We start from the raw sequence: 70,785 nt of genomic DNA on the forward strand, positions 1-70,785 counted from the left end.
CATCCCGCTCACATCTGGTAGAGCCCTCCCCCTTGCCACGGTGACTACCTCAGGCCATCCAAGCCTTAGCCGCGGAGCACATAACACTCCTGTGGCCTTCGGGATTGGTTCACACCATGTGTCTTAGCCTGGGTTCCCCAGAAAACAGAACATGAGGCAAAGGCTTATGTTCAAGGACTTTATTGAGCATTGTACACCCAGAGAGCAGAAGTGAGGAGGCAGGAAAGGGAGGGGTGACAGTCGATATGAAGGTTCATTTCACGAGGTACCTGCAAAAACTTAAGTTTATTTGGCGGGTGCATTGGACTGCTTGATCTCCATCTTCCAAGAGGCTGTATAAACAGCTGCTACTCGGGAACATCTGCTACAGGAAGGAAGGGGGAAGAATGGATCTGTGGCCCTGTCTCCCTTTGGTGAAAGTCTGGCCCCATTGGGTGTTAACTCCCCTACACATCTATGCTGTGGGTATGCCCATGGCATCCCACAGCATCTTATGCCTCAACAGCAACAGGGGGAAAGGCAAGGGCAACAGAAGGCCAAAGGCACTGTTGGTCGTGCCCCCCATGAAGATGGCAAGCCCACACGGAGCCTGCTGCCCCTGCTGAGCCTGGGCCGGCACAAGCAGGCAGAGGTCCTGAGACAGGCGAGGCTGTGTGGACCTAAAGTGGCTCCTGAGACGTGTCTGATAGGCTGTCCAATCAGCAGAGCGTCCAGGACTTGGGCTTGGTTGTCACGAGCCAGAGCCAGACGGTGGAGAGTCTTGGTCCTTGATTTGGATGCTTCTGCCAACACTGCCCCACGTTTCTTCGGCTTTTTTTTTTTTTTTTTAAGTCTTGACTCATAGAGAGATTGTGATCAGTGAAAAACCCTACATTTTGTTTCACGTTAATGGCTATCATGTTCAGTGTGTGGGGTAATTGATTTTCTTTTTGAACTTAAAGATAGCACTGACTTATCTCTTCCATTTCCTCCTGTTGATGGTGGCCCCGTTGCTTCAGCCGGTCAAGATCCTTTGGTACCTTGGTTCTGTCATCCAGAATATGAGGTAATTCTTCCTAGCTCTGAGTCATTTCCAGTGCCCTCCAGGGCCGCGGATGTGAAATGGCATTGAAATTGCACAGATGACAAATTCAGACGGAGGAGAAAGCTCCCTACCCTTTGCTCTGTCACTGTCACTTTGCTTAGACTGGAGCTGTTCCTCCCATGCTGAAGGTGTGTGTCTACCTTAGTTTATGTTCTCCCAAAAGCAGAGCTTGAGGTGAGGATTTGGATGCACATAGTTTATTTGGGGAGTGCTTCCACAAGGCAGGAGTGAGGGTTTGAGTGAGCCAGTAAAGTCGAATGTATTATTCTGAGCTAATTACCACAGTGGGCGGCCTCTAACAACACATAACATAACCTAACATGCCACTACCCCTACCTAGAGCTGAGATACAGAGCCCCCACCTCTCCCCACCCCAGGGCTGAGATCCAAACCTTGTTGGAGAGAGTATGTCTGTGGCTCACTAGATGGCAGAGAAGTCACTGTGGTGCCATGCTGGTGGAACTTGCTAGAAATCTGTCCTCTAGAACTTTCTGGAAGTCTACCCTCTGGGTGCTAGAGAGAGCTGTTCATAGGAGTATCTCAGTGGAAGAATTCTGCTATAAAACCATCTGAAGGAGTGCCAGTGTTGCTGGGTTTTGCTGGTTACCGTGCACAGCAGTAGCTGGACACTGGAGAAGCCTCTCTAAGAGCCTGATTCTCCAGGAAAGGACAGGAAGGAAAATTCCTTTTTTTTTTTTAAGGCAACCTGATCCTGGTTCTGCCACTAGCAAGTTGTGATATGGGCCACTTCTTTGAGCCTCAGATTCTTTATCTATAAAATGAGCAGAGGGATTAGCTGTTAAGGCCCCTTCCAAAATCTAACATTGTGTTTCACTGTATTTCACGAGTAACCTGCAAAAACTTAAATTTATAAATCAGTAACTAATTTTCTTTACTGATAGGGAGTTTTCATTTCTTAAATGATTCACAATGGAATTCCTTTAAAAAGCAAATTATCTTAGCGTCTACTGGACTTAGTTAGCACCGACATTTCAGAAACACGAATGCTAGATAAAGAGTAACGCAGCCTGTCTTAGCCTGTGTGGGCTGCTCTAACAAAATACTAGGGACCATGTAGCTTATGAACACCAGGAACTTATTTCTCACCGTTCTGGAGGCTAAAGGTCCAAGATTAGGGTGCCAGCATAAGGAGATTCTGGTAAGAGTCCTTGGGGATGAAAACAGCAACTTCTGCCTATGTCCTCATAGCGTGGAAGGAACTAGAAAGCTCTGTCCAGACTTTTTTAAAAAATAAGGGCACTAATCCCACTCACCAGGGCCCCACCCTCATGATTTAAGCATTTCCTAAAAGCCTCAACTCCTAATGCCATCACATTGAGCATTAAGTTTCAACATATTAATGGGGGGGGGGGCAGTGGACACAAACTTTTAACCTATTGCATGGCCACATTGGAAATAGTGTAACTGTTTAAAATATTGAGGAATTCAAGATTTTTGCTGAAGTTAATAAATTATAATTATGCCCTGACCCTTACCTGGGGCCAGTCTTCCTTAAACCGAAAGTGTCCTTACCTGGCAAGATTCTAGAGACAATACGAAGTCTGAGGCCCAGGCTAAAGCAAGCAAACACAAAGACAAGCTGCGGTTCTTGCCTCACCTCACGCCATGAAGGTTTCCTTTCATTCAAGGTGTTGAAAGTTCTTTAAAAGCAATTATTTCTGGCATCGATAAAAGTGTAATTTCTTCTCAGATAGCCACACCGCTGCGAGACCGAGTTAATTAGTTGCTGTCCCGAGGAGCCTTGCAGAGAAAGGCCTTGGAGGCGCCGGCTGGAGGCCCAGGGGTGAAGAAAGGCGAAAGGGTGAGTGGTGCGCACGTGTGCGTGCGGGCGTGCGTGCACGTATGCGGGGGTGTAGGGGTAGGAGTGAGGTGGGCCGCGGGAAGTGCAGGGTCCCTCGCTCCTTAGACTAAGTCACGACCACATGCCCAGCGGCTGACACTTGGGGGCGCTCAAAAATATAGCGGGACCGATTCTGGCGCTTCCTCCAGACAACTTCGCCGACTTGCGAGGCGGGAACTCGCCTAAGAGAGAGAGGAGTTCGGGGTCCTACCGTCCACGCGCAAATCGAGGCGCCCCCAAGAGTGGACACCGGAAGCCCACCGGCGACCCCCCGGCTGGCCCCAGAAGCCCGGCCGCGGAGAAGGTAATTCCAGCTCCTGCGGGCGCCGAGCACCTCCCTCCCCAGGGTTGGGGCGCCAACAGCACAGATTGGGGTCTGGGGCCTGACTGGGGAAAAGCCCTCCGGCCGTGGGGCTGGGTCCCCGACACAGGTGCGGAAGCCCGAGTGGAGGTGCATACGGGGGCCAGCAGCGCCGGGAGAGAAGGAGGGGCGCCCCTGGCGAGCGCCGGGTCGTCGAGCGCCGAGAGGTCCGCGGAGCGCGCTCTTCCGCGTGCGCGGCTGGGGCTGTGCGCGCGGCCGGTTTGCAGAGCGCGCTCCCGGGTCACTTAGAGTGCTGCTGGGGATGCAGAAGGTGCTCTCCCGGGCACGGTGAGCGCGGCGTCGGGGTCGTAGAGCTGTCGGCAAACTTTACCCGGCGCGCTCTCCGGGTGCGCGGCCAACTTTGCCGGGGCGCCTTCCCCCGGGCGACGCTCGCGGACCACGGTGCAGACCCGGCGACCAGTTCTGCAGGGGGCGCCCTCCCGGGACGGTGCGCGCGTTGCAGCGGGTCGTTGGGCTCGCGAGCCACTCCGGGGAGCGCACCAGCGCGAGCGGGAGGCGGCGCCCGCAGCCCGGGCCGGCCCCGGGAGACTGCTCCGCGCGACTCCGCCTCCTGCCGCGCCGGGCCTTCTAGTTTCGCTTTCGTTGGGGCGGCCCCAGACCCTCGCCGCGGAGGGACCGAGACTGACGCCAGCTCTGGCCGCCTGGCCGCCCGGTCGCCGAGGACACGGTAACTTCGGCCCCTGCCTCCGCTAGCGCCCGTCCGGGCCCGGCCGCGCGCGCTCCTTCCCTCCCTCCGCCCGCGGCCTCCCGCCCACCCAGCCCGGCCCCCGTCTCGCGCAGCCCGGCGCCCCTCCCACCCCCCGGCCGGCTCTCCGCCTCTCTCCCTCTTCCCCGCCCGGGCTGGCCTGCTCTGAAACTTTGGGGAGAGGGCCCGGCACCGCTTGCTTGGCTCAGCTCATTCTCCTTCCCTGCTGGCCGCGGATTTGGAAGAGGGGGCGTGGATTGAGGCCGGAGGGAGGGGATCGTGATCTCGCCGGGCTGACAGCGAGCGCTCGGGTGTCAGACAGCCCTGGGCGCGGATGTCCGCGCCCGGCTGTCAGCTGTGGGCCTCGGTCCTCCCTGTGCCTGTCTGTTAAATGGGAACGGAGGCGACGGCGGGCCGAGGGTCGCTGCGAGAATGGAAGGAGGTGACTGGTGCATACAGCAGTGCCTCCGTTTGGGCTCAGTGTGCCGGAGCCAACTGTCATCCTGGCTGGGGCTCTTGAAGATTCCTGGAGGAAGTGAAAAAAGGCAGGACCACAGGCGACCTTGCAACCTTTCACCGTTGTATTCAAGTTTGTCATTTATGGGGCAGTAAAATTACTTGTGCGTTATTCTGTGTGGGTCACTCCCAGGCCTCTGCTCTGGTGGACTACGTGGCCCTGTACTTTGTTTACTTACAGGCTGTTTCCTCCTTCAGGGGCTCCTGACCTTCAGCCTCCATAGGCAGCCCTCACCTGGGTTCATAATTCACCTCTGCTTCCTGTTAGTTGTGTGGCCCTGGGCAGATTCCTTAAATTCTCTGAAGAAACCAAAGTTTCTTCTGCAATATGGGGTGAAGGCTCCAGCCTCCTAGCAGTGCTGTGAGCCCCTGGGGATGGGGGGGTGGGGGTGGGGGGCGGGGGGGAGACTCGAGTGCCAGGAGAGCCCTTTCTCCAAGTGCCAAAGGTGAAAGGTGGAGGTCCTCTATCCAGGGCTGCTGGAGGGCTGCTTCTCTTTGAGCCTTTAGGGAGATTGTCTTCACTGGGGCATGTTATGTTAGGTTGTGTTATGTCACTTTTCAGAGGAAGCAGCTACAATGAGTCCATCCTCTCACCCATGAGGGGAAAAAAAAAACAGTTCAGGATATAGCTGGGAAGTGATTTCCTACCAGAAGTGTGTACCAGTCGCCTATTAAAATGTGTTTAGAAATAATCACTAGAGGAATTTTTTTTCATTCTCCACAAAAGCTGCTTAAGATATGGATGTGATTTTAAAATATGGGTGAAGGTTGACAGCTGAGTGTTTTTTAGTCTTGACATCTGCCAACAGTGGTGATAATGAGGAATATTTATTGAACATCTAGAATGTGCTACACTGTGCTTAGCACTTTATGCACATTTTTCCATTCATCCTCAGCCAGCCTGTGACTGAGGCATCGTTCTCTTCCCATTTCACAGATGAGGAAGCTGAGGCTCAAAGAGATTGAGCACTTTGTTCAAGGCCCCATGGCTAATAGATGGAGGAGCCAGTTTAACCCCTGATCTGCTCTTCCCATGACTGGGCTCTCAACTTGGTTGTGTTGTCTCACCTTTATCAACAATTTATTCAGGGCACTGAATGATTTAAACATTTTAAGTACGTTTTAGTTAAAATGTTTATAAAGAAATATTTATTGGGGCACTTGAGTGGCTCAGTCTGTTAAGCATCCGACTCTTGATTTCGGCTCGGATCGTGATCTCAGGATGGAGCCCCTGCTTGAGCCTCAGTGCTGGGCGTGGAGTCTGCTTAAGACTCTCCTCCCTCTGCCAGTTCCCCCTTCCCTCTCTTAAAAAAAAAATATATATATATATATATATATATATATATATATATATATATATTGAGTGCCCACTGTGTACTGGGCACTTTTCTATGACTAGAACAAAAAAAGGATGATTAAGATACACTCTCAGCCTGCAGATAGGGTCCTCATGGACACTAGTGACAATAAGAATGACAATAGCTAACGTAGAACGCTTACCTAGAGCTCCTGGCAGTGCTCATGCTTTCTGTGCATCACATACTGATTCACTTAAAGAGAAGATAGACACGTTTAACGGAAGACAGATGTGCCATTGGATGAGCGGTAGCCCTTGTGTGACTGACGGCTCTTGGCAACCTGAGCCCTACAAAGGGGACAAACACCAGAGAACAACAGTAGGCCTGCCCTTGCCAGGCACAGCAGAGGTGAGATCGGCCTGGATTTTCTTGGTGGGATCTGAGGATGAGTGGAAATACGGGGTCAACACCAAGTCTTGGCTTGACTGAAATGATGTGGCCAAGATTAGGCACCCCGCTGGGTCAGCACCCTTGTTCTGGGTGAACTTGATTTTGCCCAGAAATCAAGCCCAGCCTCCTAGGAGTCAGAAAGTCACTGAATGTTTTGCTGTTCCCACTGTCTAGGAAGTGGGGACACAGAAGACCCTTGTGGCCTAGTGTTTGGAAGGAAAGCTCTGGAAAGCCTCCCACCACTAAACCATAGAAATAAGCCTGAATTTTATGTCTCCAAGTCCAAAGTCCCCTCCACGTGGCTGGGAAGGACAAGGAGTTTCAGCTGCACCCCTGCTGTGATGGAACATGTGTGCAGCTCCCCTCTGCTTGCAGAACCCCATCCCCACCCTCTTGGCTTCCCCTTCTCAGACCTTAGGTCAGATATCTCCTCCCCTGAGAACCTTCCCTAATTCCTCCGAGGCTCAGTCGGGTCCCCTGGCGTGGCCACAGATTGTGGGTCCTCGTGGTGCTCACCACAGTGGCAGCTCAACATTTGTGCCATCCTTTTCTCAAAGCCTGTCCCCTATCAAGGCAGCACCAGGTCAGCGTGCTCCCAGCTGTGTCCCAGGCTTCTAGCACCCAGCCTGATGTGTCAGACCCCCAGTAAATATTCACTGAATGGAAGAAGAGGAATCGCCAAAACTCTTCTCAGCACTGCCCCCCAGCATCAGAAACAATGTCTGGCTTTCTCAGGAGCTGTTTTCCTTAGGGTTGTCCTTTTTTAAAAAAAATTGGTCGCCTTGTTTTATCATTGTATGTCCTAGACTCAGCCTTGAAGACTTAGCATTAGCAAAAGGCCCGAGGCTTAAATACCACATGTCAAAGGTAGCGTCCTCTTCTGATGGATTTTGTCTGACTTTACCTTGCTAATTTTGAAAATATTTCTGTGCTTAGCTAACAACAATCCCCATGGAAAAGTAACTAAATCTATATAAAGGAGATGAAATAAAAACTACTGAGTATTTCTGCATGCCTGGGTTTATGCTTCTCTGATCTGGAGATGGGGTTATCTCTGTTTTCAAGAAATATTTTGCACTCTAATCTGAAAAATCTAACTGCCACCAACTGGACACCACCCTTGTTGGGTGTTGAGAAACAAGATGACCACCTGGCTTCTCACAGTCATTGTAGAGAGCTGGTGGGGGAACCCTCCCTCCCTCCCTCTCGGTTCTCTCCTCACTGTCCAGTTCACCCCTAAGGGAAGCTGCAGGGTGACGTGATAATGCCACTCAGAATTCAAGGCCTCCAGGTCAGCACTTTGCCGTCTTGGACGCCTCCCCTCAAGCTGGATTCCTTCTCCTCCCCACCTCCAAAAGTCCTTACTTGTGCTCTGGGGCACAAAGTGTTCTGTATGCCTTATTTTCCGACTGAGTTTAAACATCCCTGGGTGAGCCTAACAGGAATGAGGACCTGCGCCTGTCCACCGTGGCCCACTCTGTGATCGATCGGAGACTGGGAGCAGCAGAAATTGGACTCTGGAGGGGTTTTCCATTGTTACTGAAAGCCAAGCCCTTCACCAGGAAGGAAACAGGACTTGATTTAGGAAAAACAGCTTTAGTATAGGCTCTGCTTCCAACCAGCTGCATCACCTTTAGCTGATTCTTTTCCCTTGGGCCATTGGTTTCTTCCAGCTTTCCATTCAATTAATATTTACTCAGTAAGCACCTTTTGTGTGTTGGGTGCTTCTGCCATGATGAACTTGGAACTGTTGTGTTTGAGCTAAACAATAAGCAGAATGAAAATAAAAGGCAAAGAGAATGGGGGTGGGGGGAGCTGATGAGATAGGTGTAATCAAAGTGGACTTCCCTGTGGACGTGCCATTTAAGCTGAATTCTGAAGACTGATTCTCAGCAAACTGGGCAGAGATGTCATGTCCAGCAAATGTGTGGGTGGTGACTTCCAGAAAGAGAACTATGAACCCTGACAGAACCTGAAATGATCATAATATGCTTAAGGACACTGAGAGGCTACATGGTGTGATGGTAAAGGGCGGGAAGTGCTCTGGGGTGCATACTGCTAGCTTCAGATCCAAGTCCTACTACTTACTAGTTATGTAGCCTGGAACAAGCTATATAACTTTTTCTAGCCTCACTTACCTCATCTCAAAAAGCAGTGATCATAGGGGTGGTCTAACAGCATTATTGAGAGCATTAAATAAGGTAATGCTTACAAAACAATTAGCATGTAAATAATAATTCAGTTTCTATTCTTTTTTTAAGATTTTATTTATTTATTTATTTGATAGAGAACAAGCAGGGGGGAGGGGCAGAGGGAAAAGCAGACTTGCCACCAAGTTACTAGGGAGCCCTATGCGGAGCTTGATCCCAGGACCCCCAGATCATCATGACCAGAGCCGAAGGCAGACGCTCAACCGACTGAGCCACCAGGTGCCCCGGTCTATTCTATTCTTACTGTTATTTTTTCTTCTTTAAAGTAGAGGGAGTAGTAGATTAGTAGGAGATCCTACATTTTTGGAAAGGGCCAGGTAGTAAATATTCTAGGCTTTTCAGGCCACATGGTCTGTGTCACAATTGCTCAACTCTGGTTGTGGCAGGAAAGCAGCCATAGACAATATGTAAACAGATGGGTAACTCTGCATTCCAATAAAACTTTATTTGCAAGAACAGGTGGTGGGCCATAGTTTGCAGACTCCATTACTAGATAACAAAGGGTCTTAAAATCCAAGGAGATGGGTTTAGATTTGAACTTTTTTTAGATCATAGGGATCTCTTGAAGATTCTTGAGTAGGAAAATAATTTGATGGAAATCTATCTTGGTAAATAAAAGAATATGATACAGACAGCTTTATACCCCAGGTTGCTGTTGTGTTTGAACTAGGTTTGAGTGATGCCAGGAAAAGGATGAGCACTTTATAACCTGTCAGGAATGTAGGGAGAGTTTCTTGTCACTATAAACCTTGACCAACCTCCCACAGCTTCTCAGACACAGGGAACCTTTAACAAAACCATGGATGCAGGATGCGAAGCTCCCTGAGGGCATGGATTTTGTTTCCTTTGCTGCTGTCTCCTCCATCTTTAGAACACTGCCGGAAATAAAGTTGGTGCTCAAGCATTTGAATGACTTGTTGGTGCAATAGCCCTGGAGCCTAAACATGCAAGACTGCTCCCCTGCAGGCTTAATTAAAAACTGTATTACTAGTGAGTGCTGCTTAAAGATATCCTGAGGCTAGTGATGCCACTAAATACCAAAGGTCTGGTTGGTTTTTCTCCTTCCAGATGGCAGATGATCAAGGCTGTGGTGCGGAGCAAGCAGCTGGGGATGCAGGCAGCCCAGATGCAGTCGATGCTAAGCCAGACCGGTCCTTCTTTGTCCCATCACTCTTCAGGTAAGTTTCCTTCCTTGCCCTGGGCCTCTTCAGCCCACCGTGCCCCTGCCATCGCAGGAGAGGGACATTTCTGGGCAGGAGGTCTGTGCTGTGCGTGGAAGATTTGCACAGAATCCTGGCAGCTGTCTGTGACAACACTAGGATTCCCGTGTGCACTCCCTGTCTCTGGGGGCAAGCCCAAAGCCGGGGGCGGGGGGTGATGGAGGGGTCGGTCTCCTGCTCCGTGGCTTGGTTTGCAGCTGGCCTCCTTTGAGGCAGAGTATATAGGCTGCTGCTGCCAGTTGGGACCAGGTTTGGCTGAAAGGCAGAATCCAGGGACACGGGACAGGAGGTTTTAGGGTAGCACCCCATTGAGGGAAGCATCCTGTCTAGTGATTCTCATCTTGTCTTTTCTTGAGTTCACTTCTAAAATTCTAAATTTTGCATTTAATAATAATAATAGCTTCATTTATTACATTCTTGTATGCCAGCTCAGTGTTGCATGTAGCTCTCATAATCTCAGGAGATAGTTCTATTGTTATCGTCACTTAATAGGTAGGGAAACTGAGGCACAAAGTGGTTTACTAGCTTGCCTCTCTGATGACAGTTTGTAAATGGTGGAACTGAGATTAGAATGTACACAGTACCAGCACCACTCAACAGTTCTCCTGTGCTCTCCATTTAAAAGTGGGGCTGCAAGGACATGGAGGAGCCCCTTACCTCCCTTCAACCTTGGTCATGGAATGGCAGGCAGTAGGGCTTCCTGGCAAGAAGCTGGAGTGCTTTGTGGGTCAGAAACATCCTACTGTTTGGTATCTCCTAAGCCAAGCCCCACCTGGGAGGGACAGTGACAGAGATAAAAGTTGAGGTTAGGGAGTGCTCCCAAGCAGTGCTCAGGAGGGGAAGAGTGGGTGATGGGGGGATAGCCTGGCTCCCTGCAACATCCCAGAGAGACCCTGGGATCATACCATCCCACACAAGACGAAAAAGTGGGGAGACCCCCAACATCCTGGACCCGAATTCCATTGGCCTTGGTGGCCATTTAGGGTCAAGAATACCCGAGGAAATGATCAGAACATACAGCTCCAACCCCTGAGAACTTCTAAAAGCCATCAGATCAGTCGATCCAAGCTAAACCCCTCCCCAGTGCAAGCCCCTTAGAACAGTGGCCATAAAATGTTTCGCTCACATAGCTGCAAAGTGATCTTGTAAAACTACACGTGCACTCATACATTTTAAGGTGACACAGAAATTTCTTGTCAGATAGTTGCAAAGGATGTGAGAATATTTCAGTTTTCCCAATGCTTTGAGTCTTTGGGTAAAGCGGGTTACCTATTGTGACAGAGAAAAGAGGAACTGTGTAATGGCCATTTCACAAGTCTTTATAAAAACGTTTTGGTGTACTTCCCAGAAATTATGAAAACCAATGGTGTGTTGTTAACTATTGACATTTAAAAATCACTTGTTTATATGTATGCAGTGGAATCTAAAGCCACAGGAGTTTGTTTTTTAAGATTTTATTTATTTGAGAGAGAGAGAATGTGAGTGGGGGGTCTGGACAGAAGGAAAGGGAGAAGCAGGCTCCCCGCGGAGCAGGGAGCCCAATGCAGGACTCGATCCCAGGACCCTGAGATCATGACCTGAGCTGAAGGCAGACGCCTAACCGTCTGAGCAGCCCAGGCGCCCCGCCGCAGCCACAGGAGTTTTATAACCACATTTCTCCATTAAAAATGGACACAAGCAAGCTGTCTTTAATAGCTAGAATTTTTGTTGTTTCTTTTTTCCTTGAACTCTTGTTTTTCCATTTATTTCCCCCCACAGTATTTTATTCTGCTATAATGGGTTTAGTTACTTGAAATCTTTTATTGATCACCTCATTGTGCATCTCTGTAACATATAGGTGTGCATGTATACGTTTGCATAAATTTTGAGGTCTTTTTCCAGGTATCATGAGTATTAAAAGAAATTTCTCCTACATTGAGTTACTAAAAATTTCTCCTAGACTAAGTTTATGTCCCGGCTATTATTAATTCACAGTAGGTCCAAACAAATGTTGATAAATCGTCAGTGCTATTAAATTGTTATTCACCAAAATAATTATGAAATAAAAATTGCATTTAAATTCCAACTTATAATGGGAAAGCAGGCTTTTAAAAAGCTAGTTTACAAATAAATGGACAAATAATAGTCACTGCTAGAATAAGAAAGTTCAGTATCACCTCTTTTGCCTATTTGTCATTTTTAGAGGTAGAAGTGCTGAGAAACCATGAATAACTACATGGGACGGCAGCAGTTTTGTTATAATAATGCCACTTAATTCTTTGAATTCCTTCTAAGTTCTGTGCCAAAAACTGACAAATCAATTAGGTCCTTCTGCAATTGTATTGAGAATGATTAGAAATTACCTGACTTACAAAACGAATTGTTATTCAGCCCTTAGAAACATTTATTTTTTTTCCTTCCTGGGAAGTACACTCAAAAGGCTTTATCAAAACTTCTCCCAAAACCGTACATTAAACCTGTTCCTCTTTACCTAGAGGCAACTTATGTAACCCAAAATATTCCCGACAGAGATAAGATAATTAAAATAGCAATGTTAAACATTTGTCAGTATCCTTTTTTCCCCCTTTTTTGGTAAAATGCTTATTTTAAACTATCTGCTTTTTAAAATATTTCATTGTTAAGACCTTAGAGCTGCAAATGTAGCTCTTCACTTATGTAAAATGTCTGTTCTGTATTCCAGTTGACAAAGCCAGTCCTTCTTGTTAAACCAATCAGCCTCACCAGATTTGCTTTCAACCAGTGAAGGTCTGATACCATTTTCAGTTCAGCAAATGTGTTATTAGGCATCCCTACGACAACCGTCTTGTTTCTAATTCTTGGAGGATGGTGGATGGATGGATGGATGGATGGAGGGAGGTAGGGTGGGGAGAGAGGGAAGGAAGGAGAAAGGAAAGGGCACAAAGAAAGCCCAGTGCTGTGTTTACGTACCTGAATCAGTGTTTATTTGCTTTGCTGTCACAGAACTCTAGCTTAAAAGTAATAGTCTTTGGAAATAATCAGGGGGTAAAAAAGGCAGTCATATAAAAGCCACATCACTCCCATTCCATTCTACTACATATATTTTTTTATTAGTATATTTTTAAACATATAATTGAATTTGGAACAGCCCAGTGTGGCCCCAAACAGCCCCATTTCTAATGCCATCCTTCACCCTTATTAGACTCTTATATAAATAGGAAGCCCATCGTGGTGCCTCATTCAAGGAGACCCACAGATACTGATATTTGAATTGTCTGTTTGTTAGAGGATGTGGAGGTTTTAGGATGGATGAGATTCTGCTTTTTTTTCCATGTAGTGGGAGACAGGAAACTGAGGAAGGGGAGGCAGCATCTCAGGCCGACCAGTTTTAGGAAAAATATGTATAGAAATTGAGGATCTGATCATTCATTTCCTTAAAGCTGCCTGTGTCTGCACCCCTTGGAAGGTTTTTGAGTGCCCTGTTTGAAGACCTCTGCCTTATGGATGCATCATTTTGCAAAAATAGGTATGGTCTGTGATGTGGGGTTTTTTTACCCCCTTACGTCCTTTGGAAAGGTCAATAAGCCCTCATAGTCTTCTGTATTCTAGTGCACTGTACTTTTTTGTTAATAGCATGGCTGACATTGACCTCAAGCTTCATGTTATCAAAATAAACTAATTATCCTTGCAAAATACTTGAATTATATTCCATTTTCCAACTAAATATTTGAATTAAATTAAACGGGCAGGGGCCAGATTTTAGAAGGGCTTGTCTGTAAGTCATGTTAAGGATTTAGAAACTGTTGATTTTAGTTGTATGGATTATAAGAAATGACTGTTGAATTATTAAACAATACTTTGCTACAGTAAATGGCAATTTAATGTCTTATTCTTCCAGGTTATGAATTGTTAGTTGCTTATTTTCTCTGCCTTCGCTGGGCATCAGACTCGAATCCTGTATTTGTGATGCACAGGCCACCTACCAAGGAGGCAGTCAACTCAAATAAACTTCTACCAGATTTTGTGATGTACCCTTAAAATTTAGGTTTTTCCTTTCATTTTTATTTACTTAAGTAAGATGGAAGGTTCTTTCATGTGGTTTTAAAATTAACCATGTCTGGGGTGCCTGGGTGGCTCAGTCGGCTAAGTGTCTGCCTTCGGCTCAGGTCATGATCCCTGGGTCCTGGGAGGGAGCCCTGCCTGCTTCTCCTTCTCCCTCCACCCCTCCCCCCTCTCATGCTCTCTGTCTCTCTGTCTCTCGAATAAATAAGTAAAATCTTTAAATAAATAAATAAAATGTCAGGTGCCATTTTGGGTCACTAATTCATTATTTCAGTCATTCATTAAATATCTGTGGAGCAACAGTGAGAAGTTAAGCCCCTTGTACCAAGTCCCATAGTTGATTAGTGAATCTGAACCTGCATTCGCCTGCCTCTCACACCGAGCTCTCAATGAGGACTCTCAGCTGCTGCCTTAATGTGCCAGGCTCTGTGTTTGGCCCAGAGCTGCAGCTGGAAACAAGGTCAACAAGATCCACATGACCCCAGCCCCAGACCCTCACATTCCTGCAGTGAAGGCAGGCATGCAACAGGTAACTGAGGTGGGGCAGAGCAGGGTGCTGGGGGAATAAGATTGAAAAGGGGACCCGGACTGGTCTTGGGTGAAGGAAGCTCCACCCCCCCGGAGATGTGATGTGTGCTGAGACTTGATGGGGGGAGGAGGATGGCGAAGGCGGGTGGGTGTGTGAGATCAGGGTGATATATGCTGGCAGGAATGTGGGATGTGGAAGGTACCCCAGAAGAGGAGACAGGAGAAATGGGCAAAGGCCAGATTTTAGAAGGACTCGTCTGTAAGTCACATTAAAGATTTGGAATCGATCCTAAGAACAAGGAAGTCACCAGAGTTTAAGAAGTAGAGTGACTTAGGGGCGCCTGGCTCAGTGGGTTAAGCAATGGGCTCTTGGTTTTGGCTCAGGTCGTATCTCAGAGTCCTGAGTTCAAGCCCCATGTTAGGCTCTGCACTCAGCGTGGAGTCCGCTTGAGATTCTCTCTCTCCCTCTCCTTCTGCCCCGCCCCCCCCGCCCCCGTGCTCTGTCTCTCTCTCTCTTGAATAAATCTTAAAAAAAAAAAGTAGAGTGAATTGATCAACTATACCTACCAAATAAAAAAAAAAAAAAGAGCTGCAGTGCGGGGCAGGCCCTGAAGAGGGGGCTGTTGCAGTTCTCCTGGCCAGATGCCCCTGAAATGCTGCAGGTGGAGCGGAGCTGCTGGACCCCAGAGGTGGCAAGAGGTAGAAGCAACGGGACTCTGTGACCAAAAGGAAGAAGGGCCGAAGAGGGGAGAGACGCTGAGGAAAGTGGCACCTGAACTCCATGGAAGATGGGAGTCATCTGGTGACCCCTGAGTCCTCTGGCTAGAGAAAGGGGTGATGAAATCCCTATTTCTATTGTCATAATGACAGAAGGGCACCAGCGTTTTGCCACCTTTCATAGCTTCCTGAACATTCCTGCTGCCTTGGCTTTGCTGCGCAAGAGTGCATGACAAATTTGGGTGATGGGGCGAGACTCCACAAACAGTGTGATTTGCTGCAAAGAGTGGGTGTCCACGGTCACACCTGGCCCGTTGACAGGGTCGATGCCCATGCCTTCAGCTCTGTGTCTTGAGATTCTAGAAGGGATTGTTTATTCTGCTGAATTTAACTCATGGGGGTGACCTGAATACGGCAGAGCAAATCTGGGAGGTGCGGCAGCCCCTCCCGTGGTCCCCTCTGCGGAGTGTGGGACCTGAAGTATCCCACATGTCAGGTGTGTGGGTGCATCGCGGGCTACTTCGGGTGCTCCACACCCCTGATGGCAGGCACCCTACACAGCCTGTCCCGTCCCCAGCTCCCTTCTCCAAGGAGGAGAAGGTAAGGCAGTGGGGGGGACAGTGGTGCCCCCTGCCAGTTTCTAATTGACAACACCCGCCTTCCCCTGGGGACCTCAAGGATTCTGGGAAACAAGAAAGACGTCTCCTCCCCACCACCACCCCCCCACCAGCCTGGGAGGACTCACTGGCCCCAGGTAGTTCCAAATTCTCAGACTTATCTTGGCTTTGTCGCCTCTGTGTCACTAGATGGCATCACAACATCGTTTTATTTCCAACCCGTTGGGCCCTGAGTAAACCTGGCTGTTCTTTAACTTACTTTAAAAAAAAAAAAACAGAATTTTATTAAAATGTTTTCTAATACCCTGATTATTGAAGAACATTTGGAAAACACAGGAAACTACAAAGGAAAAATATTCAAGATATTAATTTAAAATGCATAAAAGTGTCGGGACTTGTAAACAGAAGACTTAGAAGAAATCAGTATGTGCACCGTCGGCATTCGTTATGAACCACAGTTTATGGAACAAGTTCTAGAATCATCTGTGCACGTGAAGAGGGCTTCCTCTTGAAGTAAAGGTAACCTTAGCACCTGGCACGAGGTACCTGCCATCCAAGGTCACAGCCTGGTCCCTGCCCTGGATGTGAACTCTGGTCCTTATTAAATGTCTAGGCATGGCTACGGAAATGACTGCAAAGAGCTCATTGCTGAATTGTAGTGTACCGGGAACTGTGGGAGGCAGGGGCAGGGGAGGAGGCGGAAGGAGGAGAAGAGAGAGCCAGAGGAGTTGGAGGTGGAGTTACGAGGGGACAGGAAGAGCCTGCCTGCCAGGGCCAAGCTACAGTGAAAGTGATGATCAGGCCGGGTCTCGAAGTGCAGGGTTTTGGAACGGGGGTGGAGGCCCATGGACAGGGTGAGTTTGGTCCTGGTGGCACCACTGAGATCCACCGTAGGTACAAGGCCGGGCCTCATCCAGCAGCCTCCTGCATGTCCTCCCTTGGGCACACTTGAGCTGTGAAATCAGAGGCGCCTTTCTCGGTCCTGCTCAAGGTCCCTGTTAAAGGAAATAAAAAGGCAAAGTAGCAAACAGATTTCACACACTCAGATTTCCCTGGGACCTTGGTGGAACCTTTTGCCTCCCTGCAGAGGGGGGGTGTTTATCCTTCCATTTCCCAAGCGAAGAGGGCAGGAGAAAAGCCTCATTTTCAAAACTTGATAAACTCCCAGCTTTTGAGGCACTCGTTCAGAGCCCATGGGCTTTCTGCTCCGTGTCATCTCTGTGCTCCGGACTCTTTGCTCCTCGAGTGTATTTATTGAAGGCCACTGGCTTCTGATTCTTTCTCCTCCGTTGCTACTCGGGTTTCTCCACCAGCTAAGTGTTATATGTAAACAGATCCCCATAAAAATATGTGTTCTTTGTATAATTATAAGAAAGACCCAGGCAGCCTGTCTTTTCATTTGGTGGGGAGGGTGTTTCAGAAGCAATGCTTTGGAATTAGAGAAAAGGACAAAGAGAGCAGACCTTCAGCTCATTCCAAAGAATATGTTCCAAATTAAACAAAAGCTCTTTGATCACACCCATTGATTCAAAGAGCCAGGACCCCCCAAGAGAAAAGGAATGTTAAAATAAAATCCAGGGAGTTGACTTTTCCATAAAGGAAGTCTTTGAATTCAGGCTATAGAATACCGGATGCTTGTCTCCCAAATTTGTAAACAGTACTCAAGGTTCAGTGTTGTATTTGAGGCGGACTTCCCAGGTTCTGGTCCTGGCCTCCCAGTCACTCGTTGAGGGACTAGCAAGTCCTTTGACTTGTTTGAGCCTCAGTTTTCTCCTCTGCATAATAGGGGTATGAATACCTGTCCATGGAATTGTTTGTGAGACTTGAATAAAATAACTGTCAGCTTGCTGAATAGCCTGATGAGGAAGAAACTGTTACATCCTTCCTGAGGGGGAGGAAATCCTCCTACTGTAATGTTAAAACTGGAAGATTCCTGAAAACGTGATATGTCCCAATTTCTTCCTCTAACGGTCGAGGAAAGTTAAGACCAGAGAGGTAAAGTGCTTTCTTTACCCATAGTCACCCAGCAAGACCGGGCCCGAGACCCAGGTCTACCTTGGGGTCCAGGACTCCACCCCTTATATCAAGTGCCGGTCCCAACTACAGTGGCATGGAGCCTTTCAACCACATTAATCCACCAGCAGAGCAGTTTTTCTCTCCTACCCAAGTGGGTCAGCAGATTTAATTCTTCATTGAAATTGCTCCCTTTCTGCTTCACTTCACCTGAGGGATGGACAGTGTTCCAGCAGGGCTGGCGATGGGCTTTCTGATAGAGAGCCAAGGGCCCATTACAGGAGCGGAGAGCCACACCTCTAAAACATGGTCACAGGATCTAGACACTTTGAAGCTCCGCACATGCAGAATTCCTCCAGTTATTTTAGGTTATTGCTCTCCTAGAAGGGAAAAAGTGAGCTGGAAGGTTAAAAGAAAAAAAAAATGAAGAAGGCAGTAAATGATCAGGTTTTCATAGTAATAAAAATGTTAAAACACTATTCTAGGGGCGCCTGGGTGGCTCAGTCGGTTAAGCATCTGCCTTCGGCTCAGGTCATGGTCCCAGGCTCCTGGGATCAAGTCCCGCATCAGGCTCCTTGCTCAGCAGAGAACCTGCTTCTCCCTCTGCCTGCCACTCCCCCTGCTTGTGCTCTCTCTCTCTCAGAGTCTCTGACAAATAAATAAAAAAAATTTTTAAAAATAAAATCTTAAAAAATCACTATTCTAGAACTAAGTCTAGTTATAGAGAAGTACTGTGAGGAGCGCCTAGGTGGCTCAGTCGGTTAAGCGTCAGACTCTTGGTTTACACTCAGGTCATGATCTCGGTCCTGAGATCGAGCCCCGCATCAGGCTCCACACTCAGCAGGCAATCTGCTTGAGATTCTCTGTCTCCCTCTGCCTCTGCTCCTCCCCCCCATCTAATATAAATAAAATCTTTAAAAAAAGAGAGAGAATGAAAAGTACTATGAAACTAAGGCCTGTTGTTTCTCTGGGGCACACGCGACCACAAGTGAGATGCACAGTGTGGCCTTGCATGTTCAAACCCCGAGCTTGCTGGGGCTCAGGGTGTTCGGCCTGACACGCTTCTGTTATGAAGAGTCTACCGTTCCTCTGAAGGTGGAAAAGATACTTGCAGTGAGTGTGTCAGAATGCGGGCTGAGTCCTCTTGGCCATTCTAAGTTCTGGAGCCTGCAGCCATAATACAGACATCAGTTTTAGGCTATTGAAAGGGAATTCTGTCCTTGATTTACCCCTGGCTGATTTTTTTAGTCTTTTATCAATTTTTTTTTTTTTTTTTAGACCGAGAGTGTGTGCATAAGCAGGGGGCGGAGGGGCAAATTTAGAGGGAGAGAAACCTGAAGCAGGCTCCACACCGAGTGCAGAGCCCAACGTGGGGCTCCATCCCACCACCCTGAGATCATGAGCTGAAGTCAGGGGTCAGCCGCTTAACCGCCAGAGCCACCCAGGCACCCCTTCTATCAATTTTTATCGTCGGAGGTCTATCTCTCTGTTCCGTTGTGTAGGGGGGAGGAGAGAAACGTGCATGTGGATAAGCTTGGGGGAAGGACTTTTTCTCCCTAGCCTATTTTAAACCAACTTCGTTTCCCAAAGTAGGTGTATGCTTGCAAATTTGAGTTTCAGAAAATAATGTACAGAGACAGTTTTCCCTTTGTCCACAGACCTGGGGACGGCAAATGGTTCGGTGTGCCCAGGGGTCATGGTGTCAGCCCCACGCCTTCTGCTGGCCGTGACCTTGAACCAGGAAATTGAGAAAAGCATCCTTGAACCATTTGCTTACTAAGTGTTTCATTTTTATGTGTTCACATTTTCCTCCTTGCGTTTGGAGGGTGAGGTGGGAAGGGGTAGGAGCTCCTGGATCACTCATTTGATTCAAGACCATTGAAAAAGGTTTATCTGCCTCATCTGAAAATTAAAGTATTTGGTCTGCCTCTGTAGTCTTTTATTTGTATTACTACCTTGAATACCTTTATAAGGAGAAAAATAACCTAGAGAATGTGAGCTCTGATCCACCACAAAGTCACCTCCTATTTTTGTTCATTGACTTACCTATAATTTTACATATTTTGCCATTTCTGTGTGTGCTGTTCTGCCACCTTTTGTAGGCTGGCACTTTGGTGGGTCACCCCCATCTGCATGCTCATCACTTTAAATAGCTGTGTGGTATTTTATTCTACTGACACTCAGTCTCTTGCTTAGCCACCCCCCTGTTTCCATGTTTTCACTCTTAAAAATGGTGCTGCTGGCTGCATCTTTGTGGATGTTTGGGGTTTTTTCCCCCCCTTTGGATCCCATGCTCCTAGAAAGTCACTTTTTCTCTAGGGAGCTGTCCCGGGGTGGGGAGGATGCAGCAGTGTGGAGCCTGGGCATTTCTGCTGGTCAGCAGAGAAGGGGGAGGCCAGTGTGACTTTCCCAGCCCCAGTGTGAATGGTCCTATGGAAAACTCCAGCGTGCAGTTCACTGCTGATTCAGTCACGGGCCTTCAGGGCCGGGCGGGCTCTGCCAGTCTGCTGTCCCCTGCTGAGCCCCGAGCATGTTGAGTTTTTATTATTACAGAGAAGAAGGAAACTCGCTGCCAGTAGTTGCCGGGCGAAGCCTAGTTCTGATGCACAGGGGGGTGCTTTCAGATGGAGACACGAGGTACCACCTTGACTCTTTCCTTTCCTCTCTGCCTCGCTCTGTGCCTTGGTATGTCAGGACCGTCGGGGATACCCGCCGCCGTTCAAAATGTTGAAACCATGAATGAATCACCCCAAAAATATTTAGACAAAGCAGCTACGAAAACCAGAGCTGTAGTTCCGAATGAAACAGCCCTGGGGAAATGTGTGCCTGGTGGTGTGTTTACTTTCCTGCTGATGAATGTCTGCAAACAGATAGAGCTTCTGGGGATCCTATTCATGGAGACGCTTTAGAAAATAAACAGTAGCAGGTTTGCATGTTTCTATCCCCTTCCAAATATAGAAAGGTATAATTCACATCTCAAGCAGTCTAGGGGATCTGTAAGAGGATAAAAACCTGTATTTATCCACTCTGGTGATGGGGAAAATTATACTCACACCCAGAGTGAATTGTAAAAATTCATTGTGCATTTTCTGAGGTTTTTTACTTCTTCATAAAGGAGACAGAGTATTTTTATCCTGTAATGTTTTCTGGTATGAGTTGCTCTAGGCTCTTCAAGGACGTCTTTTTATATAAATAACCATCGGAGCTTGGTTGTAATTTTTTGCCCCCTGACTTTGTTGAAATGACTGAGTTGGCCTCACACTGTGGAATTTGATGTTCCCCCAAAATGGGTCTCTAACCTAAGAAGTTAGGATCATCTAGTTTCTTCTTGATAATCAATGCTGTCATGATCTGTGTTCCTAGAAGAGATTTGAGCTTATCTGAATATGTCTGGGAACAGAAGATAACGGTCCTTGCTCATACTGGTGAGGAAAGGCAACACGGAGAAACAAGAGAGATAAGGTTAGGAAGCATTGTAGTAAATTAACCTCCCGTTGCATTTTAGTGCACACTTATGAACACTTACTAAGTCGTTCTGCCAGGCTGTCCTGGTTAGTGCAATCTTGCTTATCTGGCCCGAAGAACAGTGATTTCTTGGCCAGATTTATTTTTTAAAATCTGTAGCCAATTGTGAAACACAGAATCTTTTAAGAGGATTTGGAACTTTTTAATTCACTGTTCTGGTTTATCATGAGCCTCGTACTTAATAGCACATTTCAAAACAAGAATCCTGAGAAGAAGAATTTCTTCTCAGCATAGTAATCTTGGCCAAAGTCTTCAGAAAGTGAAAAAGGTCAAGATAAAAGCTGGGTTTATCAGCAGGGAATTAGCAGAGGCAGAGGAGAAGGGGTGGAGTGGGGGGGGGGGAGCAGGTAGAACGGGAAATACTAGAATCTGACTTAAAAAAAAATACCATGGCCAGCTTTTATTTGCTGTGTCTTCCCATGCCTCTCATCTATACTTTGCAGAATAAATGGGATAATGGTTATGAACAAACTTCGTAAAACATAAAACACTACACAAACATTAACAATACTTGTTGCCAGTGACGTAGGGAGATAGGAAGTTGTTCCTCCACCATTTGCATGGTTCGTCAGATTCAGGAGAAAGGCCGGCTTCCGTTGATCTAGTCCTGAAAGAAGCTCTGTGCGCCCCCCTCCCTTTTGGGGTCGCACTGTGCCATAGCCATGCACACGTGCTCCCGGATCTTCTGCAGAAAAGTCCTATGAACTTAGGACAAGGAGAATGGCCACTTTTAGAAGCTCTTATCTCTGGGGGAGGATCACCAGCTGAAGAAATGTCTAATCTGGATCTCTGAAAGCTTCTTAGTACCCCTCGTTCCCCAGCCCTGGGGGAACCTGCCGTGTGATTGGACTGTTGGCATCTTTCTGCAGTGGCTAATTAATGAGCACAATCTCTTTGGAGCCCATGAAGCTCTTGCCCCTGTCCAGTAGCAGTTGTTTATCTGAGGATCGGCTTGGCTCTGGCAATTGGTTTCCAAACAGACAGTAACTTTTTATGAGCTGCTGGTGCTGGGATTGCTAAGCTTCCCCCCCCTGACTCAGTTACTGCACCACCAAGACCGTGCAGGGGACTCTCCAAACACTGCAAACGAGGCACAAGAGGAGTGACATTTCCCGGAAGCATTTCGGTTGCGGTGTTAAAGTAATTGCAGCCTCCAGTTCTGTTTGCCTGGCACCCCTAGGAGACCTTGCAGGTTTCTCAGTAAGTTGTAAATTACACACACGACCCCACAGACAGTCTCACTGCTGCCGAGGGGCACCTTCCACAGGCCGCACATCCCAAGGTGTATCTGGTTCGACCTTCTGGCCACAACCAAGGGTCCCAAAGGCTGCGCTCCTGTGGAAAGTGGTGTTTGACAGGAGAGGGCGAGCTGGCTCTTCTGCCCTGCATGGGGCTCAGCAGTGGAAGGTTAGAGTCAAGACGGCCCATGCAGGGGCACCTGGGTGGCTCTGTCGGTTAAGCATCTACCTTCGGCTCACATCATGATCTCAGGGTCCTGGGATCGAGCCCCACATCAGGCTCCACATTGGGCTCCCTGCTCAGTGGGAAGTCTGCTTCTCCTTCTCCCTCTGCCCTTGCCCTCCCCCGCTGCTAATGCTTGCTTGCTCTCTCTCTCTCTCTCTTTCTCAAATAAATAAAATCTTTAAAAAAAAAAAAAAAGAGGGCCCAAGCGGTGGGAGGACAGGCTAGTGCTGAGGCCCTGACACATCAGAGGGTGTGAGCGTCTCCAGGAAAACACCGAGGCCTGGCTCTGAATCTCTAAGTCTAGGGCAAGGCCCTGGAATCTGGATTTTCACAGAGGCAAGAAATGCTGGCATAGGGGACTTGGTGTCAGACCTGTGAGTGGGTCTGGGCTCTCACCCCTGTCTGGCTTTGTGTTCTCGGACAAGCTAATGTCATCTTTTCCTATGAGATGGGGCCAGTGCCCTAGAGAGTTGTTGTAAAGACCTTATGGGGCCATGTGTACAAAGCAGTGAGTGTTCCAAAATGGTACTTACTATGACTGTATTTATTAATGCCGTTGTTGTTGACACAAAGAGGAGGAAGAAGCTCAAAAGACTAGGGAATCAAGTCACATGTGAAATCACAGTGAAACACAGAATCATGGGTTCTCTCAGGAACCCTTTCAACGAGTAGCACAAAAAAGTATGGCTCCAGTAATCTTCAAAATAGGCCAGATAATGAAATCCATTTGCAGCAGGTGATTTTTAACTACTAAATAATTTGTATTTTAATCTTTTGAATAACTTATTCACATGTACTAAAAAAGAGATACAGTCACATTCTTCCTCCTTCCTGCTGTCCTAGCCCCTGACCCCCTATCACACAGGTGACCACTCATCATGATATGCAACAAATACCATTAGTAATAACATTTATGTACTATCGACTGCAGGCCACACACTGTTCTAAATGCTTTGTGAATATCAACTTGTTCACAAGCTGTGAAGCAGATGGTGTAATTTTGTCCTTTTTACAAAGGAGGAAGCAAAGCATAGAGAGGTTAAGTAACTTGCCTGTGATCACTCAGCTATGTGGTGGGGCCAGGTTTCAAAGACCAGCAGTCCAGCCCTGGAATTAATGGGTTTATCCATTATGTCACCCTTCAAGAGTCTTTATGCAAATACAAGGAAACATAAAGATACAGTATTTTCCCCTCATTTTTTCCCAAAGGGTAGTATACTGTTCTCATTGTCCTGCCCCCTCTGTTTTCTTTCATGCTTAACCTACTTACTGGAAATCATCCCACATCAGGACACAGAAAACTTCCTCATGCTTTCTTGCAGTACTATGTTATTCGGACTAAAGACCCTCCCCTTCATGGTTCAACCAGGAAGCAGGAACTGGATCTTTGTACCTGTCCTGCAGGTCCTGATTGGAGTGGCCAACTGGACAAATTCCTGCCAGCCAGGTCTTTTCATTGAGGCATGCTATTAAGGTTGACGATTGGAGGGGCGCCTGGGTGGCTCGGTCGTTAAGCATCTGCCTTTGGCTCAGGTCATGATCCCAGGGTCCTGGGATCGAGCCCCGCATCAGGCTCCCTGCTCAGCGGAGAGCCTCCTTCTCCCTCTCCCACTCCCCCTGCTTGTGTTCCCTCTCTCGCTGTGTCTCTCTCTGTCAAGTAAATAAAATATTAAAAAAAGAAGAAGGTTGATGATTGGAAGAGCAGCAGGGGAAAAGGGAAGAAGACTCGCCAGTCTACCAGCGTTTGCAGATAGCATTAGGTGTCATGCACAAGAGAAATACTTAAGCAAGACCCCTGCCCCGTGTGCAGAAGCAGCTGCTAGCAGCTACCCTGAAACGCTCTGCCTCTCGGAACTCATTCCTCTTCCCAATGTGAGGTTCTCCTACTATCTCTGCGGCAGACTTGCAGCCGGAATTAGCAAAGTGGAAGTGAAGGCACTGCTCTCAGTGGGGTCTTGAAGGAAAAGTGGAACAGAAAGGGCGCTAATCCCCAGGACAGGGTGCTCAGAAGCCTCACAGCTAGTAGGGGGCAGACTCGGATCCCTTGGACTCGGATTCTAGCAGAACGTATCTATTAATTGTCGTGGACTTCGGTTCCTCTTTTTTTTTTCCTGGTGCTTTCTGCATCTTGATAATCATTTCTTCCTTTTGTTTGTCTCTCCAGTTACATGCTTTAGCCTGATCACAGGGGTTACTTACCCAGAGTTAAGCTACAGACGGAGTTTTCCCAAGGCTGGTGCCTCTTAGGAAGATGAAGTCAGTGGGATGGAATGGACCGCTCTCTAATACGCATCTGCGATCTGGGAAGACCTGGGTTTAGCAAAAAGCTCTTTTGGTTAGAAGGAAAAACAAATATTGACTGACTTAAATCCAGAAAGAGGAAGCAGATATTTTATATCATTTTGAAAATGAGAGTTCAAGTTAGCGGCAGGCTAGGTAAGGGAATTCCCTCCCTTTTGAAATATTTGCCAGGAATAAGAATCACATTTCATATTCAACTTTAAGGTACTTTTTGTAACCATGGAAAGTATTTTCTTTAAAGGGTGTATATCTTTGTTCCCCTTTTGTATTCCTTTAAAAAAAAAAAGTTTACTTTTCAAATCTATTCTAATAGAAGTGGAGTCCTTTTTTTTTTTTTTCATGTAACTTATAACCAAGCCAGTGTTTCTTATAAAAGATGCTCCCCAGTTTTGTTTTGCTCATCATTGTGGATGGGCTAGTGGCAGCTTTAAAATATCACGGTTGCTGCTGTTGGACAGTTTGTTTCAGAATAACTCATATTGCAGAAGGTAGAAGTAGAGTTTCATCTCTTAAAGACCTCCAGCCTGTTAGACTTAATACAAGTCTTATTAGGGTCTTGGAGTGGCCTTCCATTAGCTAAAGACCTGTCCAGAGGCAATGAGAAAATGCAGGGAGAATTTTAACGAGGTCCTGGTCCCTCGTAAGCCCTGACCAATGTTAGTTGTTATTATAACCTATAAAATGCGTATAACAGAGCCACTTCCATCTCTTTCGGAGGCACGGATTGAAGATTTTGTGTGCATGTGAAAGACCACCTGCAGATAATTTTCCACATGCACAGAGGACACCTTCGGGATGGGTCGTTGTCAGGAAATTCAAAAGTAAATCCTACTCCCCCCATGCACAGCATGTCCTTGAACACTACAGAAGCTTGCTTTGTTGATATTCGTCTCCACTGAGCTTTTCTGGAGGCCCAGGAGAGGGAGAGGAGTATTTACTGCCCACGAAATCGGCCACGTCATTCTGTGACGGTCACAGAAGGCTCTGTCTTCCAGGAGAGGGGGTCAGGGCTCTGTGAAGGGTCCCGCGGGCAGATGCCTGAGTCCCAGCCCAGTGCTCGTTTGTGCTGCCTCCTTGGGGAAAGAAGCATGGAGAAAAGCTGGCATCGCACCTGTAGACCAGACGGAAAATGTAGGGAGGAAGAGTCTGGAGAAGGTGGAGGCTATTTCTCTTTTAAAAATCAGATGATGGGCGCCTGGGTGGCTCAGATGGTTAAGTGTCTGCCTTCGGCTCGGGTTATGATCCCAGGGTCCTGGGATCGAGCCCTACATCGTGCTCCCTGCTCAGCGGGAAGCCTGCTTCTCCCTCTCCCTCTGCCTGCTGTTCCCCCCGCTTGTGTTCTCTGGCTCTCTCTGTCAAATAAATAAATAAAATCTTAAAAAAAAAAAAAAAGGATTCTCTCCTTCTTCCTTGGCCCCTAAACGCTCATGTGCTGTCTCTCAAAAAAAAAAAAAAAAAAAAAAAATGCAGGGTGCCTGGGTGGCTAAGTCGTTAAGCGTCTGCCTTCGGCTCAGGTCATGATCCCAGTGTCCTGGGATCGAGTCCCGCATCAGGCTCCCTGCTCTGCGGGAAGCCTGCTTCTCCCTCTCCCCTCCGCCTGCTTGTGTTCCCTCTCTCACTCTGTCTCTCTCTGTCAAATAAATAAATAAAATCTTTAAAAAAAATGCATCTATATTCATAAGGGATATTGATCTGTAGTTTATAAAAAAATATTTATGGAGCAACGTATATGCCAGGCATTGTTCTAGGTATTGGGACTTCAGCAATTTTTCAGAACAGATCAAAAAACAATCTTTTCTCTCGTGGAGTTTCCATTCCTGTGGATGACCAGCACGGTTGCTTTCCACTCACACTTGACATTGTTTTCTGTGTCCTCTCAATGATGCTGCATGTTCCATCCTCCATGCCAGACTTTTGGTACCTGGATGGTCAGTGTTGGGAGATTGGAAGGGGACTACTTCCTTTTTTAAATTGCTGTTCCTTGGGGCCCCTGGTGGCTCAGATGGTTAAGCATCTGCCTTCGGCTCAGGTCATGATCCCAGGGTCCTGGGATCGAGCCCCGCGTCGGGCTCCTGGCTCAGCGGGGAGCCTGCTTCTCCCTTTCCCTCTGCCGCTCCCCGTGCTCATGCTCTCTCTCTATCTCAAATGAATAAACTTAAAAAAATAAATAAATAAATAAATTGCTGCTCCTTTTCCCCCCTTTTTAATGTAACTACTTCTAACCTCAGGTATTTGTGTTCTGAATGTGGGTTCTTTCATTTAATACTATCGTTGTGAGATTGGGTTCGTGTTGTCATGCTTTGTCCATTCTCATTGTTATATAGTTTCTCCTTATATGCATATTCAGCAGTTTATTCATGCTCTGTAAATGGACATTTGGATTATTTGCTGCTTGGGGCTCTTGCTGAACAGCACTGCTGTGCGCATGTGTAGATCTGGCCCTTTTGCAAACACATTTGCTCTGCTCTGGGGTGTATCACCGGGAGTGGAGTTGCTCTGTCATAGGATCCGTTTAAATTCAGTTTGGGTAGATTCTGCCAGTTTTCCACAATGGAAGTACAAAGTAGATTCCCAGCAGCTACGAGCGACCCCTTGCAAGTGCCGTATCCCCCTGTAGCCATGCTGGTGGGTGTGTCCGGGAATCTCATTGAAGTTTTAGTTTTAGGGCAGGAGATCCTGTTTGTTTTAAATACGACAATTAAACGGAGCTATCTGCCCACCTCGGGCCTTTTCTTAACAGAGATTACAGCTTTCTTGGGCACCCCTTCCATGCTAGCAGTAGAATCGGGAGGCCATTCCTGTCCACACATCTTCCACAGCCCCTGACTGGCTTTCTGTTTCCCCAGTAAGAAGAAGAAAAATGACGCGGGGAAATCAATCAAGACCGCCCAGGACCGAGTGCTTACATATCAGTATAACATGAATTTTGAGAAGGTGGGCAAATGCATCATAATAAACAACAAGAACTTCGACCAAAAGACAGGTCAGTGCTGTGGGCCTGGGCTGACCTTTCCTGTCCCCTTGCGTCATCTTCAGCTTGTATCAGACTTTGATTAGAGAAGGGCCGTGCCCATCTGCTGGGGCAGACAGCCGCCCACCCAGTGCTCTTTACGTGCCCAGGAAGAAGGCACGAGGGACATCGGGAGCTTCGAGTCTGAGGTCCCACCACGTGCATTCGCTGATGTGGGACTTGGACCAAAGGGCTACGAATCGAGGGGAGCTCTTTGGTCTCGACTGAAGCAGAGAGTTGCCGTGACGAGGCTCACCTTCTGTGGGCAGACTGAATGACCTTCTCCTTTGAGTTTGCTTCTTATCTCAGTTGCTCATTTCAACTGTGACCTTGGAAGCATTGAGACCGGAGCCCGCAAGGCCACACTTAGCGCCCGACCGGATGCGGCTAGCGGGCAGCACTCAGCCAGGAACTGCTCATCATGGCCTTCATTCCCACAGGTATGAGCGTCCGAAATGGGACGGACAAAGATGCTGAGGCCCTTTTCAAGTGCTTCAGAAACCTGGGCTTTGATGTGGTCGTCCATAATGACTGTTCTTGTGCCAAGATGCAAGATCTGCTGAAGCAAGGTGCGTGCCCGTCTCCTCCCCGCGCCTCCTCCCTGCTCCGGGGAGGGCCAGCACGCCAGCGGTCTCGGGAGGGCGCCTTGGCGGGACACAGCGATTTCAGCCCGGGCAGCCTTTCCTTCCTCTGGGCTACTCCGGCCCAGGCGGAGGCCTTTCAGGAAACTTCCACCTCTCCCTAAAAAGATGAAATCAGCAACTAGGACAGCAAGTGATAGGTTTAGTATCTACAGAACAGTCTCCATTTCAGAAAGCTAATTCATAGGGAAGGAACAAGTCTGTATCTTTCTGTCCAGAATGGAGTTGAAGTGTCAACCTTTCCCTGGTGGCAGATAGAGAAAAATAATCTCCCTGTATTGCAGATGTTTATGTTTTAAACAGACTTTGCAGATACGGGAACTAAGGCACAAAATGGTGACGTAACTTGCCTGGTGTCGCAGGCCTAACAAACAGCAGGGCCTTGCCCATTCAGTGCCCCCGGACGCTGCCTCCTAGCAGCCGCCTGAACCCCTCCCACATGGGGGGCACACCTCCTCACGAGGGGCACACCTCCTCACGAGGCAACCCCATCTAGGTTTCAGACCGTGTGAGAATTCTAGAATCCCCTGTCTCTAACTTCTCTGCACTGGTCTTCCTTCTCTCCAGAGAGGTGCTCCTCCCCGTGCACGTCTGACAGTCAGTGGCCACTGCCAGGCTGGGAGGGAGCACCCTCTGGAGGTCCCACAGGACGTACATCTTAACCTTTCCGTCCTCGAACCGCTTGCTTGCAGCCTCTGAAGAGGACCACAGAAATTCCGCTTGCTTCGCCTGCATCTTGCTAAGCCACGGAGAAGAAAATTTAATTTATGGAACAGATGGCGTGACAGCAATAAAGGACTTGACCGCCCATTTTAGGGGGGACAGATGCAGAAGCCTTCTAGAGAAACCCAAACTCTTCTTCATTCAGGTAATCCCTTTTCAAAGCCAGTGCCATTGAAAAAGGACAAAGATGACAGAGCGATGACAGAGTGACTTGGGTTCTATCACCTTTACAGATGTATGCGCTGTTTCAGTTGGGGTTTGCAAATTTAGGTTTTGTTTTTCTATCCCTCCATGCTTGGCATCTGTATTTGCATCAGCTCAGCTGTTGTGAGGGTTTAAGACACTGTGATATTTTCATTTGCTTTGCTTGCTAATTTGACACAAGCTTTATTCATTATGTATTTATATTTCAAATTCTCATTGAGCTGCTAATGCATGCCGAGCGCAGCCCTGGGCACCGGGACGCAGCAGTGAAAAGCTCACACATTCCTATTCCCAACTCCATGGAGTGATCTCTGCTTTGGTACTTAGGCTTGCCGGGGGACAGAGCTCGATGATGGGGTCCAGGCCGACTCGGGGCCGATCAATGACACAGATGCCAATCCTCGATATAAGATCCCCGTTGAAGCCGACTTTCTCTTCGCCTATTCTACAGTTCCAGGTATCAGATCCATTGCCTGTGAACCAGACCATGCCATTCCACCATCAGAATGCAGGCTTGAGGCTGTATGCATTTCCTGTTGCTGCAGGGATAATTCCCCGAAACGTAGTGGCTTCTGACCCACAAGCGTGTTATCTTATGGTTCTGGAGGCCAGAGTTCCAAATGCGCTGGCAGGGCAACCCAGAATTCCAGAAGGAATATTCTGGAGGCTCTAGGGGGGATATCCACGTCCTTGCTTTTTCCAGCATGTTAGAATTCCCTGGCTTGTGGTCCCCTACCTCCAGCTTCAAAGCCAGCAACCTCAAATCTCTGTGACTCTTCTCTCCTGCACATTCCTCTCTTGAGGCTTGATTAGAAAGTAGCTCTCGCCCCCCAAAGGGCAGTGGGGAGTTCCAGAGTTCTTCTCAAGCATTTACTTTGGAAAGCTCCATGTGCCCATTTGTCTCCTACACACTTAGGTATTTGGTATGTATCCGTGCAGGACACTGTGTTGGGCATCTTCAGGCAGCCTTCTAAACCTAAGATGTTTGCTCTCTGCTCACACAGCCTAAATCTCACGGGGAAGTTGCATGCAAAGAAAAGTAAGATAATTTCAGAAAAGCAGGTGTGAAGGCCCCATATACCGAGAGCTCCTTCTTGGTGGCCCGTGGGGCAGCAGCCAACTCAGCTGATCTGATTTTCTCCTTTCTGTCTTGTTGAAGGCTATTACTCATGGAGGAACCCAGGAAGCGGGTCCTGGTTTGTGCAGGCCCTGTGCTCCACCCTGAACGAACACGGCAAGAGCCTGGAGATCTTGCATATCCTCACCAGGGTGAACAACAGGGTGGCCAGGCACTTCGAGTCCCAGTCTGATGACCCCCACTTCCACGAGAAGAAGCAGATCCCATGTGTGGTCTCCATGCTTACCAAGGAACTCTACTTCTGAAAAAATAACCATTTCAGGGATGCGTTCGAGCCGAAAAGCTACGGATCATTTGTTCACGAGTCTTTTTTTTTTTTTTTTTTTTTTTGGATGCTCTTGAAATACCCAGAAATTCTAAAGGATTTTAATTCAGGAACATTTATTGATTCAACAGGAAAGAAACTTTCTGGTGCTGTCTTACGTTCTTATGTTTTTGGAGATTTTTTTTTTTTTTTAATAATGTTACCTATTTGATGGCTCTGTAATTTCTTCTTCAGACTAATTTTCTGTTTGTATTTTTCTCCTTGTTGTCCTACTTAGTACATACAACAGAAACAAGCTCCGCAGACTCTTGGCTGTGTCCATCATGATTGGTGGTGACATGGTAGACAGGGTCTACCTGGCCAGGAGGGTTCCAGTGCTTGGAAAAAAGCAGCCTGTATTCACCTGTATTGCAGAAAGTGGGTACTGAGTGTGATTTGAGTGATTTCTCATCGGCTTAGGGCAGATTCTCATGCAGAACTTCCCAGATAAGTTAAAGGGGGAAAAATATTAATGATTCTAATATGTCTGTCTGATAGAGAGAAAACAGAAACCATTCTAGGTATTTCAATAGAGGGAATTTCATAGAGGAAATTGACCTACAAAGATGATAAAAGAGAAGCCAAATAAAAGGGATCTGTGACCACCTAGGACTATGAAAAGGTGTGGTCTCCTTAATCCAGAAGCTGGGGTAGCCCACAGGAGCCAGCAGTGTGGTGGGGGCTGCCTGGTGAGAGCCAGGACCACCGAGGGATTGTGGAAATTGGAGCCATGGCAGAGACAAAGCCCCTGCCTGAGCTGGGGCAAGACCAGCTGGGTCAGATGTGGAGAGATACCCTGGCTTCATCTCTCCTGCCCTCTAGTCTTCCTCCCGCACCTTACCTGGAAGCCAGATGACAAGGGCCCTGGGAAATGTGATTTTCTGCAAATACAGAGCACAGCAAAGCCTAGTGAGGCAGGACAGGAACAAGAAATGGATATCAGAATGGCCCATAATGTGAATATAAGTAATCCTATTCCCTGATGTGCAGCGACTCCTCCCTTCAATCATTTATTCACTGAGTTGTCAGGTAATCTCCGTATTGCCCACTATGTGCAAAATCTTTTTTTAGCTTTGAAATCTACCTGGAACTTTTTAGATTATTCCAATCCTTATTCTGAGTAAATTCTTTGTTACCTCTAATTCTCTATGGGGGAAAAGTTTATGGCAAAGATTTTTGCACTTTGTTTTCAAGGTTACCTTTTGAATTCTTGACTCTTTTATTCTGGCTTAATAACTGGTTAACATACAGATGTTCATATTTATTGATTAAAATGTGGTTGCTTAATTCCTAACCAGCTCAGTTTGCTTTCCTTCTAAAGTTTTTTATGGCAGTGGAAAAATGGAAAAACAGGATAAGAATTGACCCCACTGACTTTACCTCCACACAAAATATAATTCATGTCTCTTTGAAGCTGGAACACGAACAGAGCAGTAAGTCAATCACTTTGGAAGCTGACATGCTTCACATAAAGGGTTAATTAACTTAACAAAGCTGTTTGCAATGAGCTACCATTTATTAATTTGGCAACAAAATCAGAGCAAGTAGAAGTATTTTCTTTCAATAAGAAAACTACTTTAGGGCCAGTTTATTAGACCTGTCCCTGGTTTCCTGCCATCTAAAATATACCAAATGTACAAAATTGAAGTGCAGATCGTGAATCAAGAATCAACAAGCATCCTCCCTACCATTTGCAGAATTCACCAGCTCTTCTTTGGAAAACAGACTACCCTACTAAAGGAAACTCTTCGTAGAAATAAATGTGCCTAAGTGCATTGTAACTGGAAGTACAAATTACTGTAATTATTGCCCTTGTAAGCTTCATTAAAAATCCCAAGTGGCAGGGTTTTGGGTTTCTTTAAAAATTCTCTGAGCGATCATAGGTACTAAGCTCACAAATAATGAATATTCCTTCATAGACCAGAGATAGAAAGGGCTATTAAGAAAGAGCCTTCACCCTTGAGTACTTCACTGGGCAGACACTCTTGTTTATCAAGATCAGAGATCCTATTCCAAGTTGGGTAGGTGCTCAGTCAGAATTTCTATAAACCGAAATTCCGATAAGAACTCAATCCTGGTGAATACACATTCCTATTAGAACCCAACCTGCCCCTTGCAGGAGTAACAGCCAAAGCCCTGCCTTGGCTCCGGAGAAAGCCAGTGCAGGCGTATGCTATCCTTGCTGGAATCATGGGCTCAAGTCTGGGCTTCTCTTTGTTTTTTCTCAAGGTGCCATTAGCCTATTTTAAGTGTTAGCTGTTAATACATTCACAGTCAGCCTTAGGCTCTGCCCTGAGCCTTTTCTCTGAGCAAATTTCCATAAACCAGCTAAGCCTATTGTGTTTATGAATTGCCCAAAATAGGTCTCAAAGTGCTGGAGTTCAGTGTAGTCACATGGTTTAAAACCTCCAGGAAGGGAAGGCTCCTCTGGGAGAAAGAAGATGATGTCTTCTGGAAGGGCACAGGCCCTACGTGACAAATTCTTTATTTTGTCCAGTCTTGCAGCCCATCGCCTGAAAATCTTGGCACCAGCTCCTCTGGGAACCAAAGATTGCCTTTGGACTCCCAAGGAGCAGACTCCTCCCTCCTTCTAGCTTTTCACCTTTCATGCCCCTTTCCAGCAAATGTCTGGCCCAGTGAGAAGCTGCGATGGTCACCAGGTTAAAGCAGCAATTCATCTGCGTCATTAGCCGGGAGACAAGTAAGCAGCCCAGGTGTCTCTAATGTCTGAAGGAATGGGATCCTTTAGAGTTCTTCAAAGATATGCAGATCAGAAGGTTTGTACATTGTTTGCCTTGTAGATATTTCGTATCTTGCAGCATGGAGTGTGTGAGCGTGTGCGCAGTGACGTCAGCATCCCCAGGGAGCTTGTCAGAAATGCAGGATCCCAGGTTCCGCCCCGCACCTGCTCAACACAATCTGCACTGTAACCAGGTCCCCAGGGGATCCAGGTGCACGTTACAGTCTGAGAAGCTCAGTTTTGAGGGCAAGGACCCCTTGTTTACACAGTTTTGCTTGCCCTTTGCACTTCTGAACGTGGAACTGATAATATAGTATAGGCCTAAAAAGGAATTAGTGAAAGGACAGGTATATTGTGAAGCTTCCACAGAAGATGCGTTTTTAGGCATCTCTTAACTTTAATATTTTCTTGTGAAATGACATGTTGCCCTTAATTTACATGGTAGACTTTTTATGCCCTTCCCCATTTTAAATGAGCCTTCTGAGCGACATAATAGGATTGCTTATATGTTCTCAAAGTGTCTTCAAATGTGAATTGCAGCCTTTAAAATGTCCTCATAAATAGAATGGGATTAAGGGAGCCAATCCTTGCATGTTTTTGTTGGTGCAGGAGCTGGTGTGCACTGAAGCCTCAGAGCTTGTCTCTTCCCACCTATCCTCAGAGCCCGGGTGGACACCAAGAGAATTTTCCTTCTCCCTGCCACTGTGCGCTCAGGCCATAGATCACCCTTTGATAGACCTCAGAGCCTTGTTTTGGATCAGATGGCAAGTAGTTCTTTTTGATTTGTAAGTAATTAACAAAAACACACCAAGAACATATTTGGAAGGCCCCAGCTACCACCACAGTACTGATGTGGACATGGAAACCCCATTAGCTTGCAGGTTCGTGCATGAATAGCCATTAAAAATTAGTTGGTCAGCAGTCAAAAACACAGAAGCCAAATATGATGAGTTGGCTTTGCTATGAGTTTTGATTTATAAGGCACTATAAACATGTATGGCAAATTTCTAATAAGTTCGTTTTAAGCATTTAAACCCAAACCATGTCAAAGATTTAAATTTAGGCACATGGTGTTATAGCTGCAGATAGCTCTACAAGGCTGAGCACTTCTTGGGTTTTGATGGTCTGACCAAAGTAGATAGCATGAGGTTCAGGGAGGATTTGGGAAAAAGAGGGAAGTATAAACAGTCTGATGGGTTTGGTCTAAATTGCTGGTTCCAGCTTAAGTGGTTTAAGCATATCTCAACCAGCACAGCATCATACTTATTTCTTAGGATGCAAGGTTAGCAAAGGTGTTTTAACCACTAGTGTTCTGAAATTTGGCTCTGAGACCCATCTGAATTCTAATCCCAGCTCAGCCATTTGACCACCTAACATTCATGTGACCTTAGGCAATCTTTCTATTTCCTCATCTACACATGAGGGTAGTAACATTGTGGAGATTAAATGAGATGATGTATGTGAAGTACTTATTAGCACAATGCCTGGCACAAAACACTCAATAAAAAGGTAAGTATCAAAGATGATGATGATGACAATGACATGAAGCTTGTAGAAAAGCAAGAAAGGAAGATGCTCCACTGGACCCTCCACTCACTGTTTTCTGCCTCAAGGACTGTTTCTTTGCTCATGTCTTCCAGTCTGTGCCTCTCAAAGTGAGGTCTCCCAGAAGTGCCATGATGACACCAAAGATTGATTTATGCAGCAACCATTGAAAGAGTCCTACTAAATGCCAAGTGTTGGGTTAGGGGTGGGGCTAAAAAGATGACCAAGAAATGATGCTTTCCTCAGAGGAGGTTAACATCACTCCAGTAAAATAGAGGCTGTAAAGGAGTTGTGCATAAATTACTCCAGAATGCAGATGAGGGGGTGTCCCCCTCTGCTTAGGGATTCAGAGAGGGGTTCCCAGAGGAAATATCTAAACTTCTTTCACTTTAGCCACCCCAGAAAGGCTGAGAGGAGGCAGTACAGGAGGGGAAATTAAGGTCAGTAGGTAGAAGATGACATTTTTATTTAAGAGATTCGCAAGCTCTGGGTACTTACCGGAGGATCCTGGGGGATCTGTGTATGAAGCAGATTCCTGCATCCAGTATTCCTGGGATGGAGACCAGGAATCTGCTCATTTAACAAACCTGCCTGGATATTCTGATGTAGGTGCTCTATACTGATATCAAAAGGCTGGCTTGCAGATCAACATGAGTGACAGCAAAGCCTAAATTAAACAGCTGGAAAAAGATCACCAAAGGTCCAGCAATGCACTGACTATTTGCACACTGGCTATTCACAGTCTTAATCAGCTCAGGTTGCTGTACCATCACCATGAAGTGGGCAGCTTAAACAACAAACATGTATTTCTCACAGTTCTGGAGGTTGGGAAGTCCAAGATCAAGGCACTGGCAGATTCCATGTGTGGGGAGAGTCGGCTTCCTGGATTATAGATTTCACCTTTTGCTGTATTCTCACCTGGCAGAGGGCGGGAGGAGTTGGGGGGGGGGTCTCTTTTATGAGGGACTAATCTATTCATGAGGACTCCACCCTCATGATCTAATCACCCCCCAAAGGCCCCACCTTCACATATCATCATATTTAGGGGCTAGGATTTCAACATAGGAATTTTAAGGGGACACATTCAGTCCGTAATACGTGGCTAGCCATCTTACCCCAAGATTGAATGGCAAAGGATCAAAGGCACAGATGTGCTCAGGACTCGAGAACACTTGCGCAGGAACTTCAGAGCCTGTCCAGGAGCTTCAAGGCCATGGCAACTTGTGAGGAAGCCCACGATGTGTAAGGGAGGAGCAGACAGCACACAGCTTACAGGGGATGGGTCCAGGTGCCCTGCTTCTCCAGCTGGTGTCAGCAGGCCCACTTCTTTCCTCTTCCTCTCCAATCACTTAGGCAATCATTTCTAAACAAGATGGGCCACTCATGTTTTTCCTTCCTCCAATACTTCACGGGTACCACAATGCAAAACACTCCCTTTGACAACATTACTAACATGTTTAAAGGAACTTTCCTCTACATCACCTTTCATAATTAGTATTAACTGGATTAATGTTAAGTAGGAAAGGGAAAAAATAATTTTCAAGTGAATGTTTTTTATACTAGGGTAAAGGACTAACTCTTTAAAGCTTAGGAAAATCAGCTTTTGCAAATTATCTTTTCTGAAGCTTCCAGCTGTATTAAATGCTGCCGGTTTTTAAGCACCGAGATGAAAGAGACAAATTCTTTTTCTTTTGTGTTGCTAATTACAATTTTGCTTAGCATTATGAAGCCTGCTTTCCTCTTGAGACATTTGCCAGCATACATTAATTGCACAAATATTTACAGACTGCTAAAGCACAGGGGCAGCTTCCACCAAAAAAGATATGGAACACTTGAAAAAAAGCCTCTCTGACACATTACATTTGTGGCCAGCTACCCAGAATCAGTGTAAACTATCTGCCCCTTAGCCTCAGCAAATGTGTTTAAAGAACATTGTCCCTAGGTTGATTTAGTGTTTGCTTGGCTGGCAATGGCTGCTCAAGTCTTTCTTCCAAAGCCTTCTTTTTCTCAGGGTTAAAAATAGGGTTTCCAAAAATGTATATTCATCTTATGGATTGCTATACTGTCAACACTTAATCTCTCGGGCCACCCACATGGCATGGAAGAGGTCTATCCAGGGGTTGTTCCAAATGCCAGGAGTTTCAGAAAGCTAAACTGAACAAGCTAGAAGATTTGACTAGCTACTCCACAAGGCTCTTAGAACCGCCTTGTCTTCCTAGCACGCTAGTTAAGAACCAGGGCTCTGGGGCCAGACAGCCCTGTTCAGCTCCTAGCTTTGGCAACTTCCGAGTTGCATGACCTTGAAGAATCTCTCAACCTCCATAAACCTTGTTTTTCCATCTTAAAATGGAAAGAGTCCAATGTAGGTACCTAGGAAATAGTACCAACCTCCAAGAGCCGTGTAAGGAGTAAATGAAATAATGAATGCAGAGCACTTAGCACAATGCCTGGCACACAGAAAGGACTGAATAAATGTTTGATTGCGTTTTTTAAACCAGCCTGAACTTATAAATAATTTAGGCCACAGACAGGAGAAAGGACAAGGGGGTGGGGAAAGGAAGGGCGAGTGGATTCTAATATCCAGAAGAGGCTCTTTCTGAGGATAATGGCTACCCATACAGAAGAGAGGAGGAACGTGGGCAGGAGCTCAAGCTGACGAGTTGCTAGGAGATCACAGGAAGGCAAGAGAAGGGCAGAGCCACCAGCGTGAGCTTCAGAAGAGGAATGGGCCCTGAGTGTACAGATGCCCAGTACAATACAGGGTGCCCAGTTAAGTTAGAATCTCAGAACAATTTGTTTTAGTATATGTATGTCCCAAATATTGCATGGAACATACTTACACTAAAAAATTATTGTTTACCTGGACTTCCAATTTAACTGGGCATCCTGTTTTTGAGGGGTTTTGTTTTTGTTTGTTTTGCTCTGTTTTGTTATTCTTGTTTTGTTTTTGTTATTGTTGTTTTTTTAAGATTTATTTATTTGACAGAGAGAGACACAGCGAGAGAGGGAACACAAGCAGGGGGAGAGCGAGAAGCAGGCTTCCAGCTGAGCAGGGAACCCGATGTGGGGCTCGATCCCAGCACCCTGGGATCATGACCAGAGCTGAAGGCAGACGCTCAATGACTGAGCCACCCAGACGCCCCTGCTTTTGTTGTTTTGTTTGTTTGTTTGCTCACTGTGGCGACCCTGGCCCTAACTTCAGACAGCCACTCCAGCTGCCCTCACCTCATCCTGGCCCCAAATTCTCACCTCACGGGGAAGTAGGGAGGAGTCAGGGAAATCGTGTGGGGGAAGTGGCTGTGCAAACTCCACAGAACTATAAAATCAAGTAAGGAGACATTTCTTTTGGTGGGTGTCGTTATGAAAACTCTGAATCATCAAGCAAAAGCCAGGTCTTTGTAAATTTAAGGAGATGTATGGAAAATTCCAAGGAGTTTGGGGAGTTTATTCAGAAGGGGAGGTTCTAAAGACCCCAATGACAGGGACTAGATGTGGTGATTCGCAACTGTGGCTGAACCTGAGTCTCACGTCAAGTGCTTTTGCAGTCCCCAGGCAGCACCTAGACCAACTAAGCCAGGATCTCTGCAAGTGGGACCAGGAATCCGTGTTGTTAAACCCCTCCATGTGCTTCCAATTTACAGCCAAGCTTGCAAAGCAGTGGTAGAATACCTGTGAAAGGGAAGTTGAACGGGTCAGAAACCTTGGTCCCTGGGGAGGGTGCTGAGGGACGTTACACCCTGTAGTGTAACCTTCCCCAAGAAGGTAAGGGGGAAAAAAGAAAAACAAGTAAGAAAAACAAGGGAGGAGGGAATTTGTAAAGATAGGTATATTCCATCTGCTTAAAAAAACAAAACAAAAAAAACCATTTTAAACATTTTAAAGCAAGTACCAAGAACAAATGAGAATGGCTACTTTTAAAACCAGGAGGTTTGGATGTGAGCAAAAAGCAGTGGGTTAGATAAGAAAAGCAGGTGAGAATTTTCTATAATTAACCCACGAACACCTAACAGCCACATACCCATTGGGAACAGTGGTCCCTCTCATTTGAGAGGGCAAAATGATCCGTTTGTGATTGAAAAGGGCTGTGTTGGAGGATTTGTACTTTCCATGAAATCACAGATGGCTCACAATTTTTCCTCTAACTTCTGACAGGACTTGTGGTAGCTGAGGACCAATTTCTCTTTCAGGCATAAAGATTTAGAAGTTGTGGGTGGTTATGTAAAAATGCAGGAATTCATGTGCTGAGTAAGTCACACCTACATGAGAAGCCAGCACTTGTCTTTGACTAGCTAACCATGATAGTCACCTACAGGGAAATAACCTTTCATATATATTTTTTTAATCAACAAATATTTATTGAACTATGTGCTAAGCACTGTTCCTGGCATTGGGGATAGAACAGGTAACAAAACAGTCTCGGTCCTCACTGAATTTATATTTTAGTAGAAAATACAGATAGTTCATATATTTTCGTATAGTGAGAAGTGTTATAAAGAAAGATAAAGCAGGATAAGGTGAAGTAGGAGAAGGGCAAGTTAAGTTAGGTAGAAAGCTGGGAAAGCCCTTTCTAATGCCTATATCTGAGCAGAAACTTGAGTGAGGGGGCGCATCATGTGGGTATGTGAAAAAGGATGGTTCTAAGCAGAGCAAGCAGCAAGTGCAAAGGCCCTGAGGCAGCTACCACCTGGCCCTGTTTAAGAAACATCAAGAAAGCCAGTGCTGCAGAGCAGAGTGCTGGGCAATAAGGATGAAAGGCAGGCAGGGCCAGATCATGTAGGGCTTTCAACCATGGTGAGCACCTTGGATTTCACGCTAATGCAATAGGAAGTCATTGGAGGGATTTGAGCAGGGAAGTGATAGGATCTGATGAACTACTGTGAAAGACACTGTGAAGACTGGATTAAAGAGGGAAAGAGTAGAAGCAGGGAGCCCAGGTGGAAAGCCGTTGCTGTAGTTGCCTAGGTGGGGTGATGGCAGGTTGGAGTGGCCACGAGGTTGTGAAAGTGGTCAGGTTTGGGCTTTATTTGGGAGGTAGAGCCAGCAGGATTTGCTGATAGATTTGAAGTGGGATTGTGAGAAATGCTAGAAACTGAGGATGGCTCCCACGGGTATGGCGCAAGCAGGTAGATAAATGGTGCCATTTCCTGAAACCGGGAACATGTTTGGTGGGAGGGTTGAAAGTGGTGAAATCAACATTTCTATTTTGCACAAGTTGTGTGAGCTATCTACCAGACACCTGAAGTAGACCCCTCCATTAACCCATCCAATATCCATCCTCCCTGTATTCGTTTCCAATTGCTGCTATAATAAATGAGCACACATTTAGTGGCTTAAAAAAACACTAATTTATTCTCTTAGAGTTCTAGAGGTCAGAAATCTTAAATCAAGGTCTTGGCAGAGCTGTGTTCCTTCTGAAGACTTAAGGGGAGAATCTATTTCCTGACCTTTTTCTGGCTTCTAGAGGCTGCCCATGTTCCTTCCCCCTTGGCCCCTTTCTCTAATCTTCAACCTGGCAATATAGCATCTTTCCTCTCCTATGATCAAATGCCTCCCTCTCACAAGGACCCTTGTGATCACATCAGGTCTACCTGGCTAAGCCAGGATAACCTTCCCATCTCAAGATCCTTAACTTACATCTGCATGTAAGATAATATAAGGTAATATATTCATAGGTTCCAGGGATTAGGATGTGGACATATTTGGGGGGGGACATTATTTAGCCTACCCTATGTCATGACTTTCTTATCCTCAAAAATATGATTGAGGTCAAAAGAGCAATGTGCCTAACTAAAATACCACATTTTACAGGAGTATTTGCATGTAAAGGTGACTAGAGCATCTTGCCAATAGAAACTAGCACATACCGGTGGTGGGCACACCTAACTCCTTGTGCTCATCACTGTAGTGCAGTGCCTTACTCTCAAGTTCTTTCCCTGAGGAGTCCCTCTGGTCCCTGAGCCTACTTTCTACATGTGCGACAGGCCAGAAGTGCTCAGAAATTAATGTCCCCCTGATGATTGACAGGAGCTTGTATATAAATACCCCAACTCCCTCACCCCCAGATGAGATGAAAGGCAGATGTTGTGCCAGCTCCCAGAGTTTTTCAGTGGGATTCAGCTTCAGTTACCCTCAGTGGTAACTTATCTAATATCAAACCTTTTTAAGATTTATTCATTTATTTGAGAGAGAGGGAGGGAGAGAGAACATGTGAGCATTGGTGGGGAGGGGCAGAGGGAAAGGGAGAGAAATCTTCAAGCAGATTCCCCCACTGAGCATGGAGCTCTACGCAGGGCTCAGTCTCAGGACCCCGAGATCATGACCTGAGCCAAAATCAAGAATCGGATGCTCAACCAACTGAACCACCCAGGTGCCCCTGATATCAAACCTTTTATCAGCTAGTTTCCCTTCTTTGTTGTAAAACAGGAAGAATAATATTTGCCTTGCCTCCCTCAAGAGGTTTTTGCATGAACAGAAGGAGACATTACAAATGCTTTGTAAATGGTAAACTACAGAATCAGTTAAGGTGGCATTATGAGACCCGTAGACTATTAGGGCTGTTAGGTACCTGGCAGTCATCTTGTCACCCCCAACCCCCAGAAGGAGGAAGAGGACAATTCCAAGTTTTTCTAGTGAATTGAAGCAGACCACAGCATAAATTTTGTGTCCCAATTCCAGATCTAGTGGGGTTTGGCTCCATCATGATGTTTGTTACCCGGTTCTCTCTTAAATGATTTCTAAGCCTCCTGGGGCCTCTATTTATTCATGTGAAACATAGAAAGAATGACCTGGCACCCACACTGTCACTATGTGGAGTATTTTGGAGAGTCTTCAAAATCAGGGAGCTCAGCCCCTCTCATTAGAGGTGGGGCTTATGCTCAAACTCAGTTGCAAATTGCAGACACAATGCCATTGATTTATTTGACAAACACTTGTAAAGTACTTAATACCTTCTGAGGACTCTTATAAGCTTTTTACAAATATCTGCTAATTTTGCCTCATCTTAATGGATGAAGAACTAGAATAGCTAGTACCATCAGGTACATGAGAGACATAAATTAAAATCTCTCAAGGATGATGTCACCTTAGCCTTCAAATTGTTTTCTACATATGATGTTCCAAATATTATATCCAGTACCCAAGCAAAGGTAACTAGGCATGCACAGAGATAAAAGAGCATCTAATAAAAACTAACAGAGGGGCGCCTGGGTGGCTCAGTCAGTTAGGCTTCCAGCTCTTGATTTTGATTCAGGTCATGATCTCAGGGTCAGGAGATTGAGCCTCATGTGGGACTCCGCACTCAGCTGGGAGTCTGCTTGATTCTCTCCCTTTCCCTCTACCCTTCCCCCTGTTCATGCTTACACTCTGTCTCTCTCTCTCTCTCTGCCAAATAAATAAATAAATCTTTTAAAGAAACACAAATATCTGCTCATTTAATCCTCATCACAACTTTATCAAGTAACTACTATTATCATTCTCACTTTCAAGATGAAGAAACTGAGGCATAGAGAGGTTAAATGACTTCTGTAAGTTCACAGAGCATAGCAATGAACCTGGAAAGTCTGACTCCATGATCAAAAATTGTATGCTATCACCTTTTTTACCATTCCTTTTTTATCCTTTGTCTCCTTCCAAACTCCTCCCCCCCATCTCAATCCCTGAGCCAGTTCCTAATGTTCAAATCATAACATCTCCCAATCAAAATGATTTCCATTTGCACAAGACCATTTAATGTAAATTGACTTAAATAGTCAAGGGAATATTAGTTTCTCCTAACCAATAAGTCCAGAGGTAAGATGGAATTCAAGCATGGTTTGACCCAAAGTTTGCCAGTCATCAAGAGAAATGTTCTGCGTCTCTGTAATTCTTTCAGATCTATTCTTTCCTTGTGTCAGTTTCATTTTCAAGTTGGCTTCCCTCAAGGAAGCAAAATGCTTTTTCATCCACACATTGCACCACCCAGAGGAAGAAAGGGAGACTTTGACCCAGCATCCCACTCACAAGGCAGATTCCCTCTGCCTCTGAACCAGTGGGTGAGGCCAAGGCTGGGATCAAGACAGTGTCTACTATCCAAGAGTCACATGTGCCCCAGGGATAATTGGGGAGTGGGAGGGTAGGGAGGCTTCAAGACTCACCTGAGGTGTCACCTCCTCCATGAGATCTCCCTTTTGGTTTCATCCTTTTCCGTCTTTGGAAGAACAGGTCCTTCCTCTGAATTCCCATGACTCCTGATCTGCATTGCTCTGACAGCACTCACCACTTCATATTATTCATTTTGGATTCTTTTTGAATCATCTTCACTTGCTTCTCCAAAGAACTCTCCACTGTTCTCCATTCTTCTCTGCTATGTTCTGTACCCCAGCAGATGGACCATTTCTCTTTTTAACCCACTCCCATCAGATTTTTCTACTCTACACCACTCCACTAAAATAGCTCTCGCCAAGATCATGATGGCCTCCATCTTGCCAAATCCAGTGACCAGTTCTCAGTTCTCATCTTGCTCATCCTCTTGGCAGCATTTGGCGTGGATGCCCCTTCCCTCCTTCCAAAGCATTTGCTTCCACTTCCAGATACCACACGCTTCTGTGTTGTCACATACTCCTCTGCTCCTTTCTAATCTCCTTTGCTGGCTTCTCCCCTTCCTACTCCACCTCTACCCAACCCTGCTCTCTCCGTGAGGGCCATAGTTTTGAGAGTGGCCATTTTCGCCTTCCTACAACCACTGCTTCTGTGTGGTGGCACCTCATCCACAGCTACCACTCTCATCAGAATCTGGAAACACTGCTACCTCCTCTTATCCCAGCAGGCCTGGAGGTGGTAAAGACTTCCCACCATTGCTAGACACTGAATGCTTCCCCACCCCTTGTTGGTTCTCTTAATCCAGCCAACACCTCTATAGATAGTCCCTTTAACAACTCTCTTCCATAAATCCTTGGAGCATGCTATTCCCTGCTAGGACCCTGAGTAACACATTGCTTGGTTTTGTTATGTCACTTAGCTCCCATATTAGATTATAAGGTCACTAAGAACACTGTCCGTGTTTAATTCTTCTTTTATCCCCAATAGTGCTTGCTATCCAGTTGGTACCAATAAATACTGAAATAAAATATTCTTTCTTATTAACTGCCTTCAACTTGAACAGGAAATCAAAGTGATACAAGCATTAAAACACACACACACACCTCCCAGGACAAAAGGCAAAAGAATGAAATAATGCTAAGTGCTGATTTTATGGGTTTTGCCTGATTCCTCAAATTCATAATTTATTCAAAATCCACATGGAACATGCTTTTTCTTCTCCAGGCCCAGAAATGAAAGATAGTTACTTCTGTTACAATAGAAATTGAAGTACAAATAAACTGAGAAGCAGGGAAGATCCATTGCTGACCAACAGGAGGATCTAAGAAACATAGGGTGCCAGGAGTTGCATCATACCTTATGCAGGAGATGGGTTTTTGGGAAAGAAGCTACTCTGTGGGGTCCCAACTTTTGGGAGTCTCCTTCCTACTTTGCTTGTTTCTCTCTCTTCCTATTGTGAGCTATATTGCCACCCCTTCCCTACCAACCCTGATCCCACTGCCCCAGTGCCAACCAGGTGGGCAATATAAGGACTCAGGTCAATAAAGGGAAAGGTAGAGAAGAAAAAAGAAGCCCCATCATCTCTCATCTGGCCCCAGTGGTGGTCTTGTTAGCTGTCTCCGTAGGCCACAATCTTCAGGCCATCCTCTATCACCTATAGACATTCCCTGTTCCCCAGAAACTGGACCCAAGAATTCTTTTGAAATAAAGAGGATTTTGACTTCAATCTTCTATGGATACAAGGGTCCTCCTTTGACATCTGTGTCTGCTTTTGCTTTTACAAATGAATCCAAGTATAAAAATAGACACTGTTGTGTATGTGTTGTGGGAGGTGGGTAGATGATTACCTTTATTCTCTTTCTCATATTTCAAAAACCTTTAGAGAGCTTCAAAAAGCATAAACTGGATGTCCACGTGGATGACCAAACACCCTACCCTCTCAGTTCTTTGACCTCATCACCAATGACCTTCCTTCTACACTATAGCAAAGCCACCCACTCCCTACAACTGCTCTACTTTTAAGATCATCAGTCAGTCATGCTGACTCCAAGCATCACTTCTTACCTTTCCAGCCAACTTGCCCTATCTTTCTTCAATCTCACCAGTACTTCCTCCCTAGGAGTCCCCTTCTATTCTCTCTCCTCCATATGCCCCTCCGATTCCATGGTTCATCATTTGGGGCAGGCTTTTGCAAATATCCTAAGTTCCCTTGCTCCTTTGTCTATCTGTGATATCTTCCTGGCAATAAATAAATAAATTAATTAAAAATATTAAAAAAAAAAAACAACCAAAACACCATTAACCTGAAATGAACCTCACCCTTCAGCTTCCCCATCCTGTTCCCGAATAGCTGAATGTCACTAGTGAAAATCACACATCAGTCAGACAGGAATCTTGCTAAATTCAAGGACACAAATCTCAAGAGACTCTCAACACTCCCAACATCAAGAAATACTTGCAGGGTGGCAAATATATAAGGAAGGAACTGGGGATTCTGAAATGAATGCACTGCATGCAGGTAGAGGAGCAAGCGAAGAGACAAAGCAGAAGAGAACCAGATGAGAAGAGTACACTGGAAGCAAAGAGGAGAATTTCAACGAGGCTTGACTGCCATTGTCTCTTGTGAGCAAACCCTTTTTTAAAAAGATTTTATTATTTATTTGAGAGAGAGAGCACACAAGCAGGGGTGGGGGCTGCTGAGCAGAACTCTTATTTTTAGGAGTTGTTGGGTGGCCGTACGGGAGAGCCTGCCTTGTGCCACCCTGTTGAGGACAACTCTGTTACGGATGAAGAAGCAAATTGTCCTGGAAATCCTTGGCATGTGCAAGTGTGTCGGAGAAGTCAGGCTTTTGTTTCCTCATCTGGTACAAAGGAATCCCCCTACCTTCCCCGGGAGGACCTTGGGAGGATACGGATGGGTGGGAAGCAAAGGCATTATTTCAAAAGTAATGAGTGTATGAGGTCAAGGCAAGGCTGACACTGTTTTGAATAAGAAGGATTGTGACTATGAACAAAAGCTAGTGGGAATTTTTTTTTATTTGTTTGCTTTTATTTTCTGATGCTAGACAGTTGGAATGCCAAGGGCAGTTCTGTGCCAAGCCACAAAAAGAATGAAAGCCCAGAACTTTCCCTAGGACAGCAACTTCCATACAAGCTAAAGGCAAGCATAAAATCTGCCCTAAGGTAGTCATTTAGGAACTTCCTGTTGGTTCACATTTCAAACAGATTGTATTTAATTTTCACCTTACCACTCAGAGCTCAGAGTGAACAGCGAGCGATAAGGTCAGGAGACCCAGGGACGGGGCACTTGGCTGAGAACGGAACCAGCGACCTCCTGGTTTCTAGTAAGTACTGCTTGGTTTGAATGTTTTAGGTTCTCAAGGCTGTGGTAATCTGAAATACTAATTGAGCAAAATTGCTGTTTTGGGCTCTCGGTTCATAACTGTACAGTCAGAAGGAGATAGGACCTCTTGGTATCACGCTGATCAAATCCCAAATGCCGTTAAAATGAACAGGTTGTAGGCAATGATAGAGGGCAGATTCCTCTGAATGAGATCAAAGAGATAAATCTGAAAGGCTTTTTTGTTTGTGGGCAATGACAAGAAATGCAAGTAGAACTATGAAAAGGTTTAATTCTTCTTTCTTAAATAGGAGGAAAAGCAAAGTGGTTCAGACAACTCTCAGGTTAGAATTCTGGCTCTGCTTCTTCTTTAGTTACGTGGTCAAAGGCAAATTGCTTAGTACCTCTGATAACAGGTTCCTCATCTGTAAAATGGGTATTATACCATTGTAAAAGTAGTGTCAGTTTTATGGTATTATATGTAAAAATATATGTGAAATCTATATATTTTATAAATAAAAATATATATGAAATTGAATGAGATTTCATATATAATATATAATTTTGCTTATATAACATAAGCTTATGCTTATTTTGCTTATGTTATATAAGCAAAATTTATATAATAGGTTTCATATATAATGGATTTCACATATGTATACATATACTGGATTTCATATATGTAATACAAAATTCATATACATGATATGAAATATACGTTATGTAGGAAGTCCAGTATTTATATACATATACAGTTGAATCTTGAACAACATGGGGGTTAGGGGTGATGACCCCCCACACAGTTGAAAATCCACGTATAACTTTTGACTCCCCCAAACACTTAACCACAAACATCCTACTATTAACCAGAAGCCTTAGAGTTGGTTGACACATACCTTGCATGTTATATGTATTATATATAACATGCAAAATATGTATAGAGGGCCCTTTGCCTCCTCCCATTTTCCTGGGACTGCCCTGGCACTGCCCTGCTTGATGCTACCCTCTATTTTGAGAGTTACTCTGATCACCAACACATGCCTGGTTGCAAAGATCTGCCCTGCCCCGAGGCCCTTTCCTCTGTGGGATCCCCCTTCTCACAGGGCCCCACGGTGGTCAAGGGATCCCGGCACAGCTGCCAGGAAAGAGCTCCAGCTCCCAGAGTCAGTTTCAACCCAGAGCCGGGCAGGCACCTGAGGCAGCTTAAGAACACGGCTATGCCCAAGTCCTTGCACTTCAGTTTCCCTCTGGAGAAAGCAAGTTCCTGGCATGGAGGAGGGCTTATCTTATGCTTGCTCTTGGCTAGACCTGCTTTCTCAGCTGCACTGGGTCCATAGCCTCCTGCCCTCTGCCCTGTTCTTGTCTCTCCTCCTCGGTGCTGTCTCCCCCAGGAGCTTTGTTGTCAGAGTCCCTTACGGAGCAGGAGCAGAGAAAGTCCAGGGAACATGGCTCTTTCCGTCGTGCTAGCAACACCTCCACAGAACTGCCACTTGGTGAACACAAGTTGCTGGGACGTGTCCTTGTTACTGTGGCGACTATCAGCCTTGGGGGCAGAATGGAAAGCGGGAGGCTGATAACCCATCACAGCAACATTCGCGGGCACCACCCCAATGCTCCACGACTGAGTGGCTAATCAGTGAAGCACACTGTTGTTTGAGGACTAACTGGCGTTTAACTCTTCCTTTTGACAGATGAGAACAGACAGCCATAATGGAACCCAAACCTTGGAAGAGTCCAGGTACCCAGGGGGTATTCTCTCTGAAGTAAAAAACTTTATTGAAAACGACGAACAATTCTGGTCAAGCTAACCAGGATGCAGAAGACAGTTTTAGTGAGGCTAAGGGGTCGCATTCTGGGACAATGATTCTTGGTACGGAGAGTGTGGTAGGGGCTGTTGGATTCGGTTAATTATTCTGTAAGAGTTCACCTATCCAGAAATTTGACATTTTCTGATTTTCATTAACCAAATGTTCCATCTGTTGCTTGGAGATGGTACTAAAACAAATAATAACTCAGAAAAGACTGAAGAGTATTTCGTAATTTGGTAGGAAATTCTCACTGAGAAACCGCCTAAATTGTTATTAGAGAGGTAGCTCGAGTTATATTATTCAAAGGTCCTTGTTCACGTTGACATAGTTCATTGCAGGTGGGTAGTTAGGAAAGCAGAGGGTAGGATGAAATAATTTAGAAAGCAAATTATCCAATTCAATTTAAAAATAGTTTTGAATATCTATTCAAAGCACCTATGATTAGTAAAGTCACAGTGCTTCTTCTATATTGCAGAGAATATACAGATTGAGTTAGAGAATCATTGCTCTCCGTGAGTTTATAAATTTTGTTGGGAAGTTAAGTGAAACACATGTGAGTAGCTGTATTGAGAAGCTAAGATAAGCACAAATAATCAGGGTATGATAGAAATCAGAAGTGCGAAATGTTTTGGGAACCTAGGGAAGAGCATACAAGTAGTTGTGGGAATCCAGAGAGATTTTATGAGAAGGCATCTAAGCTGGACCCGAAAAGATGTGTAGGGCTTTCAAAGAGATCGGAAAAGAGCACGTCTCAGCAGAGAGGGATGGCATGAGCAAAAGCAATCCGTGGGTTAGAGGCAGGGGTGTCAGAGAACAATGCATGTAGAAAGTAGGGGAGAGTAGAGGATGAGGCCCTGGCACTCTGCTGTGCCCGGTCTTGACCTCACATGACCCGGAATCCTTGAAGGCTTTTGAGCAAGAGAAAGGGGTCATTAGATTTGCATTTTAGGCTGGTCATATTTTTTTGAAATAGCTCTGTGAGGTGCAAATGACATACAATAAACTGCACATATTTAAAGTGTACAGTCTGCTAAGTTTTGATATGTGGATATGCCTGGGAAACCATCACCACAATCAAGATAATGAGCATACGCATCACTCCCAAAAGTTTTCTGTTATTGATTTCCAATTTGATTCCATTAGGTTCTGAAAATATAACTTTGTAAACCTTGGATCCTTTCAAATGTATTGAGACTGGTTTTATGGCCCAGAATATGACCTGTTGGGTACATGTTGCATGTGCCCTTGAGAAGCGTGTTCATTCTGCTCTTGTTGAGTGTTCTATAAATGTCAATCAGGTCGGGTTTGTTGATAGTGTTGTCCAAGTCCACTATATCTTTATGATTTTCTGCCTATTTTTTCTATCAGTTATGGAGAGAGGGGGATTGAAATCCCTGACCATAATTATGGATTTGTCTATTTCTCTGTGCTGTTCTATCAGTTTTTGCTTCATGTATGTTGAAGCTCTGTTATTAGGTACATAAATGTGTAGGATTGTTATGTCCTCTTGATTAATTGACCCCTTTATCATTATAAAAAGACCTTTATCCTTGGTAATATTTTTTTGCTTTAATTTTAATTATTTTTTGCTTTAATATAGCCAGCCCAGCTTTCTTTGGACTGTTGTTGGCATAGTATGTCCTTTGTCTGACCTTTTATTTATAACCTATTTGTGCCTTTGTATTTGAAATACGTTTCTTGTAAGTATCATAGAGTTGGGTCTTGCTTTTTTGTCCAATCTGACTAATCTCTGTCTTTTAATTGGTTTAAGACAATTTATACTTAATGTGATTATTGATATGATCAGGTTTGAGTCTATCACAGTGTTGTTTTCTATTTATCTCATTTTTTCTTTGTTCACCTTTTCCCTCGTTTTCATCCTTTCTTGAATTAATTGAGTACTTCTATGATACTATTTATCTCCTTTCTTGGCTTATTAATTATAACTGTTTGTTTTGTTATTTTAGTGGTTCCCTTAGGGCTAATAGTATATATCTTTAACATATCACAGTCTATCTTATTACAAGTGATATTATACCAATTCACATATTATAGAAGAATTTTACAAAAGTGTACTTCTATTTTCCCCTCCTGGCCTTCATGCATTTTACTTATTGAAATTGTATTTTTCTTACACATATGCTATAATCCACACAACATATTGTTAGTATTTTTGTTTGAACAATCAATTGAAGTTTTAAATGTTTTAAATAGTATTAAAACAACTCAAATAAACATTTACCCTTGCAGTTACCATTCAGTGTTCTTCCTTCATTTATATAAATTCAGATTTCCAGGGGCACCTGGGTGGCTCAATCAGTTAAACATCTGCCTTCAGCTTGGGTCATGATCCTGGGGTCCTGGGATTGAGCCCCACATTGGGCTCCCTGCTCAGTAGGGAGTCTGCTTCTCCCTCTCCCCACCCCCTGCTCATGCTCTCTCTATCTCTCTCTCTCAAATAAATAAATAAAATCATAAAATAAAATAAAAAACAATCATTACCAAAAAAAATATTCAGATTTCCACTGGTATCATTTTTTTTCCAGCCAGAGGACTTCCTTTAATGTTTCTTGTAATGCAGGCCTCCTGTTGATGAATGCCTTTAGCTTTTGTATGTCTGAAAAATGTCTTGAAATTGCCTTTATTTTTGAAAGATATTTTTGCTGCATTTAGAATTCTAGAATGACTGTTTTTCTTTCAGTACTTTTAAATATGTTGCTCCACTGGTTTTTTGCTTGCATTGTTTCTGATGAGAAATCTAATGTCTTACGTATGTTTTTTTTTTTTCCTTCCTCATACATATTCCAAACACCACCCCCCCACACACACAGGCTGATTTTAAGGTTTTTTCCTTTATCACCGGTTTTGAGCAATTTGATTACGATGCGTTTTAGTGTAGTTTTCTTCACGTACCTTGTGTTTGGGGTTCCTGACCTACTTGGATCTGTGGGTTTATAATTTTCTTTAAATTTATAAACTTTTCAGCTTAATTTCTTCAGATGTTTTTCTGTCTACCTTCCCCACTTAGGGATTTCATTACTTGTCTAGTAGGCCACTTGAAATTATCCCATGGTGCACTGGTGCTCTTTTACTGTTTTTTTATTCTTTTTTCACTCTGCATTTATGTTGATAGTCCCTATTACTTTGTCTTCACGTGCACTAAATCTGCTGTTAATGCCATCTACCCTGTGTTTTTGTCTGTCTGTTGCTGAGACAGTGTAGTTTTCACCTTTAGACATTCACTTTGGATCTTTTTTATATCATCCATATCGCTACCTAATTTCTTCAGTCTATAAAATACAGTTATAGTAACTGTTTTTATGGCTTTCTCTGCTCATTTGAACATCTGTGTCAGTTCTAGGCCCATTTCAATAACTTATCTTCCTAATTATGGGCCATGTTTTTCCTGCCTCTTTGTATGTTTGGTAGTTTTTGATTGGTTACTGGACATTGAAAATTTGACCTTGTTGGGTGCTGCATATTTTTGTATTTCTACAAATCTTGAGCTTTGGTCTGGGATGCAATTAAGTTTTTTGGAAACAATTTGATCCTTTTAAGACTTTCTCCTATGATGTGTTAGGTGGATCTGGAGCAGGCCCTGGCCCAGAGATAATTATCCCTCACTACTGAGGCAAGACCTCTCTGAGTACCCTACCCAATGTCTTACCAGTCTTACCAGTCTGGCCGGAGGGAACAGGTAATTCTTCTGGTTCTGTATGAGTACCAGACATTGTTCCCTCTAATATTTTCTAATGGTTCTTTCTCTGGCCTTGGGTAGTTTCCTCACACTGATATACTGATTAAGACTCTTGAATACTTAAGAAGAACCTTATGCATGTTTCTGTGATTCTTTCTGTATGCAGCTCTTTCTTCTCTAGCACTCTATCCTGTGAACTGTAGTGCCTTGATCTCCCTGAACTCTTAGCTCTGTCTCCTCAACTCAGGAACCCACCTGGTTCCACCTCAGTTCCCCTTTCCGGTGCTATAGCCTGGAATCTCTCTCAAGGGAATTGTAGGGCCCACCTTGTTTCCTGTCTCTTAGGGATCAGTGACTTTAGTTCCCCAAGCTCAGTGTCTTGAAAACCACTATTTTATATATTCTGTCTGGTAAGCCCAGTCCCTGTTATTCTGTCTTTGACCAAAGTGCTAGATCAGTCAGAGTTGGCGTTTAGTCTCAGGGGTATGTCAAGGATGGATTTGAAGATGTCAAGACTGGAATTAGGGGGTCAAACTGGACAGCTACTGAAACAATACAGTGAAAAACATATAAAGGTCTCGAATTCACATGACTTGAAACATACTGAAACGTTTGAAGGTCTTGAAGGCAGTGTGGGTAAGAACAGAGAAATAGGGATGGATCCCAGAAGTATTCGGGAAGTGAAAATAGGCATGATTTAGTCATTGACTGGCCATAAGGCTGATGGAAGGGTGAGAGTTAAGGTGATTCCTCAGCATCAGTTCTGGAGAAAACAGTGCCATTGCCATGATCAACAAACACTGTCAGTTTTTGTGCCCTGGATCTGGTAGTCAGTGTGAATACTGGGGACACCCTGGGAATGCCCAAACTGGGCAACGTCTTCACAGATATTTACTTTACTTTAAGATTCTGTTAACTGTAGGGGCACCTGGGTGGCTCAGTCGGTTGAGCATCTGACTCTTGATTTCAGTTCTGGTCATGATCTCAGGGTCATGAGATTGAGTCCTGTGTCTGGCTCCATGCTGGGTGTGGGCCCTGCTTGAGATTCTCTCTCCCTCTCCCTCTGCCCCTCCCCCCCCTTAAAAAAAAAGATTCTGCTAATTGTATACAATGTTAGCAGAGACTTCTAAGACCAAATTTTCATAAAATATCTACGTCTGTTGAACCCTCTAAATTTAATACCAAAAAAGAGCACCAATGTTATAGGCAGATGAGAGACTGGTTTATTCTGCAAATGATAAAGGCTAAAATTTCCTCTATTATTAATAATACCTACTCTTCAGTGAGCCTTACTGTGTGCCAGGCCCAGTCCTGAGAGGTTTCCGTGCATTAACTCCTTCAGTCCTCACCACAAATCTGTAAGATCTATGCTATTGTCTCCATTTTATGATGAGGAAACAGGGAGACTTAGTGACCCAAGGTGCACTATAAATACTTGTTCAGTAAATAAATTTGTGACTTTTGTCCAAGGCCATGCGATGGTTTTAAAGAGGAGCTAATGGCAATATTGTTTCCTTCTGTTTTTTTTTTTCCTTTTCCTGTGTGTGTGTGTGTGTGTGTGTGTGTGTGTGTGTGTGAAGGGATGAATGGTGGGGAGCAGGCTGATTTGCTGCAGAGGGAGGAGAAGGAGGCAAGGTGAGGACAGCTGCCTAAGAATTACTAGATTCTAGTAATTACTAGATTCTAGTAAGAAGCTAAAAAAGCACCTGGCTGGCTCGGTTGGAAGAGCATGTGACTCTTGATCCCAGGGTCATGAGTTTAAGTTGGATGTAGAGATTACTTAAATAAATAAACTTAAAAAAAAAAATGTTAAAAAGGGGGCGCCTGGGAGGCTCAGTCGGTTAAGCATCTGCCTTCAGCTCAGTCATGATCACAGGGTCCTGGGATGGAGTCCTTGCTGGGCTCCCTGCTCAGCAGGGGGTCTGCTTCTCCCTCTGCCCCTCCCCCTGCTCATGCTCCCGCTCCCTCTCACTCTCTCTCTCAAATGAATAAATCTTAAAAAAAAAAACTATTCTAAAAAAATGTTTAAAAAAAAGAATCACTAGATAGGCTGTAGCAAAATGTCCCCATCAGCTGTGCTACCTAATCCTCATTCTGTTTCCACTTAATAAAAAAGCTCTAACTCTTTAGTAAAGGCTGCCTTTTATAAAACCATGGACCAACTAGAACTAACAGACTGGATGTGAAAGCAAAACCAAGCTCTTATTTTTTTTAAATAAATTTTATTTTAACAACATTGCATTTTTCTAGATAATTGAAAGTAGTGCAGATTTCTTGAAGACATTTTTGAAAATACAGAAAAAAAAGCCCCTATAAATTTCAATATTTACTGAGAAGCAGTTAACATTTTGGAAAACTTGTGATTTAACCACTCTGCCACCTCATTTTCAAGAGCAGGTGGTTTTGCTTTTGGTGGTTAAGCCAAGGCAAGGCAGAATTATCCTGCTCCTCTGGCTGGTTCTTCAGTGAGAGTAGAGACAAACCTTTGCTCACATCTAGCAGGCCAGCAACGTGGCCCCGGATGCTAGAGCTAGACATTAAGGGGCTTCTACATGTCATCTGAAGGAAGGTCCTGACTGTGGACGAAATAAGAACACTCTTGGTCCTTCGGCTTCTTTGTTTTCCTGGCCTGTTATAGATGTTCTTTCCCATAACTGAATAATTTGAAGACCTTTCCAGAGGTAAATAGTGTTTTCCAATTGAAGCAGTTCTTTTCCAAACTTTACAGGGAACAAGCTGAATCTGTTCACTTTCTTTTATTAGGCAAACAATTTACATTTTATTATGAAAATGAAGTCTGCAAACAAGATTACTTTATTAAATCACCACCTCCTCAGCTTTTCTTCTCTGCTGTAAGTATTCACCATGATTTAACAGGCCTCCCACCAGGCTTATGAACATTTTTAAAATCCTTTCTCTTCCTCTGAGATTTAACTAAGATGAAAAATGTTTTCATTTTTCAGTCTTCTTGGAAAAAGCGGTTTTTCATTCTTTCAAAGAGTGGGGAAAGGAGCCTTCGTCTTTCCTATTACAAAGACCAACATCGTCGAGGGTCCATTGAAATTGACCGGTGTGTATCCAGTTGAGAAAACGTTTATAGCAGCAAGTATTAACAAGGTGCATGCAAATCAAAATTTAAATCATTGACTGAAAGAACCAAAGACTTCACACTCAACAATATTTGTTGCTGAAAAGAAGCTAAAATGAGGAACATTTTTGAGTAAAAACATAGCTAAATACTTATTTTGTATTGTATACTATAGTTCATAAATTATTACTTAATAAGGATCTAGTTACAAAAGATTTTGATTCACTTAACTTATGGATGAGGGCAGATAAAATCATCATTTCATGAAGCCAAGATGGATTTTTTTTTAAGATTTTATTTATCGGGCACCTGGGTAGCTCAGTTGGTTAAGCGACTGCCTTCGCTCAGGTCATGATCCTGGAGTCCCGGGATTGAGTCCCGCATCGGGCTCCCTGCTGAGCAGGGAGTCTGCTTCTCCCTCTGACCCTCCTCCCTCTCATGCTCTCTGTCTCTCATTCTCTCTCTCTCAGATAAATAAATAAAATCTTTAAAAAAAAAAAAAGATTTTATTTATTTATTTGACAGAGAGAGATAGCGAGACCAGGAACACAAGCAGGGGGAGTGGGAGAGGGAGAAGTAGGCTTCCCGCCAAACAGGGAATCAGATGCAGGGCTCGATCCCAGGACACCAGGATCGTGACCTGAGCCGAAGGCAGATGCTTAACAACTGAGCCACCCAGGCGCCCCAAACCCAAGATGGATTTTTTAAAAGTATTTAGATTGGCTTTTTTTGTCTTCTCTTTAAGAAATTACGTACAAAAAAGAAAATTAGAAAACACGATACTTTGTAGAACAAAGACTCCAACTGAAAAAAGAATTTTTGAATTAAGTTTGAGGCTGAACAAAGTATTTTCAATCAGTGTTGAACCAGATCTAAACTTATTTCCTAAAATTATCAGACAGTTTCCAAAATATTGATCAAGCAGATCTAAATTTTATTCAATTTGAATCTTAATATGAAACACTAGTCTTCGTGTTTGAATCTGTTTAATACTTTTTGTCTATATCTGACAGAAATTCCAGTGTAGAAGTTGGCATAAGTGGCCATGAAAAAATGCAGTCCGTACATAAGATGTTTAAATGCCGCCCTGATGAGGTGATGTCCATCCGAACCACTAACAGAGAATACTTCCTCATTGGCCAGGACAGGTAAGTCCCAAGACAGCACAGAATGTTTCCCATGTGCGCAATAAAAAATAGACACACAGACAAATAAAACATTTTAAACCAATAAACAACATACTTTGAACAGAAGCCCATGGCCACACCCTTCAAGACCATCTTGATAGTCTTCCTTATTTGTGAAAATATCTTGAAAAATCCCAGTATTCGTTTCCTAGGGCGGCCATACCAAAGTACCCCAAGCTGGGTGTCTTAGAACAACAGAGATGTATTATCTCACTTTTCTGGAGGCTAGGTATCTGAAATCAGGGTATCCCAAGGCCATGCTCCCTCTGAAGTCCTAGGGAAGGTCTGTTCCAGGTCTCTCTCCTAGCTTCTGGTAGTTCCTGGGCTTGTGGCGGCAGAATTATAAGGTTCACACAGCATTCTCCCTGGGTACGTGTCTCTGCATCCAAACTTTTTATAAGGACACTTGTTTTATTGGATTAGGTGGCCAGTATGATGTCATCTGAACTAAGTACATCTACAAAAACCCAGCCCAATTTCCAAGTAAGGTCACATCCTGAGGTACTGGGGGTTGGGCCTTCAACATCCAAATTTTGAGGGGACGCAATTCAACCCATAACCCTATCACCATCACCCCAGATGCAGTTCATGTAAAAGGACCCAATACACAGGGATGCCTGGGTGGCTCAGTCGGTTCAGCACCTGACTCTTAATTTCGGGTCAGGTCGTGATCTCATGGGTTGTGGGAACGAGCTCCCTGCTCAGTGGGGAGTCTGCTTGTCTCCCTCTCCCTCTGCCTCCCCCCCAGCTCTCTCCCTCTCTTAAATAAACAAATAAATCTTAAAAAAATAACCAATTCACAAACATCTGTACAAGCTACCTATGTTAGGGAGGGGCAATGCTCATCCCTGAGGGGGGTCTTCAGTTTTTAAGAGGGGCTCCTGGTGCTAGCAAAGTGCCTAATGGATCCTTTATAGATGATTATCTGCTTGGCAGAGAGGCCAAGGTCAGGGGAGGGAGCTGTGAGAGGAGGCAGCGAATGCTAACGCCAAAGTATGAAGAACCTTGATCTGTTGCAGAGGAAACCCAAGGCAAAAAGCTTTCTTTTTACATTGTCATGAAAAGTCAATAGAAAAGATGTGATTTATATAAATTCATTGAAACCCATTCTTCATAAACACATGCCTTCCCCCAAGGGGTGGCATACCTGGATAGCTCCACAAAAGTGGTGCTGACAGGTTAGGGGGCTCACTTAAGACCACAAAAGAAATCAGTGTCAAAGCCAAGAGCTCCAAACCCTATGATTATTACTGTTATTTTCCAGTGTTCTTCCCATTTCCCTGAGCTCTCCTCACGGAGGTGGCGTGAAGATTAATTCTAGTGTGCAAGTGTGGAGGTGGTGAGGAGCCAGTGGGTCATTTAAGCAACTTCGGAAAAAAAAAAATCTTTATTTCCCTGGTACCTGCTCCCACTGCCTGTTCCAACCTTAATAAAAGAACCCTTCCCTTGTTCAAAAGGAGTACAGGTGCTATTGTGGCCACGCACCAGCTGCCAGTTTATTCCTATCAACAGGGAGAAAATTAAAGACTGGGTCGGCTTCGTGTCATCATTCTGCCGCCATGGAGAGCCAGCACGCCACAATCCAGAGGTGACTCTACATCACTCATAAAATAACAGGGGCACGCGAGCACACCCTCTTCAATGAGGAAACAATGCTAGCTTTTTCTCTTCCTCCTTAGCAACTGGCACTAATCCGAGGAATAAATAAGTGAGAGAATGTACATCCTTGTTATTTCTATGATTAACAATAGGAAAAAATAGTGTTGTGTTTTGCAAGACACCCAAAATGCAGACACTTCAAATCTTCATTACTGGGGTCAGAGGGCTGTGGCATTTTTTCAAGAGTAGCCGAAACTAGAGTATTTTCCATCATTGTTAACGCAAGGTGCATAAAACGGCTACCTTTTGAATGACGTCTAGGGTGGTTTCTATAAAAATGCTTCTCCTATCTCTTGCATTTTCAATGTAATACCTCTTTAATGTAAAGGCTAGTAGCTTTAAGTTTGTCATTTACTTCCCAAGAACCTTCGCTAATTTACACAAGTCCTTTCTTAGGGCAGACCTTTATAAATGAAACTCAGTCTCCAGGTATTGTTCTGACATGTTTTCTAAGTTGTTCGATGCTGACAAAGAAAGCAGAGGCCAAGGAGGAGGGAAAGCGAGGTGTGTCTATGAGTAGATTCAAATGATTAGAGCCAAGGGGCGGGGTGCAGAGGGGTACAGCCTTGAAAAGATGGGTGGAGGGAAACTCAGGACCTCTGAAGGCCAGGCAGAGAGTCCTCAAGGGTTTGGAAACAGATGAGAGGCACAATTACATCGATTACATTGTGTCTTAGTGAGAGAAGGCTGGCTGGGGGTACAAATGTTCGTGGTAAAAGACTGGAGGCAGGAAGCCCAGCCACGAATCTGTTGTTTAATTCTAGGTAAGAGATCAATCGTGCCCTGATTGCAATATTCCTTTTCCATAAGCAGGAGAAATTCTCATTGGGTGGTAAAAGGCCCTCTTCAGACCCCAGCCCTCTCCTTGGTCCTCCCAGCACATCAGAGGCTGTCGGCCCCACCACGCCAAGAAACAGTCTTCCAGACATGGTAATCAGACTTACGTCTCTCTCTCAGGACGCCTTGCCTGGGGGTCAGCTGATGCTTCAAAAGTCTTACCAATGTATCCGACACCTTCCTCTAGGCCTAACCCACATAAGAATCATTCTTAGTCCTAGTGTTGATCTTAGGTTTAGTCTGTTTCTTATACCACAATGAGCCTTACTGCTTGCCCTGCCTACCTCGAAAGGTGTTCATTCATTCTGGGTGCTCCTCGCCCTGCATCCGGGTATGTGGGGTGGAGACCCCTCCAGCTAACTAAAAGCCTGGCTGCCAACCTTGTCCTCCCTTTCACACAGAGGGCACAGAGTACCTCTGTAAAAAGATTCCTGAAACACCACTTGGTTTTCTGCCATTCCATCTATACAGATTCTGAGGTAAAATCAAGGTTCTTATTAATAAATTTCCTTCATTTACCCAGATCAGTCTTGTTTCCCTGTGTGTGTGTGTGTGTGTGTGTGTGTGTGTGTGTGTGTGTGATTCCATCTTTCTTTCTAATGAAATCCATTTGAGGAAAAAAATACATCTGGCCCTTGAAAGTGATTTGTGATTATACTCTCTGGCTCTCTCAGATTTGCAGTCTTCCCAAGTTTGGATAAGTGGGCTGAGTAGTTGTTTGTTTGGCTTTTTCTTCTGCCATGGATACCATTTTGTCCTTTAGAGATGTAACCATTGACTTTCCCTACTCCCTGGGTACCAAGCACATCTTAATATGGCATAACCTCCTGTTTTATCTAGTTGGGAGCTCTCCAACTATTTTAAAAGCTTTTCTATAGCAGATCAAATTCACAAAGGCCAAACACCTCATTTGGTATTTGTAGGAAATGGGTTGCAAAAGATAACTCTTTGCAGTAAATACCTCTTGTTTTTCACTCACGATACGCCTTCTCCCTAAAGATAACATTGCTGGTCGTCTTGCCTTTTCACACGCTGTATTCCAATTCAGTTAAGAGTACCATCTGCCTTGTTGGGGTTTGTTGTTGTCGAAATTAAGTGGAAAGCCTTCTTCATCCCCAGCTCAGCATGGTCTGGCTTCATGATCTTGGTGCTAGAGAAATGGACACAGTTGAAAGGATTATGCTTTTTAAAATCACTTTCCTTCAAGGACTTCTTAGAACACATTCAAGATCTTTTCAAAACCCCCTGCTCCCAGGCATTGTTCTTAGAAGAATTAAGTTGTGCTTATAGCAGTTTTCCTGCCATGCAAAGCAGCTACTTTAGTAGAGTATCTTATATCTACCGGGGAGGGAAGGCAGCAATTGGTTGAACCTACATTACCTTGAAGACTGTAATTCATACTATCACATGATCAACATTAGCAAATTGCATTGCTATGGAAACAACAGAAGTATGTGAGCAGAACACAAAAGAAGAATATTGAGCAGGAAGAGGAAAGGTGTGGTGCCTTGACCATGGGCTAATTACCTTCTCAGATGGCACTGGCTGAAAACTAGTAGGTGGGGATGGGGGCCTCTGTGGCAGAGCTTAGTGCCTCAGAATACTACCCCCCACCCCCACCAGAGTGAACCACTTGTTCTGAGTTACAGATCCCAATGGTAGAGAAAAACCTGAAAGATGGGCTTATATTTTTACATCATCAAGGTGACCCAGACACAACAGGCAAGTCCAAGTTGTGTGGGCTTCTTCATGTAACCTTTGAAGATCCTCTGATCTTCTCAACCCAATTAATCTATTATGGCTTTTCCAGAGAGCATATGGTTTAATTCTGTCCCCTGCAAAAAGAAGAAAGAGAAAGAAAGAAAGAAAGAAAGAAGAAGAAAGAAAGAAAGAAAGAAAGAAAGAAAGAAAGAAAGAAAGAAAGAAAGAAAGAAAGAAAAGAATTAATTCTGTCTTCATCTCTTTATTCAGCATTTAATGGAAAAAAATTTTCCAGGACTCAGACAAGCCCATTTACTACATGATTTCTTGTCAGAGACTACTGAAGACACAGAAGAAGAGAGTCATTATGTTAGTCCTCAAAGTATTCTTTTAGAGGTAAGCCCTTCCATCCATTAATCCTTCATTTCTTGTACAAATATTTGCTGGGCCCCGGCTGCGTGCTCTTCCTGAGGTACTAGGCCGGGTTTGGTGGAACAGAGCAATGAATCAGGCGCAGGTGATGTGCTCACAGAGTAGACACTTGAATAAGAGGTGCCACGATACCAGACAGAAAGGGTTCCGTGCTGAGGAGAGATGCTTACAAAATGCATGGAGCGCATGAGGGAAGGAAGGCAGGGGAGGTAATTCCCAGAGAGAAGACCAGCTAAAACGAAGCTAGTAAGGCTGATAGAATGAAGCTAAAAGGCCATTGAAAAAAAGACTCCCCCCTCCAAATTCAGTACAAAACTGTGCAGGAGAAGTTCAAAGAAGGAGGAGATGGGCGAAGGCTGAGGTGGTCAGAGGGGGCTGTGGGACCTCGCAAAGCCTGAACACAGCTTCATCAGGCCAGAGGGCAAAGGGGTACTCCAGGTGAAGCAAGGGCCATGAAAGCTGGCTCTGGAAGACCACCATTCATAGGGGAGAAGCAGAAAGACTGGCTTGACTGGAATGAATTTTTCCAATTATGGGTTCATGATTAATCTGTTAGGCAGGCAGCTAAAAGCCCTCAGGGTTTTTGAGCAACCATTCCCCCAAATGACTTAGTTGTGAGGGGCTAGTGGAGAGCCTCCTGGGGGACAATATTTTCTAGGACCTTTGCAGCCCTTTGCAGCCACTTGGTTAGCCTGTGAGCAGAGTAGCCTGAGGACAGCTCTGTGTTGTGTGGGAGTCTGACCCAGCCAGGTGACATGATTCTCAAGTAGCACCAGTTGGGAAAAAGTTCATATCATTAAGTGCCTAGTGATGAAACAGAAAAATAAATAGCAATTTAGTCCAATAAAACACCGTATTGGGAGCATGGGGGAATCCAGCAGGTGAAAACAGACTTTGAGTCAGAGAAGCTTTACTGGTTCAGTCTCCTAGAATGAGCACCACTATTCATCCAGTGGTGGATGTACTTACTATTTCAGGGCCCAGAACCATCATGGAAGGGGTAAAGAGGCACCTGGCTATTGGTAGACTTGCATTCTTATGTCTATTCCTCTTGTCTATAGTTGGATACTTTTGTTGCTTCCAATGATTCTGGTGAATCTGCTGAAGCTGATAGTCCAGACCAGTTCTCCGAGGGAACTGAGAATCACTACATGTCAATGAAACCCTGGTATGTAAAATTGCCATGTTCTTAAAATTGATTTTTAACTAATGCACTTTTATAGAACAATTACTGTTGATATATTAATTCAAAAGTATTACCATAGACCAAGTTCACCATATTATTCCAGTAATCTCAAAACAAGAAGAAGTGAGAATGATTTCTCTACCCCTTGAAAACCATTTAGTGACCGCCTCAGACCCTATTCTGTCTCCTGGGGAACGGATTTTCTATTCTGAATTTATGTCTCACACTCTCCCTTCTGTGTTCCAAGTCCTCCCAATGTAAAGAATTATTTTGACGCCATTTCCACTTTCAGAAGGAAAGTTTGTCAAATTTGATTCTAAGTGTGATTCTGAGGGTGGGGCATACTTGAAGACCTTGTTAGTTTTCGCATGGCTCCTAGCTACTGAAATCTGATTCATACACCATAGAAAGTTATAAATAGATTTGCTGAAAAAGGGTTTTATATTAATTTCTTATACCATAGTTTTTTCGGAGAGACATCCCACAAGACTGCTGATAGCGAAGAGGAATCCCAGGGCCTTCCAGAGAGCCAGAATAGTGGGCTTCACTTGCAAGAACAAGATTCACGAAGTGACTCTTGTCTTCCACCTGCCAATATGGAAGCACAGACCATGAATGACAAAAAGCAGTCGGCCTCACTTACTGTTGTGCAATTATCTATACTACTCAAGTAAAGTTCTAATTTCTAAACCTCTGTGGGCCCTTAGAGCAAGGCAGCCTTCCCTTTTTACTTAGAATTCAAATTTTAAAGTAGTTCCTAAAAATCTCCAAGTCAGCCAACATTTTGACCAGCTTCCCCTTCTCACTGATGTGGTAGCCAAGGACAGTGAGTAACCGAGCTGGAAGCAAAGTGGTCCCCTGGGCTCTGGGTAGCATTTTCAAATATTTCTAAAAATTCTCCCTTGGCTAGTGTTTCAGGCCCTGGAACTTTGGATCACGCTGAACTAGGTAGTGTGTCCCCCAGTGTCTACAGTTAAAATTATGGGCACACAAGTTGCATGACGTTTGGTTATAGAATAGGAGGGGGACGTTTAGGTTCTAAGTGATGCCAAGATATTTGATGAGATTGTTCTCCATTTTCACTCTTTCCATTGTCATCTTCTATGGGATCATTTCCAGTGGAGAAATGAGCAGATGGATGTGATATATAATCAACTTAGTCCATTTTGTACTTCACTGTCTGCCATCCACTACCACATTCCAAGAGGGGCGGGGAGGGCATCAGTGAGTAACTTAAATTCATATTCTCCAAATTTGGGGGACAATCTTTAACTGGAAAATACCATCTTAGATGTAGGAGGCCAAAGTCTACTCAGGAAGTCCAGTTCAGAGCCAGAGACAGTGGCCTGATGTGACTTTTACAAACATTTTATCTCATAGTAACATCCCTGATGAAGGCCAAGTGGAGAAACTAAATGTGTTCCTTTCTCCTTCCGACATCATCAATTATCTCACTCTCATAGAAGCCGCAGGACGTATATGGTAGGTTGAAGATTTGAGGGTTCTTGATTATAAATGGGGTTGGAAGATAGGGAGACAATAATTTTATCTTGAAACTCTGTATGTGGCAAAACAAAGAGTTTGGACAGTGGTGTTGCTTTTATCACCAAAGGTCTTTGGTTGCGGCAGAAATAAGGGTGTAGCTGTTGGAGCGTCAGCTGGGAGGTGGGTTGCGGATAGGAGGACCCAAAAGTCCAATAAGCAGCAAGTCTCCGATACTTTGAAGGTAAGGAAAAGCAGGAAGGAATAGGTATGGTCCAAGGAAATCATCCCCAATCACTGAGCAATGACTATTGTATAAATGAATGAAGTTCGTGAAGTCAACAAGAATCTAAGGTCTAAAAGAAAAGGTTGGACCAAGGTCAAAGACTTCCAGACACCTCTTGTCAGGGGCAGACACAAGAGAGAGAATTTTCTTAAAGTCAGCACTGTTTATTTGGCTCTGTATCCTTTTAAGAACTTTGCAATTTATTTTGGTGGAAGATTACATTTTTACAAGGGAAGGAAGTCCTTTAAGGTAAAGGGATGACAAGTTCTGTAAGAGGACAGGAAACATAATCTTCCACTTTTCCAAATTTCCTACAATCTTAGAGGTTCAATAAATACTTGACTGAAACTGTAGACTTCTCTGTGCCTGAGTTTGCTCATTCCTCAATTCATTTATTGTTCATTAGATAGTCATTGTATAATCATCATGTGCTCCCTTTCAATAAATACTTATTAATCATCTTCTGTTTACTTGGAGTTGTGTGGCTATGAATTTTTTTTTTTTTTTTTGGAAGGTAGTGCTATACTTCCGGGGTCTCATAGCCTGGTGAAAAAGACAGCCACATAAACAAGCAAATGTAAAATGCATGTGATTTAAATATACAATAAATGGGTGTTCCCACCGTGCAATAGAAGCCCAGGGGCAAGGAGGGTCATTAAAGGAAGGGGAATGTAGGAGGACCGTGTAGAGGGTATGATCAGAGTTGGTTTTGGAAGAAGGGGTGGGGTCCAACAGTAGTGACAGATGAGAGAATATTCCAACAGAAAATGGAGTTTGTCTGCTTCAGATGCAGTGCAACATAGCTGAAGAAGCTGGTGACAGTCATGAGGGAAGGCCAATGTGTCCCGCGAGCACAGTCTCACACTTGTGTTGAATGTTATGTCCCATTGCAGTGTGGCTCAGTGGCAAGGCCCCCCGCGCCTGGGATGCTTATTCTTTCACGGAGATCATCTTTTGGCCGTGAATGACCTGAAGCCCCACGGCCTGGACGAGGCCTCCTTGTTTCTCAGCCGGTCTGTCCAGAAGGAGGTGAGTCTTGCTGACCGGCCCCGGCCAGGAATAAGATCAAGGTCTCCGGTGGAATCTGAACAGTACATGCAAATACATGCAAATAACAGAATGTTGTTTTAGAAGCTTTTCAAAATTGCTTCATATAAAATAGGTATTTGGAGAGGCCCCCGGGGTAGGAGACCGAACATCAGGGTCCAGGACCTCAGACGGAGCATGAGGTGGCGGAAGGAGCGTGCAAGGGAATCACGTTGGCTCAGGGTGTGTTGCATTTTCTTTAGACAATTTGTGCCTCAGCTTTCTCTTCTGCAAAATTGGGGGTAAGGCTAATACTTGTTGGAGAATTAACTGTGATAATATGTGTCACATACTTACAAATGGGACCGGCCCCCACTAGGCACTCCATAGCGTTTACTGCTTTTGCTTCTCCCACTATTGGCTGGGGAACATTGGCCAGGGTCAGCTTTTTTACTCTTCGCACTCCTCATCTCAGAAATTGGCCTCGCCATACCTTCCTCACGGGAGGGGACAACAGCATTCTGTTGGAACTCCATTTTCTGTGGAAGAATTAAACAAAACATGTGAGTGTGTATTAACGATGTATGTTTTCAAAGGGCTCTCCACGGCTCCGCCTGTGGGTCCCGGCTCGGCGGGGCGAATTCCTTCCCTGGCCAATGTTTATTTCTAACACGCCACATGACCTTGGGAAAATCACTTTCTCTCTGGGTTTCAGCTTTGTCTGTCTACAGTAAGATAGTTGGTTTTCAACCTGTGCTTCTTGAGCCCCCTAAGAGACAGGGACTTGAGGAAGAGGTGAGGAAGGGGACAGTATATGAGACTTCAACAAGAATGATCTACATTTATCATTTATCTGCTTCCTACGTTGGCTCTGTTAGCTCTCCCAGAAGAAATATTTCCTTGGCTTAAAATTCCTGAAAACCACTGTGCTAGATGATCTCTCCAATTTCTTCCAGCTCTGAGGGTTTATGATTCTATAGGTCTTATCTCTGCATTACACAGTAACCTCGTTAACAAATGGTGCTATGCATATTCTCTAAATGGCGAAAGCCAGCAAGGATGACGAATTGTCTAAGGGACATAACTAGTTAGTGGCAGGGCAAAGACATTCAGCCATTCATTCACTATTTATTGAACACCTCCTGTATGCTGGATCTTGGGCTAAGTCCTAGAGCTACATAAATGGCCTTAGCCCAAGCTTAAGGAGCTCACATATTATGGATCAAATAGGCATGTTATGTGCTAGTTACAATACAGTGTGTGCCCTAGGATGTGAACAGAGGGCCATGGGAGCAGACAGAAGAAAGGAGTAAATCTGTATGAGGAAGGCCAGAAAGGTGTCTCAGAGAAGGTAGTGTCTGGCTTGGGTTTTGAAAACCGGGTAGGAGTTTGGAGAAGAAGTAGATGTCAGGGGCTCAGCCCAACAATCAGGTGACTACAGTATATTTCCTCTGCCAGAATCTTACCCTGGGGCCAAGCGTTCAATATAATCTTCTGAAAGTTACCAAACAACATTCTGACCCAGAGATCCAGGCATTAGCTCTGAAGCCAAAAATAAAAAAAGGATTTTTGCCCGGGAGCAAATTCAGGACCTCCCCCTGGGCGCTGCTGACTGCGGTGTATCAAGACCGCCCTTCTAGACTGTCGAGTCTCTTGCACGGGAGGGGACAACAGCATTTCTCCTGCGCTGATTCTGCCTGCCCCTTTCTATTGGCTAACAGGGGTGTTTGCCAACATGGTTATCTGGGAGGTCAAAAACTTCTACTTTCCCATTCCCCCCCTGCCCAAATCCTGACTATTGTTTATGTTAAAATGGATGTCCAGTTCTTTTTAAAAATTCAAATAGCTGGTCCCTGGAAGGGAAAAGAATGTTGGAAGAAGGGGGATATGGAACCAAAGGAGGGGCAGCCAAGGGCCCTAATTGTTTTAGAGCATTTGGACGGATCACATCTACTTTCCTTCCTGCTGGGCCGCAATTGAGAGACAAGGAGGTTGGCTTGGGGATGGGGAAGGGACAGCGAGAGGAGACCGTGTGAGATTTTAAGAAGAGGGGGAGAAGGGGTGTGTGTTAAAAAAAAAAAAAAAAAAAAGAAGAAGAAGGAGATGCTAGATTACGGGAGAGACACATCAAACTTCAATTTCCCCCTGATCTTGTCCGGGGCTGGTTTTGTATGGTTTCATCTGGATGTTCTAGTTTCAAGAGGCTTATACTTCCTGGTACAACTGGGCCCCTCGGGCCTCATCAGTGCTCCCTGCAATCTACCCTAAAGTTTCAGGCTGGTGGCCACCAGAGAATAAAAATCCACCCTCCACCTGAATATACAAGTCATCCTGACTTCCTCTGGCCCAGATTTTGTGGTTCATCGTAGGGTTTTTCTTCAAAACCAGCTTCAAAGGGTGTTGATGAGGACAGACTGAGAACAAACAACTGTAAGGATAATCTTTAGTCATTTAGTTTCCCTCATACTTGTGTTTTAGAAAATAAAACTCACCATCGGCCGGATCCCAAATTCAGAGAAATTCCATGCTGTCGCCTGTACGTGCTCCTTAAAAGATGAAGGTGTTGTACCTTTTCAACTGGATAAGTCTGGATCAGAGAAGACACTGAAGAGGAGTCCAGCCATTAGAAAGGGTCCGTGTAAAGGAAGTAGAGAGTAACATGCCAGGACCCACTGCAGAGGAGCAAGGATGGGCCCTGGACTCTGCAGGGGCTCTGCCTCTCACCGCTGTGTGTAAGATGAGACAAGTCAGCACAGATCTCTGATTTTCTGCATCTACATCCTAACAGCGGGGATAGCTCCCCTCTCTGGCTATTGCATCAGGGATGTTGCGAGGGCCAAGGGTGATGATGACTATGGAACACAGAGGAAATGGAAGGCCTTATTATCTTAGACTTTGTCCCACACAGCACAGAGATCGGGTAAGTCCCTCATCTAAAATGCACTGTGTTCTATGAGGTCGTGCCCCACACAATCCCTTCTTTGTCAGGGAACATACAGTTGGAAGTACATGCTCATTCCAGGAAGGCAAGGTTCCCGAGAGATGCGATATCGTATCAGCCCTCCCAAACACCTCCTGCTCCTTGTCATGCCCCCAGTCCGAAATGCTGAGACAGAGCTGCCTCTTGGACTCAATAATTATCTTGTTTTCTCAAGACCCAGTAACTATTCTAGAAGTCGAAGCAGTTTTAGGTCATATACAGCAAAGATCTGTTTTCTCCACAAGGAATTAAGGCAACAACTTAGCACTTCTAAGTTTGAAAGGTCTTAACTAACTGATACCATAATTCATTGATCCTACAAGGCCAGAAACATCAAATCTTTTTCCATAAACAGGAAAACAGAGGCAGAGAGCAAAAGGACTAATCATATCTGGGAATGGTAGAACATAAGGAGGCTTCAGAAAATATATCTTACCATGTTGTCATTTTGTGCCAGAAGATATCAAGGCCCCATACGTTTAATACAAACAAAACAGAAACAGACTCATAAATACAGAGAACAAACTGGTGGTTGCCAGAGACGAAGGAGATTAAAAGGTACAAACTTCCAGTTATAAAATAAGGAAGTCTCAGGGATGAAAAGTGCAGCATGGGCAATAAAGTCAATAATACCACAATAACATTGTATCGTGACTACACTTAACTGTGGTGAGCAGAGCATAATGTACAGGATTGTTGAATCACTCTGTTTTCACCTGAAACTAATAGAACACGGTGTGTAAAAAAGTAACAATAGTAATAATATACTTTCTCTGTGGTTCCCAGTTGCATTGCCGTTTAGTGGTAGAACCAAGAATCTAAAACCAGCTCTGAGAAACAGATGTCCTGATCCTCACTTTGTATTTGGACTGAGGTTTGAAAAGACCTTCAGCAGATAGAAGACACATTCAAATACAGATCTGTTATCCAGATTGTCTAAAAATTCTTACCTACTGTTTCTTTTTTTAAGCTGGATGGAAGACTCTGCTTTCTCCCTAGTTTTATTGAAATGTAATTGACATATGGCATTGTATCAGGTCAAGGTATACAACGTAATGATCTGATGTGTGTATGGTCGCCTATGTTTCTACTTCCGGAAATCTGTCCTACAGAAATACTCAACACACAGATTGTTTTGTAATGTTCACTGTAGCATTGTGTAATAAAAAAAAAAAAATTATTCAGGGATTGTTTAATTATGAGGACTTCATGGGATGGGATGCTCTGCAGATGTTAAATGTTCGGTTAAATGTGCAGTCACAGAAAGATGTTTACGATATAGTGAGAATGACAAAAGCAAGTTGCGGGGGGCGCCTGGGTGGCTCAGTCGGTTAAGCGTCTGCCTTTTGGCTCAGGTCACAATCCCGGGGTCCTGGGATCAAGCCCCACGTCAGGTTCCCTGCTCAGCAGGGAGCCTGCTTCTCCCTCTCCCTCTGCCACTCCCCCTGCTTGTGCTCTCTCTCTCTCTCTCTCTCTCAAATAAAGAGATAAAATCTTTAAAAGAAAAAAGCAAGTTGCAGAACAGTAGGCATGACATTGTTATATTCTTACAAAAATAAATTATTGGTACTTATGTATACATATGTGTGTATACAAAATTTCCCCAACCCTAATAAGAGAGAAATGCCTACCTCATCAGGTTGTCATGAGGTTTAAATGGGTGATGTACGGACAGCAGCTAGTACGCTGCCTGATACACAGTGAGCACTCAGTGCTGGTTATGAAGCTGCCGCTTTGACAATGCTGTTTTGTCCAGTAAGAATCATCTCTGAGAAGTAGGAGCAAGAATGAGCATGTCACTTTTATTAAAAAAAAAAATACAAGTGTGGGTGATAAATTTTATATATTTATGTAAATTTGCATTTATTATATAAATATTTACTTATATAAATGTACATTTGTTATACAAATATATTTTATATATTTATTTATATTTATATATTACTTACATTTATTATATAAACACAAATTTAAATACATATATTTATATAAATATATGGAATTTAGATAAATATTTATTAAGAAAAAAATTTTTTTAAATCTTTTTAAGTAAGAAACCCAAGCCACTTCAGGGAAGGAAATGCAAAACCATCAAGGTAAAACTGTCCAGCAACCAACAATGTGGGTGGATACACTGCCTTGAAGCCCAAAGGTCCTTCCGTTGTTTGGCTCAGAAGTCCACACCACAATGCTAATAAAAGCTAAAATGAGATAGATGGACAGACCTTAGCCACCAGACACTAAGCCCCTCATGGGATGAACTAAATCCTTACCGGGCTCACGGAACTCCTAGCACCCAGCCCAGCCTCTTCTCAGCACTCCAGTGTGAGGGCAGTGGGCCCGCTCCCGGCCGCCCCTCCCTCCCTCATCTTCTGCCTGTTGCTGAATCAGCTGCGGGCCTTGTTAAGCAGGATCCCGCTCCAGGTGCTCCTCCCACTTGAGGGCTTTGCTCCTAAAAGGAAGCCTCAGAGCACATTCCAAGATCTTCCCACCCACAACCCAAGGGTTCTGATGCCATAGGTCCAGGGTGGGGCCCTGGAATCTGCATTCTAATGGCCACTTCCAGATGATTCGATTAGGTGGACAAGGGACACTCGAGGGACATCACCCCAGGGTCATGCGAAGAGGCACACGTGTCTTCTGAGAGGCGGCAGGACATGGAATGAGCACGGGGGTGGTTCTGAAGGGTGAGGGCCCACCGTTTTCAGTAGTTCTGGGGAAGAGGCTAATGACGGCCACCCCTTGCCTCCTCCTCCAAAAAGAACCCTGTTCCAGAGGTGAGAAGCCCACTTTCGTTCCTTGCT

General features: G+C 44.8%; 2 protein-coding genes across 4 annotated transcripts; both read left to right on the forward strand.

The window, feature by feature from the left end:
- Positions 1-3,040: 3,040 nt before the first annotated feature.
- Positions 3,041-32,202, forward strand: CASP7 (caspase 7). Of its 3 annotated transcripts, none has more exons than XM_032423420.1 (7): positions 3,041-3,249; positions 9,555-9,664; positions 27,738-27,874; positions 28,342-28,470; positions 29,235-29,410; positions 29,797-29,926; positions 30,629-32,202. In XM_032423420.1, exons 2-7 carry the CDS (start codon positions 9,555-9,557, stop codon positions 30,850-30,852), a joined length of 906 nt encoding a protein of 301 aa, XP_032279311.1. In that variant the 5' UTR covers positions 3,041-3,249; the 3' UTR covers positions 30,853-32,202. The 3 variants fall into 3 exon arrangements, with proteins under 3 accessions (XP_032279311.1, XP_032279312.1, XP_032279310.1); XM_032423421.1 differs by lacking the exon at positions 3,041-3,249 and adding an exon at positions 3,558-3,594; XM_032423419.1 differs by lacking the exon at positions 3,041-3,249 and adding an exon at positions 3,601-3,994.
- A 22,674-nt stretch (positions 32,203-54,876) lies between these two features.
- PLEKHS1 (pleckstrin homology domain containing S1) lies at positions 54,877-67,659 on the forward strand. The gene is made up of 11 exons (XM_032422988.1): positions 54,877-54,969; positions 55,081-55,187; positions 56,219-56,353; positions 57,905-57,980; positions 58,865-58,981; positions 60,860-60,985; positions 62,083-62,189; positions 62,671-62,835; positions 63,588-63,689; positions 64,869-65,004; positions 67,480-67,659. Exons 3-11 carry the CDS (start codon positions 56,259-56,261, stop codon positions 67,657-67,659), a joined length of 1,104 nt encoding a protein of 367 aa, XP_032278879.1. The 5' UTR covers positions 54,877-54,969; positions 55,081-55,187; positions 56,219-56,258.
- Positions 67,660-70,785: the final 3,126 nt, after the last annotated feature.

The sequence above is a fragment of the Phoca vitulina genome, unplaced genomic scaffold (genome assembly GCF_004348235.1).
Source record: "Phoca vitulina isolate PV1807 unplaced genomic scaffold, GSC_HSeal_1.0 scaffold28, whole genome shotgun sequence".
NCBI classification, from domain to species: Eukaryota; Metazoa; Chordata; class Mammalia; order Carnivora; family Phocidae; genus Phoca; species Phoca vitulina.

Excerpts from the sequence above, each read along its gene's own strand:
- CASP7 (XM_032423420.1), top strand. The coding sequence starts at position 9,555 with ATGGCAGATGATCAAGGCTGTGGTGCGGAGCAAGCAGCTGGGGATGCA. Across the intron at positions 27,875-28,341 it reads GAACTTCGACCAAAAGACAG|GTATGAGCGTCCGAAATGGG; the intron begins GTCAGTGCTGTG and ends TCATTCCCACAG. Across the intron at positions 29,927-30,628 it reads CGCCTATTCTACAGTTCCAG|GCTATTACTCATGGAGGAAC; the intron begins GTATCAGATCCA and ends GTCTTGTTGAAG.
- PLEKHS1 (XM_032422988.1), top strand. The coding sequence starts at position 56,259 with ATGCAGTCCGTACATAAGATGTTTAAATGCCGCCCTGATGAGGTGATG. Across the intron at positions 56,354-57,904 it reads TTCCTCATTGGCCAGGACAG|GGAGAAAATTAAAGACTGGG; the intron begins GTAAGTCCCAAG and ends TCCTATCAACAG. Across the intron at positions 58,982-60,859 it reads GAAACAGTCTTCCAGACATG|CATTTAATGGAAAAAAATTT; the intron begins GTAATCAGACTT and ends CTCTTTATTCAG.